Source organism: Panthera leo, chromosome D2 (genome assembly GCF_018350215.1).
Source record: "Panthera leo isolate Ple1 chromosome D2, P.leo_Ple1_pat1.1, whole genome shotgun sequence".
Classification (NCBI taxonomy): domain Eukaryota; kingdom Metazoa; phylum Chordata; class Mammalia; order Carnivora; family Felidae; genus Panthera; species Panthera leo.
The window spans coordinates 13,444,100-13,515,980 of record NC_056689.1 but is presented as its reverse complement, the minus strand read 5'-3'; the positions used below and the strand labels follow the sequence as shown (position 1 = coordinate 13,515,980).

At 49.0% G+C, this 71,881-nt stretch overlaps 2 long non-coding RNA genes and 1 other non-coding gene across 3 annotated transcripts; 1 reads left to right on the top strand and 2 right to left on the bottom strand.

Moving 5' to 3' along the window:
• Window positions 1–31,197: 31,197 nt before the first annotated feature.
• LOC122202397 lies at window positions 31,198–32,368 on the bottom strand. The gene is made up of 2 exons (XR_006194636.1): window positions 31,674–32,368; window positions 31,198–31,532 (listed from the first exon to the last, which is right to left on the bottom strand). It is a non-coding gene; the product is annotated as an uncharacterized LOC122202397 (long non-coding RNA).
• An 11,885-nt stretch (window positions 32,369–44,253) lies between these two features.
• On the bottom strand, window positions 44,254–47,162 carry LOC122202296. The gene is made up of 3 exons (XR_006194581.1): window positions 47,069–47,162; window positions 44,759–44,906; window positions 44,254–44,571 (listed from the first exon to the last, which is right to left on the bottom strand). It is a non-coding gene; the product is annotated as an uncharacterized LOC122202296 (long non-coding RNA).
• A 16,938-nt stretch (window positions 47,163–64,100) lies between these two features.
• LOC122202893 lies at window positions 64,101–64,202 on the top strand. The gene has a single exon (XR_006194947.1). It is a non-coding gene; the product is annotated as a U6 spliceosomal RNA (small nuclear RNA).
• Window positions 64,203–71,881: the final 7,679 nt, after the last annotated feature.

The following is a 71,881-nucleotide window of genomic DNA, read 5'->3' as shown; positions in this document are numbered from 1 at the left end:
TTCAGGTGACGATATTTATTTTAGGTAGTGACAAAGGGAGGGCAAGAGATAAAAACCAGTTTCTGTGTGAGCAGAGATTATTCATGTGAGAGCAGGCCCGACGAGACCCAAAGTGTAGCCTTGAACAGAGAGAGACGGCCTTGTGGAGCCACAGGCGTCCACAGGTGAATGCAACGAACGTACGTCTACATGGAGAAGTAGGTTTTAGCACATCAGCTTTGAATGGTGAAAAGCACTGTTCTGCTCTTTATCCCTCCCAAACCCCCTTTAGTTTCTCAGTGATGGGGACTTTTGAACTTTTCCTTCTTAACAAGCCACCCTTGTTAAGAAACTAGTATCCTGAAAACCGAGGTGGCCTTGGATGTTGTCCTCTGTCGCAGCAGACCAAACTTTCCTTGCTGAATCCGACCTCCTAATATATCAACGATGAGTCACACGCAAGCAAACGAGCCGCTATTAGGAAGGAAGATAATGGGGTGACATTTATCAGTGGCTGAATCTTAGCAAATGACAAGCATTGCCTAATCGCGGGTCATATTCATATACATTACCTTCCAGATCACCGCTCGGTAGTTCCTGGGATGGTTTCTAACTGTCAATATTTACAAAACCAGGCACTTAACAACACAGGCCAAGCAAGCGGGATGTCTCCAAGGATGAGTCATGCCAAATGAAGCCTTTTATCTAAGGGTCACGGCTCCGTCCTCATTGGCTGGACCACGCTGGGAGTCATAAGGTTATTGAAAAGCACACGCACGGTTACGGGCTCCGGTCGCTTCTCTGGAGGAACCAACATTTACGAAATCGAAGCTGGGGAGGAGAGGGCGTGGGGTCTGAGAGCACACGGAGCTGTCTTTTTTTATCTGCTAGATAGTAAATATAGTTCTGGGGCTAGGAGGAAGTGGCAGAGAGATAGCACCGAGGGCCCGACTCAGCCTCCACCTTGCAGTAGACCCATAATCACACACCCTTAAGTCACACTCTGCCCTTGGCTGGAGGGTCATCTGCATCACACAAAACACATACCAAGGAAAGGGGTACCCGCTGGACTTAGAGCCAGGCCAACCACTGGTTTGGTTACTTGAGTAAAGCAAAGTAGACCCATCTGCCCAACCAGTCCAGGTAGCAACTCTTGGCTCCATTTAAGCATTGAAAGAAAATTCCTTGGAGTTTGGAAAGCTTATGTGTTCGGGGGTCATTCATTTTAATTTTTTTTTAATGTTTATTTATTTTTGAGAGACAGAGAGAGAGAGAGAGAGAGAGACAGAGTGCGAGCAGGGGAGGGGCAGAGAGAGAAGGAGACACCGAATCTGAAGCAGGCTCCAGGCTCTGAGCTGTCAGCACAGAGCCTAACATGGGGCTGGAACTCCCAAACTGTGAGATCATGACCTGAGCTGAAGTCAGATGCCCAACCGACTGAGTCACCCAGGCACCCCGGGGGGAGGGAGGGGGTCATTCATTTTAAAATGCAGATAATCTCCAGAGATGGGCACACCTCAGGTCTTATGGGGTGGAGAAGAGGGGAGGAATGAATGTCCAAGCAAGGAAGGCACTCAGGAGGAAGTGAGACAGGGAGTGGCCCTGCACGTGGTGGCTTTGCCGGACAAGCCCTCAAACCATCCAGGGAGCATGTTCATTTGCGTGTATGTAGAAAAGATAGGATGCTTGTGTCAACATCAACGTTAAATGAAGAAATGCCACCACACTTCAGAAACGCCAATCAGTATGAGTGACCATGATGTGGAAATCTCACTCCTGGACATGCACACAGAAGCTGATCGCAACCACACTGGCGGTGATATCTTTGCCAAAGTCCTTTAGGGACTCAGTACTCTGCAACATGGGGCCGGTTGGCCAATAGGAGCTCCTGGAATCCCCGTTCCCTTTAAAATCAACGAGCTAAACTAGGCTTGCACAAGGACCCCAGAGGGGAACAGGATTGTTACTGAGTTTGTGTAGTAGAAAATGTCTTTGATTGGGGCGCCTGGGTGGCTCAGTCGGTTAAGTGTCCGACTTCAGCCCGGGTCATGATCTTACGGTCTGTGAGTTCAAGCCCCGCGTCAGGCTCTGTGCCGACAGCTCAGAGCCTGGAACCTGCTTCAGAGTCTGTGTCTCTGTCTCTCTGCCCCTTCCCCACTTGCACTCTGTCTGTCTGTCTGTCTGTCTCTCTTTCTCTCTCTCAAAAATAAAAAAGAAAAACATTCAAAAAAAAAATGTCTGATTGAAAAATGGTGGGACACCTGAGTGGCTCAATTGGTTGACTGTCCTACTCTTGGTTTTGATTTTGACTCAAGTCATGATCCTAGGGTCATGCTGAAGATTTTCTCTCTCTACCCTCCCCATCTCTCAAATAATATAAAAAGTTAAAATAAATTTTAAAAACATCGAGACTTCCATACTGTGCAAATTTTCAAATGGACCTGGCTTCTCAATAGGCCCAGCAGATCAGAAGGCTCAGAAATGTTCCCAGAGATCCCAAGATTACTCCACAGTGAAACGACCTCATGATTCCTGCAAAGAGATCACAGCCCATAGCCACTGTCCAGGGCCTTAATTCAAAGGACAACCTCTCGGTAACAGCTGTAGAGAAACATCACATAAGCATCATCTTTAATCACAAAGGGCAATGAGTGAGGGAATGCATGGTCCCGAGACAGAGCTGACTGTGGCCCTTCCCGGCTACCAGGCACCATAAAGCTGGGACTGGGGAACGTGCTGCCAGCTGTACAATCGTGTGTGTCCCCAAAAGCTGTGGATCATCTTCGCGGTCTTCCCCCGGACACACCCGGCTGTCATGCGTACCTTCTGGTCATGTGCATACACATACGTGTGCTAAATGAGAACTTGTCGGGGAAGAGAGGCGGGCAGAAATAAATAAATAACTAAATGGCGTTTCTGACTCTACATTAAAGGGCTTTCACGCGTTGCCAGACCTTCTGCAGGATGGCATCTCATGCGGAGCCCTTTATTTCATTTCCTCCTGTTTCCCCTTCTGTTGGGGATAGATAGAGGTAAGGAGAGGTGGAGGAGAGCGGGATTTGGGGGAAGAAAATGTGAACAGAGGATGGCCCCCCTTGCTGTTCCTCTTTCCCAGACTTCTCAGCTTTGTCTCTGGACGTCCCACAGCACCTTGGACTTGGTTACGTGCTCTACGGACCTGTGGAGAGGCTGTGTTAGTCGGCTAGGGTGGCCATAAAAAAGCACCATAAACTGGGACAGCTTAAACAACAGAAATTTATTTCCCCGCAGCTCTGGAGGCTGGAAGTGCAAGACCAAGGTGTCGACAGGGTTGGCTCCTTCTTGGATGAAGGATCGGTCCCAGCCTTCTCTCCTTGGCTTGTCGATGGCTGTCTTCCCCCCCGTGTCTTCACATCATCTTCCCCTTGTATGTGCCTGGGTTGCGAACTCCTCTTCCTATAAGGATTGGTTTGGGGGCACCTGGGTGGCTCAGTCGGTTGAGCGTCCGACTTCGGCTCAGGTCACGATCTCTCGGTTCACGAGTTTGAGCCCCGCGTTGGGCTCCGTGCTGACAGCTCAGAGCCTGGAGCCTGCTTCGGATTCTGGGTCTTCCCCTCTCTCTGCCCCTCCCCTGCTCATGCCCTGTCTCTCTCTTTCTCAAAAATAAACATTAAAAGAAATTTTTTTTAAAAGGATTGCTTCAGGGCCTCATTTTCACTTAAAATGACCTCATTTTAACGTAACTACCCCTTTAAAGACCCTATCTCCAAACACAGTCACGTTCCGGGGTCCTGGGGATTAGCGCTTCAACATCATGGACGTGAACGTAGAACGTGAACCATAACAGAGGTAAAGCAGGAAGAGAAGTCAGCGAACGTGTGCGGAGTCCCTCCTACAAGCTTGGCCCTGTGCCAGGCAGCAAAGATAAAAGATAAGGAGACCTGGTCACATAGTAACCGAATGACTGAACGACAGCCCCGGATGAATGGGTAAGTGGATGGATCCATGACGGATGAAGTGAATGAACGAACGTCAACTCTGCCGGGTACGGAGACGTAGCTGGGTCCAGGGCTGGCAGCCCGCTCCTCCCCCCCCCCCCCAACGACAACGGGGTCTCCGAGATAACGAGGGCAGTAAAGTGATGAAGGGGCCCCCACTCCCCCGTCCGGAGGGGCCGGCAGCCCTCGTCCAGTTGGCCAGGCCGCGAGCAGAGCCGTCACGCAGAGAGGGGCTCGGCGCTCCCGGATGAAAACCAGACTTTTCCTTCACGCTCACCCTGCCGGGCCCCGGGAGGCCCGGGGAGACACCCCCGCTGGGGGTCACAGCAGCCTGAGGCCACAAACCAGATGGAAGGACCCCACGAGCAACATCAAAGGTTAGCCGTGCCGGGAGGACTACCGGTCACCGGCCGCGGCCAGCTGCCGTGCGGCAGGACAACGCTCCGTCCCTGGGGGCCCTGTCCCACCCGCGCGATGACAGTGAGAGTCTCCACATCCTCGGCCCCGTCCCCTTGAAACTCTGTGCCCGAAACTGCGACCGGAAGCAGGGAGGCCAAGTTAGAGGAACAGAAAGGCGAGTTGCCTGTCAGCTTGGCAGCCAGAGATTCCTCCACTAACCACGAGCACTTCGACTACGTCACTCAGTTGTGACTGTCGGTGCCGCGAGAGCGTTTACTTAATCAGCCTTCAAAGAGATTTCCAAACGGGTATTTCTGTGACCAAACGGGGGTCAGAGCCCCTCCGACATCAATGGGAGCCGGCAGGGGGCAGGCCAGCTGCCGGTCATCTGATCTCCCCAGGCTGGGCACAAACTTTGAACCAGTTCCTGTCGGGTGTCTCTCTCAGACTCCCCATGACCCTGGTCATCGGTCAGTTCCCGAATTGCAACAACACACATACAAATGCACGCACCAACAGACCTCCCTTGCTTGGATGACTCCCTTTCATTGTTTTCCAGCACATTCTCCCTCAAGCCCAAACATAATCCCGTCAGAACGGCCGATCCTTGAATCTTTCCTTTATTACTGAAGATGTGGCTCAAAAGCATCACGCTGGTATTTCCTCTGCCCCAGTAGGGATTTTTATGGGGTTTTTATTTGGTTTCATTTTTGCCATGCTTCTGAGAAGGGTCCCTTTGTTGTTCCTTCACTCGTTGCTTAGATCCTCCGAGGCTGTCTCCTCAGAAAATCGTACAGCTCCCGCCCCAGACCTGTATTCCGCCCCCCGCAAAAAAACTTAGCTGAGAAAACCCCCATCTCTTATGGATTTTTAAGCAATAAAACAGTGGGTTCTGAGGGGACCCCCTGGCCCGGGAGAGGCAGAGGGGAGGCAGTGAGGGCCTGAGTCCTCAGCCTGGGGGTGAGGAAGAGCTCAGCACACCGGGGCAGTGGGCCCATTGTTTGTCTGCCCGGGACAGGAGCCCCTCCTTCTGGAAAATACTGCCTCCCCTGCTTAGCGCAGCGCTAATCATAGGGTCCAAATGCGAAACAGCCATGTGCTCAGAGATCCTTCCCTGGCCACAGTGATTGAGTCAGTGATGGTCATCTGACCCCAGGGAAGGCCATCGAGGCCTCTCTCTGGAACTTTGGAACTCTCAGCCCCTCTCTGGCAGTGATGCTGTGAGGTGTGATGAGCAAACTGCAATCGTGCACATTCCGTGTGGAGAAAGCTTATCAAAGAGATCAAAATCACTGTTTTGCTGGAAGATGATGTGAGAGAAAGGACAGAGCACCCAGCAGGGTCAGGTCCCAGCTGCAAGTGCCTCGGGCCCCTCCCCCCTTGTACAGTTGTCACACAGAGCTCCTTTCTGGAAGCCCCGACTGGTTTGAGCTGCACTTCTGTGCGTGTGACTAATACTAGAGTCCTCATTAAATACACCAGTGACTGGATGCTGGCCATCCTGCCTGAGTAAGACCAGCTGACCTCTGTTCTGGCCACAGAAACAGGAGGGGACCAAGGGGGGAAGAGGTGGGGCAGAACTGACCCGGAAGCGGAGGCTGTTCTCCAAGGTGATGGAAGGCATTCGAATACAGAAGCCCCTGCAGCATTTTTTGAGAGGGTTTTTCAGTCTTTACCAAGTCAGTGCTTTTAGGACTATGGACTCTTAGGCAGAGGCGAGGATCTGGATGATTGAAGTGCTTCTTAGAACAGGTTTCAGGCGAGGGCAGCAATGGCGGCTTAGGCTGCGCGCGAAACGACAGATCCATGGAAAACTCGGTGCTCCGGAAGAAAAAGCCAGTCATGACTCTCCTCGTGGGAAGGAAGCAGCTGTGCATCTGGCCGTCTCCTGTCGTCCACTGGCTACGTGGACAAATGGCCTCCGGGAGAGCTGGTGGCTCCGGGTAGTTCAACTGCCTCCTCCCTCAGTCTAACACCTGCCGGGACTGGGCCCCTCAGATCCCAGCTGCTCTCGCAATCCAGTTCCCAAATACGAGGCAGCTCCTGACATGCACACAGACCCAGCAGCGGCCTCAGCTCGGCCCGTCACTGATCTTTGTCGGCCGGAGCCACGGGAAGGCCTCGAGTCAGAAGGGCCTGCCCAACTTCGGGGGAGGCTGCGGAATCCAGCTGAATCCCCTTACTCGTTCAAAAGGGGTCAAGGGAGGGCCACCGCCAGTGGCAGAGAATTTCAAAGCCACACAGGCCCTCTGGCACCACCGTAAGAAACGGATCTAATCCCGAGTCACAGAGGAAGCTGACACTCACTGAATCACCCGTCCACTTCCTCCTCCTCGCAGCGGCTCGGCCAAGACCAGCAGCCACTTCCGAGGGACAACTTAGTGGCCGACACTTGGAAAAGTTGATGCCCAGAAGAAGAGCAAACGGGGCCACACTCACGCGGCGGCGGGAACCGCTGCCACCAACTTGGCTGTGACGCCCCCGCCCCCTGCATTTTCCAAAGGAAAGCTTCCCATCTTGTGACAGCCCCTGCCCTGCCCTGCACTGCCCTCGGCTGTGCTATTTTTCACTTCCCTGTTCAGAACACGGCCACAGTGTCCAAATGCCATGAATCATCACCACCGAGCAACGGCCCTTCAGCAGAGCAGGAAACCACTGAGCACCAGACCTAGAAGGAAGGGCTCCCTGCCGCAGCCCCCTTCTGCCCCAGCCGCCCATCTTGGCCTGAGGCCACAGCGGAGGCTGCGGGACAGACCTGCCGCTCCACGCACTCAGCTTCTCCACCGTCGTCCCTGGTGGCTGCCCTCCACTCTCCGATCCACCCTTTGCACTACGTCACGGGCAGCCCCGGGCATCTCTGACTCTTCCAGAGGATTTCTTGGTTGTATTAGCTAAAGCCAGTCTCGGGAGAGAGGTGGGGAGATCCGTTCAGACCAAGGGAGATGCCGTCAGTGGACGTGGCATCGAGCGGAGGCACGAGCGGGACACAGGGGGCCAGCTCTCGGCCTGCAAAGAGCCTCAAAATTATGGCACGGATGTCCTCCCTGTCATCCAGGCCCCTTCATGACCAGAACCCTGTGGCCTTCTAGGCAGGTGCCCAAAAGTAGCCGCAAGTGAGCCTGTGATTAAGTAAGTCAGTGAAGGATTATGGGCCTCAAAGAGCATCCAGCTCTTCGGCGGGGGCTGCGGGCTCCTCTGAACGATATACGTCTGCTCTCACGCCAGGCTCAGAACCCGATATGAAGTCATTACCTTCACCCCTGCTTAATCACAGACAGTGCCATTCAAAACCAAAACGACGTTGGAAATGCAAAGCTACGCGACAAGATCACTTTTAACCTATCACGTCGGCCAAGACCCTAAGTATCCACCACGGCAACAGTCAGTGTTGGCCAGAGAGTGGGAACGGATGGCTCTCCTCCGTGCTGGTGGACACAGAGTGCTACACATCTTCTGGAGGCAGTTTCACCCCGTGCGTTCCAGTTATTAAGGAGCGGCCTTTGACTCCCGGATTTCAACACGAGGAATTGCTCCTCAGCTGAACAAGCAGCAAAACGCACAAGATCTAAGTACGAAGAGAGCACACACGCACACAAACCGGAAAAACCTAGAGGTGAATGAGCCCGTGCACTATAGTACGTCCAATGAAATACCGTGTGGCCGTTACAAATAATGTTGGAACTCTACCTCCAACGCCACAGAACAATATCAGCACAGATCACTTTGGCAAGTGACACGTAGAAGACAAAACACGTACAGCCCATTTATGTAACCGTGTGTTGATGGCATGCATGCATAAAAGACACCTGGGAGGTTTATCAAGTTGTTAGCAATGCTCGTCTCTGCAGAGGTGGATTTCAGCGTAACATTTCACCTTTTTTTCACATTTTCTGTATTTCTTAAAATTATCTACAAGCAATGTGAAGTATTTTTAGGATCAGTGAAAATATGTATTTATTTTCCTTTTTCAAACCCAAAGCGACCCAAATGCAAAACCTGTCTTCCTGGCGGGCAGTATCTGTCCCAGAGAAGCTGCATGTGCTCGTTCTGGTAGAAGGTGTTATTGCAGATCATTCTACCAGGAGGCCTTGGGTTCCAGGAGCCTGGGTGGCTCCGTCGGTTAAGCATCCGACTCTGGATTTCAGCTCGTCGTGATCTCCTGCTTTGTGAGTTCCAGCCCCGCACCGGGAGCTCGGTGCTAACAGTGTGGAGCCTGCTTGGGATTCTCTCTCTCTGCCCCTACCCTGCTCGTGCTCCTTCACTCTCTCTCTTTCAAAATAAATAAATAAACTTTAAAAACAAAAAAAGAGGCCTTGGGTTCTACCTTGTTTCCCCTGAGTTCTGATGGGCTGAACTGGGTCCACCTGTGCTTTTTTGAGCAGCCCCTGTGTGTACTCGATTTATCAGGATGGCTGGCCAGGGTTGGGTGGAGGCCGGGGCATGTGAGGGTCTTCTCCCGCAGGTGCCAAATATCCAGCGTGGTCATCAAATCCCAGATTTCAGTGCCACCCAGACAGGTCTATGTTGCCAAGGGATTTCAGATGTTTTGAAAGTATATGAATCACAACACCTTATCTACTCAGCTCCAGAAATAAATTCCAGGAGACCCTTGAAGAGCATAGAAATCTAAAACCAGAAAGAGCTTTAAGCAGATCATCTATTCTAGAAACAATCTAAGTGTCCATTGATGGATAAAGGGATAAAGAAGATGATAGATAGATAGATAGATAGATAGACGCACAACAGAATATTACTTGGCCATAAAAAATAAGATCTTACCATTTGTGACAACACAGAGGGATCTTGAGGGCATTACGTTAAGTGAAATAAGTCAGACAGAGAAAGACACATACTGTATGATATCACTTGGACACAAAATCTAAAAAGTAAAACAAGGGAACCAACAAAACAAAATGAAAATCATAAATACAGAGAACAGAATTGTGATTGCCAGAGGAGGAAGGGGCTGCCAGAGGGGAGGGTGGAAAGATGAAGGGGGTCAAGAGGTACAAACGCCCAGTTATGAAATAGGCAAGTCCTGGGGTACAAGAGACAACATGGTGACCTGTAAGTTACCAAGGGCGTAAATCTAAAAATTAACGCTGGGTGGTAACAGATGTTAACTAGACTTACTGTGTTGACCATTTTACAAGATACACAAATATCAAATTGTTATGCTGTAGGCCTGAAACCAATACAATGTTACATGTCAATTATACCTCAATTAAAACAATTTTTTTTCTTAAGTATCTCTTCTGGACCTCGCATTTGACACGTGAGGGAACCAAGGCACGGTGAAAGTGAAGTGACTTGCCCAAGGTCACACAGCTTAAGGGTGACGGAGCCCAGAAGAGAACGTGTGTCCCCTGACCTGCAATCTGAGGTTCTTCATGCTTTATCACAACTGGGACCAGCACGTGGGTGGAGGTGGATAGTAGCAGGTGTCCTTCGTACCTTCAGAAACTCCTCCTGTGGGGGGTCCAGAATGGACTACCTTGATCCCAGGCTCTGGAGAAGGGTCTAGTTAGAGTTACATGTAGGCATTCTTAACAAAGAGGTCATACATTTTTCTATAAGGGGGTGTGTATAAAGTTTTCATCACAGTTTCAAAGGGATCTCACTGTGCAACAAAAATTAAGAACCAATGAACTAGACGGTGGGTTGGCAAACTTTCTGTACAGAAATTTTACAGAAAGCAAATACTTTGGCTTTGCAGGCCATATGGTCTCTCTGTCCCAATTATTCAGCTCCCTCATACAGCTCCCATGCCCCCTGTACTGCAAAAGCAGTCACAGAAAATACAGGAACAAATGGGCATGGCTGTGTTCCAATAAAACTTTATTGACAAAAATAAGCTGTGGGCCGTATTTGGCCTAGGCGGTGCTTTGCCAACCCCAAGCCAGAGGATCTGATCAACTACCTTCCCCTTACTTCACGTTTTGCTTCTGGTCATATAATCACTTGCCAAGCTCCCTCTTTTATCAGGTGAACTGAAAGACGGCCATATTCCTGCGGACCCGGCTCTTTGCCAGGGACCACCAAGGAAGTGGGGAAACACATAAAGGGAATTTGTTTCACTTTTTCATTAAACAACAAGTTCTTTGAATTCTTAATTGGAAACTTTCACACATGAATTGAGGTTGCCGCAACTCATTTCCTGCAGTCCTGCTCACCGTTTATTTTGAGCAAAATAATTGTCAGACGTGGAGGGTGACCTTTGACCTCCGGTGGCTGCCTGCGATATACTTTACGGGCTCATTTGCATGTGGGGCGTTAGAAACACACTGGCATATTCTTCTCTTTTTACATCAAATTCTGATTCCTTGATTAACTAGGAACTAAAACAAGATCTCAAGACAGAACACGGCCACGAAGGACTGGGGACTGTTTTCCCCCCTTTCAGTTGTTGGCAAGGAGACTCCTCGATTCAAATCGGGAAGCAGGGCTGAGCACAGCACCCATTGAGTCAGGCCCTGTGAGGGAGGGGGTGGCCACTGCACAGAGCACAGGATGGGGATCCAGGATATTTGTCCCCTGCTCTCGTACAAAAGGTGAGATTTATAAACAACAGGGAGTCTTTCCTCTGTTGGACCTCCATGCAGGACCTGTCACTCTCCTGCCCGACAGCCCCTGACCCATGCTGAGAAGGCAGAGACGAGGAGGGAGAGGACAGAGTTGTTCTCTTGGGGAGTCTGTCCCTGCCCTGATTAGGACAGAGAGGGAGGGGCAGAACTGAAACTGAGAGAAGATGGCAGGACAGCCTCCCTCAGCCTTGCCCAGCCCCCTCTCTGGCCTTGACCTTTGCAAATTTTGGTAGCAAAAGGACTGAGTCAGTTAGTCTTAAATGTGAGAGGCAGGTGTTTTTCCATTAATATGACATTCGCTGTAAAGACAACATGCCCATATACATCAGAAACACCCCTTGTGGACGCTTGCTTAGAGGTGGGGATGTTTTCTGGGTTATAGACCCCTTTTCATGCCTCAACATTAGGACACACATGAACACACCTCTCCAAGGGATACAAGAGATGAAAACTCTCCTTCCAAAAGGAGGACAGAGGCAATGAAAGATCTGGTGATGAGCCAATGTGAGTCCAGGACTGGGGCTCCCACCGGGTGTCCTGGTCCCCTTCCACGCTTCCATCAAGCTGGCTCCTACTGACAACAGTTCCAACAACATCTCAAGAGGCTTCCAGAAGATTCGGAGGTGCCCCGTTGTCTTCCTTTTTTTCTTTAAGTCCGGATATGTTTTCCAGCCTTCCCATGGAAAATCCCTGAGCGGGCCACTTCCTGTTTTTGTTTTGTTTTCCTCCCTCCCTGACTGGTGTGACCTTTGACCTTCTGTCCTCTGTCAGGATCTGATCTTCTGCTCAAACTGGGAAACTAATCCCTGGTGCCAAACAGTACATTCGGCACCCAGCTGGGAAAAGGGGGCGTTCTACCTCAGCCCTGCTCACTCCCTGTGATGTGCTTAAACAAACCCGTTCTCTTAAGGGTCCTCTGAGTTGCTTTCTCACCCAAGAAAAGGGATGCTGAGGAGGATAGGAGATTTGGTTTTGGAGATGCTTGCCCAAAGAAGCACAAATTTTAGTCACGAGTGTTTCTGAGTTCTGATCCACTTTTATCGGGGGCTAGGGAGTACCCTTTTGCTTTGTTAACTAGACCAGGTAGGAGGGTGCCCTGGTCCTGGACGGTTCTTTTTCCTTCTTTCCACTGCTTTGTCCCCTTGCTCTGGGCCCAGCGTTCCTGGCCTACCTAGAGAGAGTAGGAGCTGGCCCAAGGCCACTCTTCTAAGCGTCTTCTCAGCTCTGCAGTCCTATTTCCAACACGGTGTCTTTGCTTTGTTTATTCTCTACTTCCCACTCCCGGGCAAGGACGGGCACATGGCGGGCAGGCCTCTCCAGCACCGGCCACCAGCACCGCACCAGAGGCCATGGCTCTAGATCAAGCTGGCTGGAAACTCCGGGCCCCCACCATCTCCAGAGGGGGAACACGTGACACGGTCAGACAAAGGAGGTGTTAACTATGCGCTGGTCTAACGGGGAATTTCCCCAAGCACATCTGGCATAGACGAGTGAAAAGGAAGAGAGAAGATACCGAACAATAAACCACCACTGCCTCTGAGAATTTACTGTCTGGAGCAGGGGTCCGCTGCTGCATCATGAGGGCCCCTGGGTTGAGCCCTGCTTTCCCTTGGTCGCCAGCTCCCTGGGTGACCTTCGTGAAGACACGGAACCTCTCTGGGCCTCAGCTGTGCTCTCTCTGCTGATGCCGGAAGAACCCAGACGAGTGGGCGGGGGGGGGGGGGGGGGGGGGGGGGGGGGGGGGGAGGGGGGGGAGGGGGAAGGTGCTTCCAGTTGGAAAGAACAACGGCGAGCGAAGGTGAAATCCGGAGGCACCTGGCTCCATCACTGTCTGTCAAGCCCAGCTAGATCTCCCTTAAATCTTACCTCAAGGAAAGGTCACCCAAATTCACATCACAGGAAAATCTGAAGTTTACTCTATTCTCTAAATTGTTTTCAATTTCCCATGGGGGAAAGAGACGCATTCGTTTTGTTAATAAGCAAAGGTCTTATTTCTCCGCCTTCGGTAGTATAAATGTCAAGGAAAAAAAAAAAAAAAGCTTCAAGTTCAATCAAAAGACAGTTCCAGCATTTTGAAAAAGTCAAGTGGAGATAAAACAGATGATCCTCCGGGGGGGAAAAATGCACCAAAGTGGCCTTAACTCCAAAACCATAATACCTTAAATTATCTAATGTTTAATTCTCTCAAAAAGGCCTCATGGAAATGTAAAAAAAAAAAAAAAAAAAAAAAAAAAAAAAAAGTTAAAAGCATAGACAGTGCAGAAGAGCCCAGATGAGTCCGGGTTTCTGACACACTGAGATGAATCAAACAAGAAGGCTAAGGAAGCCACGGATGGACAATGAGACATACGTAGAAGTCAAGCTGTAACGTACAGCTCAGATTTCTGAAGGCGAATTCCTATCAGCCAAGGGGTGAAAGCACCCAAATGGCCATCGATGGATGAATGGATGAACCAACCATGGTACATCCATACAATGGAATAGTGTTCAGCCTTAAAAAGGAGGAAAATTCTGACCCAGGCTACCTAGATGAACCTTGAGGACATTACGCTAAGAGATAGGCCGGTTTCAGAAGGATAAATGCCATGTGAGTCCACTCAGACAAGGCCCCTAGAGGAAGCAAATGCATAAGCACAGAAAGTATGAATGTGGTTGCCAGGGGCTGAGGGGGAAGGGGAGGAATGCAGACTTACCATTTAATGGGTGCCGACTTTCAGCTGCGGATGATGAAAAAATTCTGGATGGGGGTGATAATGGCACCACCACGTGAGGAAGTTCAACCCACAGAACCGCACGCTCAGAAACGGTTAAGAGGGTAAACGTTATGTGCACTTTGCCACCATTCAACTTTCTTTATTGAAAACTTTTAAAACTTCAGAGCTCTGGATAAAGAGGACCGAGTGACTAAACCTTCCCCCTCTTTACATGCACACATGCCAGCTCTTCTCCGAGAAACCCACTGATTGTGCCTTTCATTTAGGGCCCACAAAGACTGATGCATCCACACACCCAAGCTTCTGCTTCAGAACTTAGCTGGAGCCACCACATCCACATCCGTGAGGCAGAAAAAGGGCAGCGCTTTGCCCCATTTGACTAATGGAAAAACCAAGGGTCATGGAGGTTAAGTAGCTTGCTCGAGGTTACACAGTTCACAGGGTCTGCCCCAGTGAAAAGTTCTTGGTGGAGCTGTCTCCAGATTTATAACCCCCCAAAGCATTGAGTAAACACAGGACAAAATCAACGTTGGTCTGGAGAGACGGGGACGTGCCAGGACCAATTTCCAAAATGAGTTCTAAAACCAGCGCCCCGTGGACAAACACATTCCCGAAGGATTCACATTCATCTGCTGAAAGCGTGTTCGCAGAGCCCCTCCTGTGGCCGGACTCTGTTAGGCTCAGCGTCCCGAGTCCTGGTCCCTCCCAGAGCACTGGGCGGTGGGTGGAGAGTGCAGAGATGGGGCAGCAGTGAGGGTGCCCGGAGCACAGGGGGGCAGTTCCGGGTCCCTTGGAGGGGCAGCCCATCCAGTGAGGCCCGGGGGCCACGTGTGCAAAGGCCCAAGATGCACAGAACCTGGTCTTTTCAGAGAGCCACCCCTTCGCTCTCCCACATGCCCCATTTTTCCCTCGAGCCCGGATCGTTCCCCTCCTGCTACAGGCATGTCGTTCCACCCCCCCACCCCTGGTTACAGACCTGCAGTAAAGTCCACATCCACCTCAGCTATACCTCCCACCGTCAGCTGCTAAAGTTGCTGTAACAGAGGACCACAGACTGGACCACCTGAACCACGGAAACGTATTGTCTCACAGCTCTGGAGGCCAGAAGTCCAAGATCAAGGTGTCAGTGTTGGGTTCCCTCTAAGGGCTGGGAGGGAGAATCCGTTCCAGGCCTTTCTCGTTGCCTTGTCGATGTCCGTCACCCCTCTGTGTCCCTTCACTTCATCTTCTCTCTGTCGGTGTCTGCCTCTGTGTCTCTGGGTCCAAACCCTCTTTTTTAGAACAACACCAATCAGGTTGGGTTGGGGCCTATCCTAATGACCTCATCTCCAAAGACCTTATTTCCAAAAGAGGTCACAGCCATGGGTTCTGGACCTTAAGACTTCAACATTTTTGGGGGCACCTGGGTGGCTCAGTCAGTTAAGCGTCCGACTTCAGCTCAGGTCATGATCTCATGGTTCGTGGGTTCGAGCCCCACATTGGGCTCTGTGCTGACAGCTCAGAGCCTGGACCCTGCTTCGGATTCTGTGTCTCCCTCTCTCTCTGTTCCTCTCCTGCTTGCACTCCGTCTCTGTCTCTCAAAAATGAATAAACCTTAAAAAAAGTTCGAAACCCTTCAACATCTTTTGGGGGGCGGGGGATACACAATTCAACCCTCCGCATCTCTCTGCTTTCCTTTGTAGCAAAAAGTCCTCAAGAGTCAATTAGACCCAGGGAACCAATCCTGGGGCCAAGGGCTCTCCCTCTGTCGTCCGAAATGTCACTTCTTCCTGATGATCCTCAGACATGTACCTCTAGCCTCTGCATCACCAAGGAGCTACCGACTCCCGTGCCTCCATTCCTCACTTCAGTAAACGACACCCCTATTCAGAGCAAAGCACCCGGTCATCCTTGACTATCCCCTTTTCCCCTCACGCTTGACATCAGCAAGGACGGCTTTATCTTCAGCATCTGTTACAAATGCTGGGCCACCTCCTCGCCATCACCCCTCCCCTGGAGCAGTGAAGGAACCTCCTAATGGCTCCACTAAACTCATGTACTCCTTCCCCACACGGCAGCACGGGATCATGGGAATGGCTACCGTGATGTGAGCAAGAGGGTTGCCGTGGCGTCCAGCCTCCCTTCAGAACGTGGCCCTGTATCAGCTTCTTCCGGATCCCCCCCACCCCACCCCCCACCCCCGCGCAGCCCTGCGGAGACTCAGATTAGTTCCACATGGAGCCACAGCCTCTCGATCTTCCTGCCTCACTCTGAGGGCTCCTTTAGAACTGTGCCTGTCTCTGCAACACCATTACCCTTCATAAGTCCAGGACCCACGCGTGCCCTCGGTCAAGCTTCACGCCCTCCCAGGACAGCAGCCCTCCGTGTCGTTCCCCCAAACATTGGCCCTGCTTCCCTCCAGCCACATCCCCCACCCCCTTACCGCCGCCTCCCACCCCTCTTGCCATCCTGATCGGCCTTTCTCCCTGCACCTTCCCCCCTTGTCGCTCCCACCCACCCCTTCCCCCTCTTTAGGACTCAGCCTGAATTAAAGTGTTGCCTTCTCCCCTGCCTGGGCCAGCTAACTGGCCCACTGACTGTCCTAATTAACTCGGAGGGGTGTCTTAATCCATTTCGGCTGCTATAACAAAATAACCGGCTGGGAGGCTTACAAACAACAGACATCTATTTTCTCACAGTTCTGGAGGATGGGAGTCCAAGATCAGGGGTGCCCGTGTGATCAGGCTCTGGTGAGAACCCTCTCTGGGCTTGCAGACTGCCACCTGCTCACTACATCCTCACGGGATGGGGCACGCGCAGGATTAGAACACTAATGCCACTCATGAGGGTGCCACCCTCGTGACCTAAGCACCTCCCAAAGGCCCCACCGCCCAGTGACATCATACCGGCCATTAGGATGTCAACATACGGATCTGGGGGGACACAAACATTCAGCCTATAGCGGGGGTGGGCGTTGAGATAGGGCACAGGGTGGAGTATAATGGTGACACTGCCAGGGTCACATTTGAATTCCAGGTCCATCATTAATTGACAGTGTGACCCTGGGAAGGGTCCCCCTTTACCCCTGGGAGCTTCCATTTCCCCCTATCTAAAATGCAGCTAATCACCGGTGCAAGAAAAAAATGCTCCACATCACTTATCATCAGGGAAATGCACACCAAAACCCCCTCACACATGTCAGGATGGCTGTTTAAAAAACAATAAAAATTAGAGACAAGTCTTGGCAAGAATGTAGAGAGAAGAGAAGCCTTCTGTACTGTTGCTAGAAACATCAACTGGTGCAGCCATTACAGAGAGCAGTACGGAGGCTCCTCAGACAATGAAAACTAGAGCTACTATATGAGCCGGGAATCCCACTTCTGGGTATACATACAAAAGAACCGAAATCAAGGTCTGGAAGAGACAGCCGCCCTCCTGTGTTCACTGCAGCATTATTCCCCATAGCCAAGAGAGGCGAACAACCAAAATGTTCTTCAAGAGGTGAACGGAAGAAGATGAATTGTACATGCAATGCAGCGCGGGGCTACTCAGCCTTAAAAAAGGAGGAAATCCTGCAGGATGGGACAACACGGCCAACGTTAATAAATCACCCTCGATGACATTTAAGAACCAATATCGTTTGCCAAAACACTTCCTGCTTGCTACCTAGTCAAGCGGCAACGCAGATTTTGGTCCCCACCTCCCAAGGGCAAGGGGGAAGGGCGAAGGAAGCTCTTTTTCTTCTTCAGGGCCGAAACAACTGACCAGCCCCGGCGAGGGGGAACAGGATTCACTCACTTCCAGCAAAGCACGGAGACAGAAGAGCACAGAGGTGCGGGAGGAAGCCTACCAAGGCCGTCCGGAGCACAGAACCCCGCATCCCAACGTGGTCCGGCCCCCCCTTCCTTCTGCGAAGGATTTACTGTAAATCACCAGATCCTCAGACACTGTTTCCCCGCTTCTCAAGGGCAAATATCACACAAGCTGATCTGAACCTTCAAGGGCTTCTGCGACTTTCAGACCGAACAATCCGGGAGTTCTATTTGGAATGGTCCCGGAGGCCTTCGAAGCCGGGCCCCGTGGATCCCAGGAAGCACTGAACTGTGCGCACAGACCCCGTCAGCCCCACACCTCACTTCTCTGGCCTCAGCGCCCAGCCACCAGGCACCTGTCCCCATGTCACCGGTCATCACAGGTGGATCGGGCGCAGAAGATGCCCGAGGACTGGCAAGGATTGACGCTGGTCCGTCATCAATTTAAAGGATGACGCTTTTGCTACGTACACGCACACACGTCCGCGAATGCATGCACCCTGTTCTCCCTGCATGTTTTTCTTATGCTCCTCACAGAATCAGGTAGAAGATGAGCCCTCTCGTAACAGATGACGACTCCGAGGCCCGGAGAAACCCAGTGGCGGGCCTACGGCCCGCCACAGTGAAAGCGAGCCAACACTGCCTCTGAGCCTCTCCCTCTGTCCCTGCTCAGTGCCCTTTGGAACTGCTCCCTCTCCTTTCTTGCCAACACACGCCCTTCTCTCCCTGCAGAACTCAGCTTTCTTCTACCAGCAGGACCCCTTTGTGACCAGCCACCCCTAGCCCTTGTCATGCTACTCCTGAAAACAAGTGTCAGCCAGGGATGACCCCAAGCTCATAGAAGTGAAAGGAGCAGCGTGCCCTGCGGGCAAGACACAACCTCAGCAGGTGTCCTGTAATGCTGCTTCTCAGGCCGGCCCGTGCCTCTCCTATGGAAGAAAGAACCTTGGAAGGCATTGTCCTCAACCTCTTTCATCTGGTCCCCCCTTCTTTTTAAATTTTTTTTAAGTTTATTTATTTTTGAGAAAGAGACAGAGAGAGTGAGCAGGGGAGGGGCAGAGAGAGAAGGAGAAAGAGAATCCCAAGCAGGCTCCGTGCCGTCAGCATGGAGCCCAGTGTGGAGCTCAAACCCACAAACTGAGATCACGACCTGAGCCGAAACCAAGAGTCAGACGCTTAACCGGCTGAGCCACCCAGGCGCCCCGGTCCGTCCCTCTAACGGTGTTCTATAAAAAGCGTGGACCCACACTTGTCTCTCAGAGAACAGGTCGGGCACAGGGCTGCAGGACTCCCGGACGGGCTCCAGCAGGCGCCTGAATCCCAATGACAGCACTGTCCTGACGGGCGTCAACTTCTCCCATTTCTCTTCTCTTCTCAGGAAGCCACCCAGACAGCCAACAGCTATCAGAAACAGAGTTCCCCGGCAGGCCCTTCCTGGAGGGGGAGGCCTCTAATGGGAACATAATACCTGCCCAGGAGACCTGAAACAGACTCCTCTTCAATACACGCTTTGTCAATCGAAGCCTGGTCAAAATGCATTTATTAGACAAGTAGAAGATGCAGGCTCATGAGAGCAAACGGAATCCACAGTTGGTTTGCAAGCCTCCCTCTGAAATCACAGAAAAATACATCTTACAATTTATCCTACAGATGTCATCAGATAAAGGATGTGTGTGTGTGTGTGTGTGTGTGTGTGTGTGTGTATGTCTGGATTCTGTGCCTGTGTATGTGTGTGTGTGTGGGGGGGGGGGGGTGTATGGGAATCCTGTGTGCATGTATTTATGTGACTATGTATGTATGTGAATGTACACAACATTCACATACACACACACACACACACACACACACACACCTGTTCGTTTACATATTTTACATATTACCTTTGACCATTTGGAGCTATAACTTGCAGACCTGAATAGCTCCAATACAGACCATCTGGCCCACAAAACTGAAAATATTTACCATCTAGTCCGTGATAGAAAGTCGGCCGACCCCTCGGTTAAATTAGGATTCCTCTATATGAGGCTCTTAAAATTACTATGCAAATCTATAATCGTGGCTGTAGAAAGTTGTCATGATGTATTACTAAGCAAGAAAACTGGTTGGAAAATGTTGACTTAACCCAATTCTTATAAAAAGAAAATATACTCAACTAAGTGTGCATATGCGTGTAGAAAAATACATCTATTTTCCCCAGAAACTTGTGGAAGGAGGGAGGTAACAGGTCATTTCTTAATTTCTTCTCTATACTTTTCCTTTTATGTCTGATCTTTTTAAATAATGAGTACACGTCACCTTTTCATTTAAAAAATAATAGCAATGTTCTTTTCATGCCCCACTTCTGCGCCCTCGTAGCCCCTCGTACCCAGACGGAGGGGGCCCGGACTGAGGGGGGGGTGGAGACGGCGTGGCTTCATGAGTGGGGAGCCAGAAAAGGGCCTGGAGAGGCAGCCCCAGGGAGAAGACCTTGCTGACTCCCTCACAGGGGCCTCCGGCCTAAGCAGCTAGCTTCTGCTTCCGGGTTCCCTCCCCCCTATAAGCCCGGCACTTGGCTGAGGCCCAGGCTGTGATGGCGAAGGCTCATCTCACCAAGAACCACCTCCCTCGCGCCCAACCTGGCAGAAAAAGAGTCTGGAGAGCCTTCTCTCTCCCGAGCCAGTCCCTAGCCTCGACGCGCGGGGCGCCACAGGAGTTGGCCTGGCACTGAGTGCCGGGTCTCTGAGGAGACAGATGCATGGTGTCCAGACATGAATGGCTTATTTTTAGAAAAGTCCACCCTTGTGACCTGGCCCCACTCCAGGGTGAGAGATGGCATTCCCTCTGACTCAGCTCCCCAGACTGACCCCATTTCAGAGGGCCGGGGTAGCTTCCCCTCGCTGATGTGAGCCAAGGACAGCCCAGGCCTTCAGCAAAAGCAGCTCAAGGCATCTCCAGGTCCTTCTGGGCCTACGTGAGGGCTGCTTCTGGAGAGAGCACGGCCATTCCCTTCGCAGCCTGTGCTTTGCCACACAGTGCAGGCCTTCTGCGCTACCTCTCCCAGATCCCCGTTTTCCCAGCTAATTCGCAAGTGACAATCGACCTCCCCCTGTGGTTGCTCAGCCCGGCCGGCTCCATCAGATTGCAGGTTCAAGGGAACTGGACGGCTGCCTCCTCCCTCCTCCTCCCACACAGGCCAAGAGTCCCAGTCCTGCACTCCTGGTCCTCCACACGGGTCTGTTTCTCAGGCATTTCTTCTTCCATCGGGCCCCGCAGTACGCCCAATGAAGGGAGGAATAGCTCTCCCCCCAGGAAGACACCAGAACTCATGTTCCACTGTAATTCACTGCATAGGTTTGACAGAAAGAAGTGCCATCAATGTCAAGGACAGCAGTGCCACACACGGCTGTCTTGCTAGAGAGGATCGCAGACCTAGTGGGTTTGTAGGGGGTGGGGTGGAGAATGAGAAAGGGGGAGATTGTTGTCCCTCCTGAGGCCGGTGCTTCCAACATCCCAGAGGTAGCAGGACACAGCTGTCCCTCCCCGGTTGTCCCTGGGTGATTGGAGCTGCAGGTGTCAGTTGTCTCAGACCAAAGAGGGCCTGCATGTATTCGAATCTTTGGAAAGAAGAGGCTTCCGTACCTCTGGGCTGGCACCTGGGTTTCTCATTTGCTGCTGTCTCCCACATTCTGCCTTCTCCACCCTGAGCCGCATGAGCATCCCTGACCCCGCCGAACAAGTCAAGTCCTCTCTGGGTGAGGTCAAGAGCCTGACCTGCCCCTTACTTTGTTAGTAGACATCATGCATCAGCTTTTATTCATCCCTATAAAGCTGTAGCCTTTAAGGTTAGTCTTGCCCACACCTATAATTCTCCACCAGAGCAATTTGTCATGGAGAAAGAACCTTCCAGCAGGCAGTGGCTCTGAGTCACGGCTTCCCAATGTCCCCCCACCCACCCCAGAGGGGCCATCATTAACAGGCACATTTGAGTCTCGGGCCACTCTGGGACATGGAAAAGTTGGCCAAGGCCTACCTATGCTCATAAGGTCAAGGGACTTCTCAGGAAAAACAGTAGAACCCTCTGGATCTCACCCTTGGGCAACTCTCTTGGCCTTTGTTTCTCATGCAGGGGTCAGATCTTCCATATCTGTCACCTGTCTTTCAGGTAGTTCTACTATTTGAATCCTGGGGATTCTCCATCCTCTTGGCATGGCAAAGGGCTCTTCACGCTCTTTGCCTGGAAATTAGGAGTCCCTGGACCCCTGGAGGCATCTCACTGCAAGGGATGTGACCGCACAATAGAGTCCAGAGTCTCTCCAGGCCTCTCCCAGGCTGTTCAGATGGCTCAAGACAACCCTTCAAGGGACTTCCCTTCTCTGAGATTCAATTTCCTCACCTGCCAATGGACGAGTTGGAGAAAATACCTGCTACATTTCCATCGAGTTCTAACACAGCAAAAGTCTGTGGTTATCTGGGCTTTCACATTTCTAGACAAGACCTGATCCTGTTCAGCTTTCGTATATGACCATCATGCTAAAGCCCTCAGAAGCAACTCTAGCCTTCCAAGTGGTCTTCCATTCTCAGTCATCATTGTCACTTGAACCTCACCACACCTTGATGACGTGGACAGCACTGTGATACAATCACCCCTTGGAGAGGAGAAACAATTTGCCAAAGACCACAGAGCTAACAGGTAGCACAGCCAGACCCAGCCTCCTGCCACTAAGTCCAGGACCCCACCCAGCAGCTCCACACCTCCCCTGTGTGTGTCTACAAGCTGTGAACAACACCGGCCAAGGGTGTAACCTCAACCTGCTGTAGTCCATGGGCATTCAAGTGGACCTGCTAAACTGGAGAACAAGGAGGAAAAAATCAGGAATGCCTGTTTCTTCCTCCACTCTAACTAACAGTGGGTCAGCCATATTTCATTAATATCCAACCATCGGACAACCCCCAAATTAAGCTCAGTTCTCTCTGTTCTTTTCCTTCTTCTCCATCACTGGGATCTGACAGATGAGGGCCCTGTTCCGAGGATACTCATGTGCTGTCCATTTGGGTCAGATACGCAGCTCATAATTCACAAAGGAGCCTGAGATCACCTCACACAGCCCCAACCCCACACAAAAAAGAATGAAGAAAAGGTGTAAACCATTGTTTGGGTTTAAATTAGCCCATCAGTCCCATGTCATAGTGGGCCAGAATCAGAGAGAAGGGAACGTTCTCTCCATGGCCCCCGTAAGCCTGGTGTTTTCTGAAAGTGACAGGAGATGTGGAGGTCGAGGAGGGAAGGAAGTATCTGTGTCTTGTCAGCGTTAGAAATTGCCCAGAGCATCAGCATGCCTCATCCATCCTTCATCCATGGGTCCCTCGGTATCTGCAGTGGCTCAAACTCACAAAGACACAGCCTTATCAAAACATTTACATTTCTGCCAGGCAAAGATTCATGTGACTTTGAATTCCAAAGTACACAGATTTTCATGGGAAAACTAAAAGAAGACCCAATCATACTTTGACAAAGTAACCAGTCTGGCCAGATGTCACTGAAAGAATTAAAGAATCCTTGCTTGATCTACATGGGTTTTCCTTCTGGAATCCTACATGTATCAGTGTCCTAACTTTACTGACAACTTCTGTTTGGAGCTTAAAGAGAAAATTGAGAGCAATGTCAACCTGCGTAGAGCTCAGAAGGAGGTCACCAAGGGCTTAGAACAGACCCTCATGAAAGGGCGTTGCAAAGCCACCTTGACTCACCGACCTCTGAAGATATTGGGGAAGATGCTATAACCTGAGTTCTGCTTCAGAAACATTCAATGACTGTCCAGTGCTGAAAACATACATGCCCCCCAATGCCCTGCCCCCAGTACGATTACTGTCCTTCATGTGCCCAAGGAACAATCCTCAATGTTTTTCCCCATTCAATACTTTGGCCAGAAGCCTACATTCATGAAAAGCATATGTATCTATTCACACTTCTACCCATTTTGTTAAATTTGAAAGTCAGAACAAAACATGTGCGTTCAATATACATACATACATTAATAAACACAATACTCTTGCACTGTTAGTCCTGATGTTAAAATATTATTAGAATATTCTTTTTAACCAGAGGGAAGATCTGAGACATTCGATTGGGGTTTTGATTATTGTTCAAATAATGATGATGACCTCACCTGACCAATGGGTGAGGGATGCAGAAAGGTGGCAGGAACTGGGGCAGAGGGTGGGAGCGGGATGCAGGCAGGCTGAGTCAATAGTCAGTGAAGGGTCATGTGATAACGTGTAAATTCGGGGTTGTGCGAATTTGTTTAATCCTGAATTACAATATGCTACCTGCACGTCTCAAGACCTACCGGGAACTGGCATTCCATCTGCTCATAGGAACTATGAATATCTGAGGGGTCCCTGCGAGGAGGACACCGATATTTCTAAATAGATCCAAGAGGGCCCAAGACACAGGCTCAAGCTATGGTCAGTGGAGCTACTGCCCAGAGGTTTGAAGATTGTCCACAGGGGCATTTTGTTGGATACACTCAATAACGGAATAAATATTTATTCTCTAATGATGGATATGATTTGTAGAGGCAACCAAAGGAAGACAGTAGGGTATGGAGGTTATGAACAGGGTTCTTTCTGAGTAGTGGTTGCCTTCCATGGCATGCATAGACACCTTTGTTCTATCTGTGGAAGGCAACGTCACCTCCTATCGTGCTGCACTGGTGAAAAACAGTCCATGGCCCCACTTGTTGGAGGGACTAACACTACCCACGCACCACAGAAGAAGAGAACAGATTTTTCACAAGCACAACCACTCCTGACCTGGCCAGGACCTGTCCTCCAAATGAAACCTACAGGCAGGGGAAGTGAAAGGGCATGGGGGGGAGGGAGGGGGGGCGGGAAGCGGTGACATCTCTAAAGCTGTGTTCGCATTGACAACTGATCGGATCACTGAAAAACTGAGCGCGTCTTCAGTACTCCAGATGTCTCAGATATGCACGCTTGGATTTATGTATTTGTCCAAGCACCAAACCCTACATTGCCTTTGCCCCCCTCTGTTGAGTCTGCCCAGAAATCTCTCCTCTGGGGGTCCTGGACCACAGCCCCAACTCCAGATAGTCCTATGGTCCTGCCTTGGGGATTGCTGTAGTGCAAACTGCTGTGCTTCCAGATGTGTGCAGCCTACACTGTGCTTCTGTGATCCAAATCATGCAAAGAACCAGGTGGTTACTTTACGTTATATCTCATCAGCTCAGCTGGCACTAAACAGACCTACCTGACTTTTCCCTGTACGTGTGCTTTCAGTTCTGTTTTTGGTGACACCTTGCTATCGCTTGTATATTTCATGCTTCACCTTATCCCTCATCAATTTGCTCTCCTGTATTATGTATACAAAATATCTCCCACTATGCACCCGAGGAAGTATCACATGGGGGAATGTCTGGTGGGAGGAAGTGGGTGGCTGTCTGGGAGGGAGACTTGTGAAAGCTTTCAATGTTGAACTCCATGAGCGACTACCTAATGAAAAAGCACTTTTGCACAGAAAAATTTAGGGCGTTGAAAATACTCTGTATGATATTATAATGATGCGTACTTGTCGTTACACATTTGTCCAAACCCATGGAATACACAGAACCAAGAGTAAGCCATAGTGTAAACCACAGACTTTGGGGATGTGGTATGTCCACGCGGGTTCATCAGTTGTAACGAATACACCCCTCTGGTGGGTAGTTGTTGATAATGGGGGAGGCTACACATGTCAGGGGGACAAGAGGTATATAGGGAATCTCTGTACCTTCTTCACGATTTTGCTATGAACCTTAAACTGCTCTAAAAAAATTAAAAGCTGGGGGGGGGAATACTTTGAAACAATAAATAATGAAAAGGATGACACGACTAACAGGGAGTCCCTGTCGGTGAGAACGAGAGTGAGGGGAGAGTAGCCATCTCCATCAGAAGTAGAATCGCAAGAAAAGAGACAGATGTTTAAAGAACATTTTTACAGGGGCGCCTGGGTGGCTCAGTCAGTTAAGCATCCAACTCTTGATTTTTGGCTCAGGTCACGATCTCGCGGTTCATGAGTTTGAGCCCCGCATCAGGCTCTGGGCTGACAGTGTGGAGCCTGCTTGAGATTCTCTCTCTCTTTCTCTCTCTGCCTCTCTCTCTCTCAAAAATAAACACATAACCATTTTTTTTAAAGAACATTTTTAAAAACAATTTGTGGTACGATATGAATATAACCACCTCCTTCCAACCTCTACCAAGAAATATTCAGTAGAAGTCTACAAAACCCATCCAAACTTCAGGAGTCAGTGATGTGGGGAAACTGGAACCCTCATCACTTTGGGTGGGAATGTAAAATGGTGGTATGGCTGTTATGGAAAACAGTAAGACAATCCCTCAAAAAAATCTAACATAGAATTACCACATGATCCATCAATTCCACTGGTGGATACCCAAAAGAATTGGAAGCAGAGTCTAAAAGAGATATTTATGTGCCCATGTTGATAGTGCGTTCTTTACAACAGCAAAACGCACAAGCGATTCAAGTGTCCATTGATGGACGAATGGATAAACAAAATATGGTATATACATACATACGATGGAATACTATTCAGTCTTAAAAAGGAAGGAAATTCTGACACATGGTCCAACATGGCTGAACCTCGAGGACATTATGCCAAGTGAAATGAGCTAGTCGAAACAAGACAAATGCTGTATGATTCCACTTACACGAGGTACCTAGAAGAGTCAAATCCATAGAAGTAGAAAGTAGAACGATGGTTGCCAGGGGCTAGAGCAGGGGCCGGGGGAGAATGGAGACTAATTGCTTAGTGGGGACAGAGTTTCAGTTTTGCAAGATGAAGAGGGTTCTGGAGACGGGTGGTGCTGATGGCGGTATGACACCGTGAAGGAACTGAACCCTACTGGGATGTACGCTTAGAAATGCCTGCGGGAAGTTTTACATTATGTGTTATTTAAGCACTATTCTAAGTTTCTAAAAGTTTCTTCAGAAATACTTTGTACGTCAGGGTTGTGTGTTTGCGTGTCGGGTTGCATGAGGGATGGGGGAGACAGGTGTGGGTGACGACATGCCAAGCCAAGATTCAGAGCAAAGGCAAGATGAACCAGTAACATCTGTGTGGTTAGATGAACCAGTAACATCTCTGGGACAACCCCCTTGGCCGGTGACGAGCGACGCTCGGGTGGTTTATTTGGCTCCCGAAGTATCCTGATCCTCCTCCAACAGTGGTGCCAATCCTGGCACCCAGCACGGTATCACGTGCTTCCTGGTAGACACCAGGCACTGCGTGCCTTGGACATACAGTGTGACTTCGGACATCGGCCTTGCTGTCTTGGAGTGAAGTCTGCCTCGCTTCCCTTACCAAATCGGCTCAGCCATTTGGCCAGCAAACATTCGCTGCTACACACCGCGCGGGCCAAGCTCTGTGTGAGACGGTGACGACCGAGGGGGGCGAGCGTGCCAGGGTCACGGCCTGTAGGAGGCTGCCCCCACCCCCCACCCCCAGCAGGGAAGACAGACAAGCAGACAAGCACCTGCAGTCAAGGGTGAGGCACGTGGTGATGAGCCGGCACCAGGAGCCGAGAGACCACTCGTCTTGAGCGGCCAACCTCACCCGGCGGTCACGCGGAGCAACTCCAGAGGCGGTGACAGTTACCGCTGAGATCGCCAACCCAGCAGACGCTTAGCAGTTATCCCTATAAAACTACTTAGGGCAAACGTGGGAGGAGAAAGCATGGATGGGGCCATTTAAACAGAGAGCAGCACTGCGAAGGTCTAGAAGCAAGAGACAGCACGGTGTGTCTGAGGACCAAGGAGAAATGGGTATGAACAGCAAAGGACACGAGAAGCTCCCGTGAAGCCCCCACAGAGGTAGGCTGTGACCTGGCATTGAGGGCTGCATCAGCCTGTCGAGGGGCAGTTGATCACCACGCCAAGGACAACGAGACACAACGGAAAGCACCCACGCGAAAGAGTGACGTGATCCCATTCACACTTTTAAAGGCATTTTTTTTTAAGTTTTTATTTATTTATTTGGATAGGGGCAGAGACAGCGTAGAGTAGGGGAGGAGGAGGGAGAGAGGGAAGGAGAGAACCCCAAGCCGACTCTGCAGCGTCAGCACAGAACCCAATGCGGGGCTCAAACTCCCGAGCCATGAGATGATGACCTGAGCCGAAATCAGGAGTTGGACGCTTAATGACTGAGCCACCCAGGCGCCCCCATTTGCATTTTTGAAAGAACACTGGAACTGCGCTGAGTGGAGGGAAAACGACGTTGAATGTGTGGAGACCAGCGTATTAGTTTCTCGTGGCTGCCGTAACACGTTACGGCAGATTTGGCAGCTTAAAATAAAAGCAACGTATTTACCCTTGCGCAGTTCTCGGGACAAAAGTTCGAAATCAGTTTCACTGGGCTGAACTCCCGCGTGTCAGGAAGACCACCCTCTCTCTGCTCCCAGACTCTTCCGGCCTCTGGTGGCGGCCAGAATTCGCTGGCTTAGAGCCTCGGCATGCCAACCCCCGCTTCCATTTTCACACGGCCTTCCCTGTGTGTCTGAACTGCCCCCGCCTTTTCCCTACCAGGACACCTGTGATGGCGTCGGGGACCCCTCTGGACCATCCAGGAAAATCTCCTCCTTTTCCAGGTCTCCAGCTCTTCCATATATATGGTTGGTAAGAATGAAAGATGGTCACTGTGGAAAACGGTGCGGAAGTTCCTCAAAAGATCAAAGACAATTATCACAGGCTCCTGTGATTCCACTTCTGGGGATGTGCCCCCAAAGAATTGAAAGGAGGGACTCGAACTGACACTCATCCACCCGTGTCACAGCAGCATGAGTCCCAGCAGCCAAGAGGTGGAGGCAACTGAAGCATTCACCAACAGACGAATGAATGGATTAATAAAGTTCAGTACACCCATACAACGGAAGACGACTCAGTGCTCAGCGTCTGCTTGGGATTCTCTCTCTCTCTCTCTCTCTCTCTCCCTGCCCCTCCCTTCCTGTGCTCTCTCTCTCTCTCTTTCTCACAATAAATAAACTTAAAAAAAAAAGAAAAGAAAAGAAACTCTGACACACTACAACATGGATGAACCCCCAAGACATCATGCTCAGCGGAATGAGCCAGTCACAGAAGGACAAATACTGTTGGATTCGCTTATCTGAGGTCCCCAGAGGGGTCAAATTCATAGAAACAGAAAGTAGAACGGTAGGACCAGAGTGGGGATCCGAGGGAAAGGCAGAGTTTAATGAGCGCAGGGTTTCGGTTTTGCAAGATAAAAGGAGAGCTGGAGAGGGAAGGCAGTGAGAGTCGCATAACAGCGTGAATGTACTTAACGCCACTTTGCACTGAAACATGATTCAGATGGTCGCTTTCATGTTGTACGTTTCACCACAATTTAAATTAAAAAAAAAAAAAAAACCTTAATCACATCTGCAAAAACTTTCCCACACAAGGTGCCATCTGAGGTTCCAGGAATTGGGGCCTGGAATTTGGGGGCCGCCGTTCAGACCACTCCGCTCGGTTAGGAAACTCGCGCAGTTGTGCGGAGCAGACAGAACAGGGGCTCGATGCTGGAGCCGCTGAGAGGCGCGGCCGGTGGCGCTGGGAGCGAGGGCGAGGGGAGAGTCAGCCTGCCCCCCCCCCCCCCCCCGCCCAACCCCTGGTTTCTGGCTCTGCCGCTCTCTTGTTCATCCTCCCCGGGTCTCTTTGCTGCTCGGTGAAAGTGAAGGAAATAAACTGAACAAGTCCACGTGGCATTGACCAGTCAACGCATTAATCCCCAGAAAAATCTCAGAGATGGGGACTACTATTGTCGGGCCCATTTTGTGGATGAGAAAACCAAGGCACAGAGAGGTTAAGGCACTCGTGCAAGGAGACGCAACCATGCCTGGATTTGAACCCGAACTCCAGATTTCGCGCTCTCGGACACTACTCTGTCGCCTCTCTTTCCTTAACCAAGCTGTCCCCTGAAACCAACTCCAAAGCTAACGGCGAAGACCCCAATAGTTAAATGAGCTGAAGTAAGTTTCTTACCAAAAATGGGCAGGTGACAGGTAATGGGCCAGACGATGCTTAATGGGCCAGACGATGTTAAGCACGAAGATACAGAGCCCAGGGATCAAGACCCTCTTCTTCCTTGTGGTCGTTTGCCTCACGATACAGCTGACTGATGAGGAGAGGTGCATGAGGACCAGGAAATGGCAGATAATTTATAAGATCCCTTCCTGAACCACCAGAGTTTCATGGCAGCTACCCAATTACCTTCCAGGGTGAGGGGAAACCAGCAGGAAGGGTGGCCATGTGGGTTGGTGCTGGGAAGCATCCTGGGAAGTACACTGGTATGGAAGCAGAAGGAAGCAACTAGAATTGGGTTGAACCACGGAAGTGGAAGTAAGCTGGGAGGAGTGAGCCCAGGGAAGGCATGGGAAGCAAGCCACAGACGGTCGGGAATAGCCGGGGGAGACAGGAATGAGTGGTGTTGCAGCAAAAAGGTGAGGACCGTGGTGATGTCCCCACAAGGTCCTGGGTGTTTGTGCCAGCTGAAGCTGGGAACAGTGAGAGGGTCAGGGAGCCCCGGCAGGCCAGGCCACGGTTGCCGAATGACAACGCCCACCGCCAGGATGGCAAGGCCATCTGGGATGAACCTTTCATCTTCCTAATCTCAGCCTCACTCCCGGACCTCACGCCATATTTCCATCAAGAGAGCTTGGGTCCCAGAAGGCCTTGGAGAGAAGACCCATCAGAGGAGGGAGTGATGGGGAGTCAGGTCACACTTCCCCCTAGGCGTGCAGGGAAAAGTCTTCATGAAACAAAACTTTAGGGCAGTAACAGCAAAAATTGGCAAAGAAAGTTACAAATGGCTGCAATGGAACAGTGGTTTCCCAAGATCAGCTGAGACCTTCGGTGCCAGTCCTGACATTGTTCCAGGTCAGCCTCAACTGTACCTCATCAGCGGCTTTCCCACTAGAGTTTCCAGCATCGCTGAAGAGCACAAAATATAAAGATATCACCAGAGCGAGGGCTTTTGACCCTGCAGAATACCCACTAAATGGTTTCTGTATGGTGTTTTTTTCCCCTACCAGGGGCGTAGGGGATGCCCAAGTTTTGGTCCCCAAACCAGAAAGGCCGTGGGTGCCTCAAATAGAGCTGGGAGTTTTAGTGCAGTCCCCACGGGGACCCCGGGGGGTCCCACTTCACCCTTGGTGCCACTGCAACCCCCATCCCCTCTGTCTCGCAGCCCACCTGCCTTCCCCTCACTCCTCCACTCACAGAAAGGGTTTGCCTATAGGGACTTCCCATCTGTCTCACCGAAAGTCAAGGCTCTCAACTTTACTGTGCCCCGAAATCTCCTGAGGGGGTTTATCTAGGCCCCGCCCACGGGGGGTGTGGGTAGAGCCCAGGAATCTGCATGAACAAGCATCCCAGGTCCTCCCGATGCTTCTGGATCTGTGTGTGGGCTGGAATCTCCTGCAGGCCAGACAACCTGGTCTCTCGCCTGGACCTCGTGCACTGGGCACGCACACTCCCATGCACACTCCTACGCACACCCACGCCGACGACGCACACACTCTCGGGGCTGGAGGCTGCAGGACGCACGGGAGGTGTTCGGTCTCCTTTGCTCGATCATCCCTGGCGCAGCGGGAGCCTGTGAAGGCACCGCATAATGATGATGTTCAAGTGCCTCGGAACACCTCGCCTGCCGACAGCTTCCCATCCAGAAACCACACAGTACAGTAAAAAACAGAAAAAAGAAAGCCGTTAGACCCCAGTGAATGTTATTTTTAATGAAAGTGGTACATTTTGACTCACAATGTTGAAACCAGATTATAAATGAGTCATCAGTGAATCAACCACAAAGAGCCTTTGTGAAGGTGATTTACAGGAGGGCTCTGACGTCTGCTGTCCCTTCACATGCTTCGCAGAGATGCTGTCAGGCTTGGAGTTGGTCTGGGGCATCTGCTGCCGCGTCAGCGCAAAAGGATGCTGTGCTGTCACCAATGGGATTCCCCAGGCAGCCGGCGCTGCGGTCCCACCCACAGAATGAAGGCAGCCATCACTGAATGAAGCTTGTGGCTGCATCACAGCCGCGGCTTCTAGGTGGTGACGAGCAGATACTGGAGAGAGTTCCAGGCCATCTGTTCCTCCCATGTTCCCAGACTCCTCCTAAATGCCCACACCCTGGCACCTGGTCTTCAAGGGAAAGCCCAGCACGAGGGCAGAAGAGCAGGACTTACGGGTGGACAGACCTGGGCTTGAGTCCTGGGTCTAAAGGAGAGTCAGGCAGCTGCCTCGCTGTCCTCCTCTCCGAAATGGGGACGTTATCACCCGCCCTGTGGCCCCCACAGGAATGTTGCAGGGTTCTCGTGGGAACACGCACGTGAACGTGGTTTGAACTCTATCGTTGGCTGTCCCAAGGTGAGCGGTCAGCCGACGATGAAAACCTTGCTGTCTGAGTGTGCTTTCACAAACCAGCAACCCCTGCCTGGGGCAGAAACGGGCACCCAGACCAGGGGAACTGGCGGGGCGGGGCGTGGCGAGAGGCTCCTCCCCTCCTGCCCAGTTAGGAGACACGATCGCTCATCTTTCCTCTTAGAACAACAGGACACACGGAGGCCAGGGGGTAAATCCACACCCAAGTAGATCCCATGGCCCCAGCCAGAAGGGAGACGGCCCAGGCTCTCCAGAATACTACCTGGTGGCCGCATCCCAAAGACAAAGGACCCTTCAGGCCATTGTGCGGGATGCGGCCCGGCTCCTATGCCCTGGTGGCCTGCTCACAGCTGCCTCCAATGGGGCAGAAATCTGCAGCAGAGAAGAAAAATCCCATGACAACACCAGGGACAGGAAGGTCAGTCTGGTAGGACAGCAGACCACTGACCAATCCGGCAACCCAGAACAGCCTGGTCGACTGTGAACGCTGCCGTCTACACAACAGAGCCTACCGTGAGCAAACCTGTGACTCACATACAGTAACTACTCAGTAAATGTTAGCTAGGAAGTGTGGAACCAAAAAAAAAAAAAAAAAAAAAATCCCCAAACAAGGTAAGGAACTCATTAAACCAGCAAAAGAGAAAGAAGGCAGAAGAAAAGAAAAAATGCTTAACAAAGCCAACTGAATGCCTCTCTGTACAACAAAGAGGCATGACCGGTATCGGTATGAAAGAAAAAGAGGGGGGATAAAGCAGGCTTTCAAAGTCAGATAACTCTGGACTTGAACGTCAGCCTCCCCCTTGCTGGTTCTGGGTCCTAGGAGAGGCAATGTGTTGTCCCGGGGCCTCCATTTCTTCAGTGGCCTTCCTCCCAAGATTTCTGTGAGGCTCGAGCAGACTCAGCTATGTGTTGTACCGGCACAGTGTGTGGAGGAACGTAATTAACACTCCATAAATGTTGGCTCCTTTCTGGGGCGCCTGGGTGGCTCAGTCAGTTGAACGTCTGACTTCGGCTCAGGTCATGATCTTGCAGTCTGTGAGTTCGAGCCCCATGTCGGGCTCTGTGCTGACGGCTTGGAGCCTGGAGCCTGCTTCGGATTCTGTGTCTCCCTCTCTCTCTCTGCCCCTCCCCTGCTCATGCTCTGTCTCTCTCTCTCTTGTCAAAAATAAACATTAAAAAACATTTTTTTTTTAATGTTGGCTCCTTTCTGTGGGAGATTGCAAAATGTGGCCCCAAATCTTGGTAAGCATGCCGATTGGCAATGACTGAGCTGCTACTCCTATCAAGAGTTACAGTCTGTTTCCTTTATCCTTGAATCTGGGCTAAGCTGTGACTTGCCTTAACAAATCGAATTTAGCAGACGTAACAGTGTGTGACTTCCAAGACTAGCCCTTGCAGCTTCCACTTTTGCCCTCTTGAAATGTACCCTTGGACCGCCATGTTGGGAAGCTGGCGTAGCCTACTAGAAGGGGAGAGACCATATGAAGGAGAAGTGAGCGCCCCCCCACCAACTTGACCGCCAGCACCAGCTGCCACAATGTGAGAGGGGCCATCCTGAGATGAATGTCTAGCCCAGTTGAGCCTCTGGCTGGATGAAGCCACGTGAGTGAGCCCAGGGAAAATCGGCAGACTGCCTAGCCAACCCATAAAATCATGAAAAATAATAAATCTTCTGTTAAGTCACTAAGCGCTAGGCCGATTTAACATGTGGCAAATTCTCACTGAAATGCCTTTCCTATCCCCACCTCCAAGATATCCTCTGCCTTGAGTACTCTTGAATTTCCCTTTTACACCTGGCAGATTATTCAATGAAAAACTGAGAATTTATGGGGACCAAGAGCTGTGATCGGCCTGTCATAAAATCATCTTCATGCCCACATGTTACAATAGTTCACCAATCAAACAATTAAGAGGCATCTACCAACCTACACTGATAATTAGCAAGACTGCCTTTTCTCCCTTTAAAGCAGACCACAAATTCAACTATTTACCCCTGCTTCCAGCACATTCTCTTGCCTGAAGAGTGGCAGTAGTCTTTCTCATTGGTCTCTCCCTCTGAATTCTCTCACCCCACGCAGTGCTGTTCTCCACAGAGGGAATTTTGAAATGTATTCACTCATTCAACAAAAATTTAGTTTTGACCAGAAATATCTACCTCTGTGGAATTACCATTCTGGCTGACAATTTAAAAAAATTGATAAGTAAATTAATAAGTAAAATATGTGGTAATAAATGCTAATTAAAACAATGAAGCAGGAGAGGCGCTTGGGTGGCTCAGTCAGTTAAGCGTCAGACTCTTGGTTTCAGCTCAGGTCATGATCTCACAGTTTCATGAGTTCAAGCCCTACATCGGGGCTCTGCGCTGACAGTGTGGAGCCTGCTTGGGATCCTCTCCCTCTCTCTCTGCTCCTCACCCCGCCCCCGAAATAAATAAGTAACCTTTTTTTTTTTTTTTAATGAAGCAGGAAAGGTCTGAGTGGGGGAATAGGTAATGTTGGGAGGGTTTGCAATTTTAGATAGGGCATTCAGCACAGGTTTCGATGAGACAGAGACATCTGAATAAGTACCAGTGGGAACATCCAAGTGTAAAGACCTTGAAGCAGAACCATTCCTGGCATGCCTCGGAAACAATAAAGAGGACAATAAAGAGTGTGCCTGTAGCGTAATAAGCACAGTGGAGAGTTGTATGAGATGAGTTCGGGGAGGTAACAGGGAAGAGAGGTAGAGAAAGTCAGATTACATAGCACCTTATAAGTCAATGTAAGGATGTAGGCTTTTGCTCTAGTGACGTGGAGAGTCACTAAAGCATTTCTTATCATGATGTGACGTGATCTGATACACATTTTAATAACACCATTCTGGATAATACATTGAATACGATATCATAATTTTTGAATCCTCCCAAATCCCATCATGAGAAATAGACAGTACCAGGAGTACAGACAGCAAAACCAAAATTCACGGATCACATGTAGCACAAAACCAACTGACAAAAGTATCGGGGGACAAAGTCCCTAGAATATAAATGGGTGAGGGCAAACCAACAGATACAAGACCTGAGTAATATTAATATCTGTACAAGAAGAAGCAGAGAATCAGGGATCAGACAAACCTGAAAATCCCAGAGTACTGAACGGGTACTCAGTGGAAAGCTGACAGAGACAATTTGAGAATAGCAGCTGTAACTGGAAGGGTTTTACCCACTCAGGTCATGGGTGAGTTCAAGGGTTTGCCGTAAAGATCTGGAAGGGGTGGAACTGTCTGAGCCAAAAAAACAGATGAAAGGGCCACCTAAAAAGAATAAGGGGAAAAGAGCCTAGAGACCTCAGGAAGTCAGCTACCACGGTCTTGAATACTGCATGGAGACAACAGAAGGGGGAATTCTAGAGTAGTGAAGTTAGAGAAGCCAAGTGGAACTACATCTTCTACAAATTCAGAAGAATGAATTTCCTATAAAAGTTTTCAACACACAAAAAAGTAACATAGAAAGTCATTCAGGAAAAAATATAAAAATGACAGAATTACATCCCTAGAGACTATAAAACGTGCCAGAAAGACATGCTCACAAAACAAATGAAATCTACAACTTATTTCTCCCAAATACCTAAAAGAACAACATAAATCAGAGCTAGAAAAACTCAGTATTAAAATGATAGAACTCGAGAAAGTATTAGAAATGTCTTATCCATATCAGAAATTAGATTACATTAAAAAGAAGACAAGAGTTGTGATGTTGTGATATAATAAGAAATATATATTTGGTCTTCATCCCCAGTCTCTGGCACAGAGCTCCTAAAATCTTTGTAATTTCCTGAGTCACAGGGTGAGAGGAGAATCTTTTATTATTCATAATAAGCTTCTTTCAACCATACCTGTGTTTATGCTAAGGAGATGACTCTTGTTGGGCCCCTGGACAGCTTCAGGATGTCAGGACTGGTTGCCAGAGAAACCAGCTAAATGCCAACCATGTGATTAGAAGGTTGGAACTTTCAGCCCCATTCCCTGACCTCTGGGAAGGGAAGAGGGATTAGGGCTTTAATCACCAATGGCCAATGATTTAATCAGGTCTAGCCTATGTAATGGAATCTCCAGAAAAACCTAAATGAAGGGGTCCAAAGAGTTTCCACGTTGGTGAACACATTCATGTTCCAGGGGGGTGATACACCCCAAAGTCCTCAAGGACAGAAATTCCTGTGGTCAGGACCCTTCCAGGCCTTGCTGTATCTACCTTTTCATCTGCTATTAAGTGTTTCCCTTGGTCGCATGAGCTATTATACCAGGTTATTGAATTTGGTATGAAAAATGCAGACATTTGATGTAGAAGTGTTGTCAAAAACAGATCACAGTAGTACTAAGCATGCATAAATCCAGCAGATTATGCCTTAAGAGAAATAGAAAATGCAAAGGAAAAAAGTTACATCAAAAGAAATGAAGAAAGAATGAACAGGGATTTGAGAGAAAGTAACGGAAATAGAAGACAGGCAAAGAAGATCCAACATTTGTATAAAAGGAGTCCCTAAAACAGAAAACCAAAGCAAGGGATAGAACCCAAACTAAAAACTACAATCCAAGAAAACTTTTCTGAAATTAATTTAAAAATTTTGACACGACATATATAAAGTCAAAACCAACTCAGAAGAAGCAATACCAAAATATATTCTGATAACTGTCTAGACTTTAAAGAGAAATATAAAATCCCTTGGACATCTAGGCAAAAAGATCAAGCTACTAGTAAGGAAAAGACAATCAGATTGTCATCAGACTTTCCAACAGATACATATTTGTGCCAGGACAATATATGGAAGGAAGGTGAGGGTGAAAGCAGAGGCAAGCGATAGGAAGCAGAACCAGTAGTCTTTACTGATGGATCCGACAGGGATGTGAAAGAAAGAAAGGGGTCAAAGGTGACAGGAGCAACTCTAAGTACAGAGTCGCCATTTGACAATATTGAGTAGACGATGTGAGGAGGATGTTTAGGACAGGGAAGAAGCTAATAGTTTGTACACATTACACGTTAAATACCTATCAAACAAACTATGTGAAGAGTTGAGGAGGCAGCCATATAAAGAATCTGGAATTCAGAGCTGAGGTCTGGATGAGAAATATCTATCTAGAAATTATTAGCACATAGAAGCTATTTGAAGTCATGAGACTGGATAAAATCAATGAGGGAGTGAGTGTAGAGAATATTCCCCTGTTCAAAACCTCTTGTTGGCTTACAATAAAACTCAAATCTTTTATCAAGATCAGCAAAGCCCTACGTGTGGCTCCCTCGGATTTCTTATCACTCCCCACCTCACTCTCTGAGCTCTAGACACATAGGCCGTCCTGCTATCCCTTGAATAATCTCATTCCATCTCTTGCCTTTGCACTGGCTTCTACCTACGACCAGGATCTGTGGTTCCCCGTCCCCCACCCCCAGAAGTGAAACCCGCATGCTCACATCATTCAACTTTCTGCTTAAATGTCAGCTCCTCAGAGAAGTCTTCTAACACCCTCTCCCAAAGGTCTGCCCCCACCTACATCTGCCTCACTATCTAACACCTCAATCTGCTTTATTTTTCCACCATTTTACAGGTCGCCCATTCCAGTTTCTACTGCTGCGTGAACACATGACCCCAAACTTAGTGGCTTAACACAACCATCTCATTATGCACATGGATTGCGTGGGTCAGGAATGTGGACAGGGCACAGAGAGGATGGCTTGTCTCTGCTCCACCACATCTGGAGCATCGACAGGGGAGACTCAGAGTCTGGGGGTGGCTTGACAGCTAGGGTTTAGAATGCTTGTTCACTCATGCATCTGGCATCTGGCTCACCTAACGAAAAGACGTGGATTGCAGACCAGAGGTCTACAGGTGGCCTCTCCGTGTGGCATGGCTGCCTTGTGGCACGGCGGCCACAGGACAGTCAGACTTCTGACTTGGTTACAGAGATCCAAGAGCATTGTCTCAGCAAACAAGACAGAGCTGCATTGTTTTTTGTGATCTAGCTTCAGAAGTTGCATGGTATCGTTTCCCCCATGTGTTACTGGTCAAAGGTGTCTGAAGTCTGTCAAGAAGAGGGACCTAGACTCCATCTCTTAATGGAAAAGGAGTTTTTTAAAAATGCTGAGCCTGTGTCCTGCCCCATTGCCTGAGATGTATTCTCGGTGTCGAGCTATTCTTCCCAAGCCAGATGCCTGTTGAAAGAATGGTCTTCTTGATGTTCTTTTGTTGACCTGTGAAGGTCTTGCTCTATCCGCCCCCCCCCCCCCAAGTATCTGAATTCTCAGCTGCTCCACTATTTATCAAGAGGTCTCACTTGATACAGGATCCTGAATCCACAAAATGGAGCACACAGTGTCTCCCTCTTTACGGCAAGGCTTCTAAAACTGTCAACAGCCCCTCCTCCATGATGGATGGTCCAACTCCAATTTACAACCTGGTCCCTGTTAATCCTCTGTAACTTCTTGTCAGGACTCCTTAAAGGGATAAAATATTTTTCTGAACACTGAAACAGCCACAGAAACACAACAGAAGAGTTTTTGAACAAGTTCACAGTGGCTTCTTCACAATGCATTTGATTGAAAATAATTGGACGAGGAAAATTAATTCCAGACCGAACTGAGTAGTGATTTTCCTAAACGGAAAGAAATGCTCCTCCCTCCACCATCAAAGGCCCTAAAAATGCCACGAAGATTGTTGGATAACACTGACTTGAGACAGGAAACTAAGTGACTGGAAATCCAGCTGCCCCTGGTGTATCCATACTTACACCCACAGATTCACCACTCAAGAGTTACTTGGGCCTGAGCCCCTCGCACCAGACTTTCAGGGCTCCACACTGCCCTGGCCAGCAAGAATGTCTCTCTGAGCAAACCTAAGGCTGGGCACAGACTCGTGTGAAATAATGGCACAGAAACAGGCAGGGACCGCATCCCACAGGGAGACCAAATTAAGCACAACAAAGGAAGAGAAGGACCAGACTCAAACCCAGACCCCACACATGGGCCAGGACATGGCTTGAGCTGTCTGGGAGCAGTTCCCACACAGAAACCTCAGTGTGATGAATCAGTTTCCTTGGACACTGAGGGGATAAAGAGTCTGGCAGAGGGTATTTATTCAAGGAATGGCTGTAAGAAGTGAGCATAGGCAGAGGTGGTGGTTGGGGCGGGGAGGGGGGAGCATGTGGGGTATGTGGTGGGGAAAAACCACCATGCATTCCCAGTCTAGACACTGAGCCCATAATGCCCGGGGAGAAGCGAGGGACTGAACGAAAGGGCGTGTTTGGGAGAAGCCAGTCAAGGCCGGGCCCTGAAATGGCGGGTTGTGATAGCAGAGTCCCATACTACAGACAGGTCTTTAAAAATCTCAGAGAGGAGGAAACAGAGGCAGATTTTACGACAAATGTTTATAGACGCGTGAGTCTTTTCTATCCTGTAAATCAAACTCCATGGTAAGCAGCGCCATAAAACATGTCTTCACCTCTAAAGAGCAAAGGTTTCTGAGTATTAGAAAAAGGCTCCCTGACATGAGGCGACACAATTACAGTGAGCACGAAAGCAATGTTTTAACAATTTTGGGTTATTCAGGACCGTCGTCAGTTACAAGGATCTTTGGGCAGATGATATACCTCCCATGCCCACTCACAAAGAGAGAATGCCATCATGTGGCCTGCAGTGGCCTACCTTATACACTTTTCTTCTTACTACCCACCCACCCCTCAAAGGCACACGTCAATCCTTCTTTTGTGACCAGCCCTACAAAGGCCTTGACACAGGCCAGGCTGCTTTTGGCTGCAGGGACTAGTGCTCCAGGCCACCTTCAAGTATTTTCATACTGAGGATGTGACATTTTTGTGCTTAAGAGGCATTTTTATGTATATTATCTCCGTAGATTCTCACACACACAAAAACCGTGTGTGGGGCGCCTGGGTGGCTCAGTCGGTCGGGCGTCCGACTTCGGCTCAGGTCATGATCTCGCAGTTTGTGGGTTCGAGCCCCGCGTCAGGCTCTGTGCTGACGGCTCGGAGCCTGGGGCCTGCTTCGGATTCTGTGTCTCCTTCTCTCTCTGTTCCTCCCTTGCCCACGCTCTGTCTCTCTCTCTCTCAAAAATAAAGAAAGATTAAAAAACAAACCGCGTGAAGTCAGCACAGCACCATTTGGTCTGATGCATTACATGCCCTTTAGCCAGAAGCCCTCTCCTTGGAGAAGGGGAGGCATTTGGAAGGAATGAAAACACTCTCCCTCCCTGGCTTTGCTGAGGACCAGCACCTCTTCATCCTCCTAAACAAGGTTCTGCGGCCCTAAGGATCTAGGTGCCACTTTGGTGGGCAGGTGGGACCACACAGCAGGGCTTTTGTGGAGGGCATCAGAAGAGGGAGGGAGCTAGGATGGGGGAAGGGGACCCGGGGCCAGGCCTGGGAGGCCAGAGCTGGTTGGGAGTCCTGCAAGTTCTGAAGGCAGCACCAGGGGTCAAGGAGCAGAGCCACGGAGTGTCCTAGTGGTCGGATGGGACCAGAGGAGCCACGCCTGACTGTGAGATCTCACTGCCTTCCTCCGGGCAGGATCAATATCCCGGAGAGCTTCCGGTGCCCCCAGCTCCAGGCTGCGTGCTCAGCCACCCCACGACATCTCATAAGCCCCAGCCAGGCTTCGGAGCCCCCACGAGGATGGGAGAAAGAGCTCCCACTCCTGTTTTCTGGGGCCAGATGGGCACACTTGAGACCACCCCAAGCCAGGGACACATGGCAGGGGACACCACTTTCCCACTGGATGTCTCTTCATCATCCCTGCCACCGCCATCAACATCATCACCGTCACCAATAAGCTGTTAAGGCCCAAAGAATTTGCCAAGATCCCATAGCTGGTGAATGGCCATGCCAGTTCCCTGACTCGAAGGCCCTGATTATTTTATTATATCATCGTCCTGCTCCAAGGATACATAAGCCAACCGGTCTGTTCGTTTGTGAGGTGAGGGAAGCCCTATACCCTGTACTCTATCCCCCACTCCCCTGGCCCCACCGTCCCAGCCCTGGGGCCCTGACTTGGAAGAGATCAGCGCGTTCACTGCATTTCTCTGCAGAACGAGCGAGCGCCACCCCTCCGAACTCCCTGTGTCCCTGTCATGGGCCTGCTTTGTAAGGTGAGAGACCTCGTTCTCATAATGAAGCCCTTTCACTACTGACAGAACGTACAGGCTTTGCGTGGAAAGAGTCTCGGCCAGACACGGCTCACACAGAGTCCCCGGGAGCATTTCTGTGCAGGTGTCGTCACGCCAGGACGGGCCAGGAGGAGAGGGACTATTCTGGGACCAGACAGGAGAGCCCTCTTCTGTCTTTATTCCCGCTATGCCTGTGAAACCGGCAGCTGTTCTGTGTGCCCCGATCCAGGAAACCAGCAAATGACTCCGAAAATTCAGAGGAAGGCAACAAAGATGATGAATGAGCTAGAAGAGCAAGTGACGGCCTTGGGGGAACACACTGGCAGGGCTGGACGGGGTGGCGTGCACATAGCGGGGGAGCTGGCCACAGAGAGAGAGTCCGGGACCATTCAGCTGGGCCCCGGGGAGTATTAGCACCAGAGCAAGAGTGGGAACGAAGGGGGAGAGACAAGGAAGATGTCAGCTGAACACCAGGAACAAATTCGTCATGCCGGGCACCCCCCACCACCAGGACAGGGCGGGAAAGAGCATTGCTCCGGCCACCAGAGTCTCAGGCACGGCTGGGAGAGCCCCCAGGGGGCCCGAAGAGCAACAGCTGGCTGTCCACAGCCCCGTGCAGAGGTCGCATCTTTGGGCCGGGGTGGCTGGCAGCAGCTGACAAGCCACCAGGCACCTCAACCTCTCCTGAGCCAGCATCCCTCCAGGCCCCAGCGAGCCCACGCCCCTCGTGCGGTCACCGTGATTTACGGGATAACAGCCCTCCCCGACATCGACCCGGGACCTTGGGAACAAGTCTTCCTTTCTTGGTCCACTGAAGTCACTGGAACCCATTAGTGAAGGCTCAGCCCTGTCCGTAAATCACTGCCTTAGTCATGCAACATAGCTCTTAAACAACTGAGGGTGTTTGTTTTTAATTCCCTTAGACTATGAAGCATATATGCAAACACGCGCCTGAAAGCAGCCTTTGTTCCTATTGTTCTCGCACACACAATCTCCGCTCCCCTGCGGGGCCTGGAGGTACAGTGGACCGGAGGGGCACGGAGGCCGCTGGGAAACCCGGGAGACCGACGTGCAGCCATCACCTGGGTCCCTACCCAGGTTATTTCTGCGGCAGCCTCTGACCCCAGACCCCTGCCCTCCCCCTCGGACACATTCTCCTCCACGGCCACTGCTTCCACCTGCTGCCTTTTGTCACAACCAGCCTCGGAAGCGTCTGCCCTGCCCGGGCCCCGAGCCCCGGCTGTCTCATTTCCCATCACACTCCCTCTCCCTTGAGGGGTTGGCTTCTGAACGTCGGTGGGCACCACAAGGAAGGGATTTCTCTTTCAACCTACACCAGACTTCCATACTTGACCGTGTTCCTCAATCCAGAAAAGCCTTCCGGAGACTCCTATCAGAAACCCTGGAGTTGACCCCGACGGAGAGGTTCACCGTTCACCTGGGGAGACGTTCTTAGGCGGGGATGATAGTGCCCAAAGCTATAGGACTCCCCCCTCACTCAGACGCCTCAACCTGGCTCTTGAGAAACTTGTTCCATCTTAGGGAAGCCGCTTCACCTCTCCAGAGGTCATCCTGCTCGCAGTATATCACACCTACCACAATTCTGTGCACAGGCGGAAGACGCAGATAATTTTGCACGAAGAGATTGTGCACATATCTCCAACGCTCCTAAATTCAGCGAAGATTTATTCAATAGACGATTGTTTCCTGCCTAGCTGGAGCACGGTATTGCACAGGTGATAAAACCCGACGGCTCAGGGTACTGAAGAAATATGCCAAACGGGCATCATATTGTGTTAAGTATCAAGGCCAAGTTTCAAACCCATCAATCCTGTCGTACTCCAAAGCCCCTGATTTTTCAGTTCTGTCCTGCAATCTACAATTAGCCCAACAAAATGCTCGTTTCTGTGGGCAGAGCTCTCTGTGACCCAGTAATCATCTGAGGATAGCCGTGTTTGTCACAGCTCTTGGTGGCACATAGGCTAAGCGAAAACTACTCAGTAAATGAACAAACTGCCCCACTACCGAGAAGCCGAAATGGAATGGAATCACGGCTGGGCCCAGGGCTCAGGCAATGCTTTGAAGGGCCTACTTATTTCTAGGCCCTGCTCTGCTTTTATTATGTGGTGTCATTTTTAGACAGGCTTCCCCGCAGGCTGGAAAACAGCTGCACTGACTTCACATTCTCACTGAGTCGCCCAGAGGAAAGAAGCTCCAGGAAAAGTCTTGGGTTGGGTCACATGGAGCCAGTTTGGTCAATGTACTCATCCCTTAACCACTCACTGAGTTTGGAGGTTAGAATATGCTGAGTGGCCAAGTCTGGACACTAAAACCACCCTTGAACCTGGAAGAGGTCACACACCCCGTTGATAGAAAAATGGGGCACAGACACAGAGCAAGACAAACAGCTGAGGACGAACCAACGGCCCTGAAGAAAACTGCCAGGTGGAACCTTGGACAGGCGGCCAGCCCTGCCAGCTCCCCGGCCTCTTCCTCACTCCTCCCCCATCCCTGGTACCACACCCCCCCTCACTGCCCCATCTCCCCCAGCTCCTACCTGCCCTTCTCTGACAAGCTGCCTCCCGCCTCCCCGGTTGGAGAGAAGGGACCCCTCCTTTGCATTCCCGCTGTGTCCTGAGCTAGCCATGACCCCAGCCCTTCTCCCGGTGAGCCATCACCAGTTTGCCTGTCTGTCTTCCCCATGAGAATGAGTTTCTTGAAGGTGAGACCATGTCCCAGAGTCCAGCAAAGTTCCTGGCACATACTAGGTGCTCAATACACGAGTGTAAGAGAAAAGAGGCCTTTGGAAAGATGGAAGAAATCAATATGGCGAAGTCCATTGCTTATTCTATGATGAATTATAGAAAAATGAGTACGAACTTGAATTTTAAAATAGGGTTCTTCAGGGCCACCTGAAGGGTGGCTCAGTCAGTTAAGTGTCTGACTTCGGCTCAGGCCATAATCTCCCGGTTCGTGAGTTCGAGCCCAGCATGGGGCTCTGCACTGCGGAGCCTGCTGGGGAGTCTCTCTCTCTCTCCCTCTCTCTCTGCCCCTGCACCATGCTCGCTCTCTCTCTCTCTCTCTCGCTCTCGGTCTCTCAAAATAAATAAATAAACAGAAATAAATAATAAATAAATAAAGTTTTAAAAAATAGGGTTCTTCAGTAGAGATCTTCTTATAATCATCAACACAAAAGAAAGCCTATTCTTTCTCTGTGAGAAAATCAATGTCTGTTGTTTAAGTACCACTCCCCCACCCCACCATCTGTGGTGCTTTGCTGTGGCCTCCCAAGCAGACTAACATGCATGTGCTGAGACAAGGATAAGGTTATGATACCTGGGATCAATGGCAACAGAAGAGTTCTCCTCTGGCTCCAAATGCCCAGCCAGCTGTCTTAGCACGGGCTGCCTTAACAAAAATACCACATACGGTGTGGCTTCAATAACAGACATTTCTATCTCCCAGTTCTGGAGGTTAGAAGTCCAAGATCAAGGTGTCAGCATAGTCAGGTTCCAGTGAGGTCTCTTCCTCGCTGGTAGACAGGACCTTCTCTCTGCGTCTTTACATGGCAGAGAAGGGGGAGATCATCACCCTCGTGTCGTTTCTTGTTAGGACACTAATCCCATCATGGGGGCTTCTAGTTACCTCTCAAAAGCCCCGCCTTCGAATACCATCACGTCAGGGGTTAAGATTTCAATATATGAATTTGGGGAGACACACACATGCAGTTCAAAGCACACACTGACCTCTAAGGTTTGAAGTTCCTTTAAAGGAAACCAGCTGTTCATTCCATGCTTAAACATAAGGCCCAAACGCGAATGCAGGTACTGATGGTCTCTGAATATCAAGGAGCAAAACCAAACGCCCTGGGGGAGCTTACCTGTGAAGAGAAGCCTGCGGAAGGAAGAAAGGCATGAGGCCTGGTTGGAGGGCAGCACCACGGGGAGCTCCGAAGGACAGGACAGTGTGCCTCCAGCCCACTATCCCAAAGAGGACCCGGTGACAAGGAATCAGGAGAGACACAGCTCCTTCTTGCCCCAGGCACAAGAAGTGTCTGCTCCGGGCCAGGCCCTGAGTGTGGAGAGCAGAACCCATCTGAGGTTCTCGGCTTCTTGGGGGGGACTTGCTGTCATCACGGGAGCAGAAACAGTGAGAAGGGCGCCTCCATGCTAACCAAGAAGCACGAAAACAGCTTCAGAAGCTCTGGAGACCCCAGAGCTTCCCTGAGCATGACGGGGGTGGCAGTCACCGACACCACACGCCCCTGGTATTGTTAGGAAAACACTGGTAAACGCAGAAGGAAATTCTCACCCTTGTGGGGCTCAGTGGGCCTTTCTCAGAAAGAAGCAGAGGGATGTACCATGGCCATGTGAAAGCCAAGTCAGTGGCCAGTCTACTAGGCTTGAGGTCCAGAGGATGACATCCATGAGGCTTCTGGAAGTATGGAATGTGGGCACAAGGCTCATGAGAACGCTGCTCCAACCCTACCATTTCATGGATGGGGAAACTGGGGTCCCCAAGGGGAAGCAAGATCCCCAAGGGCACACTGAAAACCAGCTTCAGCAGGGATGACAAACTTATTGGGCACCACCGGGCATCTCTATGGGACACAGGCCCACTCCAGCCTGAATCCGCTGCCCTTGTACCAAGGTCCGCATCTGCCCCTCCCTTGGCCACCTCACTCTCTCTCTGCCCTGCAGCCTCCATGACCTTTATCAGCTTCCTCCTGTCATCTTTAACCCCTGCAACCTCAGGGCCTTTGCATACACTGGGCTTCCCTGTCCTCTTAGCTAGGTGAATACCCTCATGAAATCAGCATGTGTAGTGTGAGATGGCATGCATAGTAGAGGGTGCTCCTGCAGAAACTTAAGCATCTTCCCATAGGGTCTGGTGCTGCTAACCTCCTTACAAGGCCCCACAATGAGTCTCAACCTTGTTGCACATCGGAATTGCCACATACCCAGAGATGCTCCTAGAAGTGTTCTTGGGTGTGGCCTAGGCCACGGGTTTTTCAAAGCTTCCCAAGTGAGTCTTATGATCTGTCCAGGTTGAGGATCGCTGCCCTAAACACAGTCTGAGGATTGACAGTGAGCTGATTTATAGATACTTCTTACTAAGTTTTCCTGTGTACTGAATGAAGCACTATATGGCCTGTTTCACTGAAGTCCCATCAAGACTCTAAAAGATGAGGGTAATTATCTCCATTTTGCAGGCGAGGAGAATCGTCCTCAAAAAGGGGAAAGAGCTCTTCCAGAGTCACACAGCCCACGGGGGCAGAGCCAGAACAGCCCCTGCCAGAAAGCCCACGTTCCAAATTATTCTAAACCATTTTAGCCCTCCCAGGGTTTTGGTTAGATGCATAGGGAATGCCACACTTCACAGCCATCTCAGATATAAAGTACAGATGTGCCACCACGAAGGAGCCAATGAGAAAAAGAACCTGAAGTATAGGAACACATGTTTTGTTTTTTTTATGTCAGGCCCTGCAAATATCACAAATAACTCATATAAGTGTGTCCTTGCATCACTGTAAACAAACTATAAAATGCCTTATAAACATACCAGAGTTATGACTATACAGAAATCGAATTCAGCAATGAACTTCCCGAGGGATGCATTGCTTAAGTGACTGCCTCTGCCAGTTTTATAAGAAAATCTGGTTCAAGTTCATATGTAGAAGCTACCTGAAATCTGTAAAAGATAGGTGGGCAGCTGGTCCTCATCAACCCCTGAGGATTTCACTCAGGCATTTGTTGTGAATTGTCTTTTTAATTTACTCTTCATGGCCTGATTAAACATAAAGAGACTTTAAATTATTTATCTAATCACATCTTACATTTATATAGTGCTTTACATTTTTGACGTATTCCACATAGCTTAGTTCAGTTGTATATCAGGTATTAAATATGGGTTAAATTTTTACAGAGAATATATTGACTTCTTGAAACACTTTGTATTTCATTATCACTTCCAAACAGTTTTAAAGAAGACAAATTGAATAAACGTATATAAATGGAAAGTCCCACAAGGAAAACAGCACATATCCATGAAGTTACCTTTTACGAGATCAGCAAAGAAGTGAGCATGATTGGGAACCCAAAACATGTTTCCATTTGGACTTTCATTACCAGCAAGATGGTGGACTGATAAGCTGGCCAACCCAATTGCTGAAAGCAACACAAAATATTGAATAAAATATTTTTTAACTAATAATAATTTTTTAAAGATTTTATTTTTATTATTATTTTTTTTTAAATTATTTTTAATGTTTTATTTTTGAGACAGAGAGAGACAGCGTGAGCAGGGGACGGGCAGAGAAAGAGCGAGACACAGAATCCGAAGCAGGCTCCAGGCTCTGAGCTGTCAGCACAGAGCCCGATGCGGGGCTCGAACTCACAAACCGCGAGATCATGACCTGAGCTGAAGTCGGACGCTCAACCGACTGAGCCACCCAGGCGCCCCGTTTATTTTTATTATTTTTAAGTAATCTCTCTACCCAACATGGGGCTCAAACTTAAAACACTGAGATCAAGGCTCACATGCTCTACTGGCTGAGCTAGCCAGGTGCCCCAACTAATAATAATTTTTGAAAAGAATCAAGAAAGTAAAGAACACTTAGAGGCAACACTTAAAGGCTAAAGTCAAGAACTAAAGAGTTCTAAGTAAAATTACCCACCTAGAGAACACCAAAGCCAGCTCCCACCTTGAGCTGGCTCAGTAACTTGAGCTCTTGTCATCTAGGTCTGTCTAGAGAAGTACATAAAACAGGAAACAAGGTACAAAGTCTAATAAGAAGCATCCACAGGGGGCGCCTGGGTGGCTCAGTTGGTTAAGCATGTGACTTTGGCTCAGGTCATGATCTCACGGTTCATAGGCTCACGCCCCGCATCCAGCTCTGTGCTCACAGCTCAGAGCCTGAAGCCTGCTTCAGGTTCTGGGTCTCCCTCTCTCTCTGCCCCTCCCCTGCTCACTTTCTGTCTCTCTGTCTCTCAAAAGTAAATAAATGTTTAAAAATTTTTTAAACATATAACTAGTCTACAGGATTTAAAAGTTGAATTTAAAAATTAAATAAACAGATTTGTTGTAAAAAAAATAAATAAAACAAATAAAACAGCCAGAGAAAAGTGACACATTGACAAAAGAGGAACAACCACTGAAATTCCATAGATTTTTCATCATAAAGCATGGTAGCCAGAAGGAAGTGGCACAATAGTTTCTGATGTAGAAGAAAAGAGAACTGTCAATCTAGAATTCTATACCCAGCAAAAGTATCCTTCAGAAAGGGAGATGAATCAAGTGGCATTCCCAATTGAAGGAAAACAAAGATTCATCAATAGCAGACCTACTGGAAAAGTATTGCTAAAGAAAGTTCTTCAGACATAAAAGAAATGGTACCTAAGGGAAACTCAAAGCATCCAAAATGAAGGAAAGAATGAAGTGTCTGGCTGGCTCAGCCTAGAGAGCATGTAATCTTGATCTTGGGGTTGTGAGTTTGAGCCCCACATTGGATGTAGATACTATTTAAAAATAAAAAATTAAAAAAACACATTTTTTTAATGAAGGGAGGGCAGGGCACCTGGGTGTCTCAGTCAGTTGAGTGTCTGACTCTTTGATTTTGGCTAAGTTCATGATCTCAGAGTTCATGAGACCAAGCCGCACATCAGTCTCTGTGCTGACAGCACAGAGCCTGCTTGGGATTCTCTGTCTCTCCCTCTCTCTGCCCCTTCCCTACTTGGGCACACATGCATGCACTCTCTCTCTTTCTCTCAAAATAAATACATAAACATCAAAAAAATCTTTAAAAAAATGAAGGAAGGGCAACAGAAATGATAAATATCTGGGTAAATATACTAAACTGGTTTTCTCTTCTGGAGCTCTTTAAAACATGATGATGGCTGAAAAAAAATTATAATATTTTCTGATGAGCTTTTCAATATACATAGATAGAGCATATCAGACAAAAATAACATAAAGAGGGAGGTAAGGGGACCTACACAGTGAAGGGAAGATACAGTAAAGATAGAAAACTAAACTGATGAAACAGAAAACCAGCAAAAAGAAACAAGAAAGGAATGTTTAAAGTTATGTTTTTAATAAGTCTGAAGAGAATAATCAAGAGACATCTCTAAGGAGAATGATCAAAACGGAGAAGTCCAAATGTAAGCTATTACAAATGAGGGCGCCTGGGTGGCTCAGTCGGTTAAGCGTCCGACTTCAGCTCAGGTCATGATCTCATATGGGGGGGTTCCAGCTCAGGCGGGGCTCTGTGCTGACAGCTCAGAGCCTGGAGCCTGCTTCAGATTCTGTGTCTCCCTCTCTGTCTGCCCTCCCCAACTCGTGCTCTGTCTCTGTCTCTTAAAAATGAATAAATGTTAGGGGCACCTGGGTGGCTCAGTCGGTTAAGCGGCCGACTTCGGCTCAGGTCATGATCTCACGGTCCGTGAGTTCGAGCCCCACGTCGGGCTCTGTGCTGACAGCTCAGAGCCTGGAACCTGTTTCAGATTCTGTGTCTCCCTCTCTCTGACCCTCCCCTGTTCATGCTCTGTCTCTCTCTGTCTCAAAAATAAATAAAGGTTAAAAAAAAATGAATAAATGTTAAAAAAAATTTTTTTTAATATTACAAATGAGAAGGGAGAGAGAACTACCAATACTGAAGAGATTAAAAGGCTATGGGAATACTTCCACAACATTATGCCACTAAGTTTAAAATTTAGATAAAATTGATACATACCTAGAAAAAAAATAATTATGAAAACCATGACCAAAGAGATAAAAATGTGAATAAAATTGGAGCAGCAATGAAGATATTCTAACGAAAAGAACCCAATTTGCCTGCTACTGTTTACTTTTCAGAATGCTCAATATATCCGTATTCTGCTCATGCATTCAGTGGGACCTATGGTACGGCATGCCAACAGTTTACAAAAGAGTTCTACCACTAAACTTAAGGAAAAGAAACTAAGAAAATTCTTCCAAGAAATAGAACAAAAGAGACAACTCCACAACTCCACAATGATCAGGCTAGTATAATTTTGACGCCAACATCTAAACAAGGACAATATGGGAAATTAAAACTATTAAGCCCATTTAATTAATGAATAAAGATGCAAAAAATCCTAAACAAATATTAGCAAACCAAATCCAGCAGCACATAAAAAAAAACAAAAAAAAAAACAAAAAAAAAAAAAACCATAACATACCACGACAAATTGAATTGGATTCCAGGAATTCAAAAATAGTTTAATATTTTTAAAGCCACTGATATTGTTTACTGCATTAAAGGTTAGTGGAGATTTCAGCTCAGATGATGATCCCGGTGTTGTGGGACCATGCCCCCTGTCGGGCTCGACGCTAAGCATGGAGCCTGCTTAAGATTCTCTGTCTCTGTCTCCCTCTGCCCCACTTCCCCCACTCACACACTCTCTCTCTCTTTAAAAAAAAAAATAAATGAACCTTAACCAGATAAAAGAAATGTATTCAACCTTCCCAACGTAAAAGCAACAGAGAGAAAAACCACCCTACAGAATGGGGAGAAAATATTTGTAAATCATGTATCTGATAAGGGGTTAATATCCAGACTATATAAATAACTCCTACAACTCAACAATTTAAAAAATTTAAAAACCAATTAAAAATGGGCCAAAGATTCTAACAGACATTTCTTTAAATAAGCTATATAAATGGCCAAAAAGCACATGAAAAGATGCACATCATCACTCATCATTAGGGAAACGCAAATCAAAACCACAGTGAGGTACCATCTCACCCCCATCAGGATGGCTACTATCAAAAAACAGAAAAAAACAAGTGTTGGTAAGGATACGGAGAAATGGAACCCCTTGTGCACTTTGATGGGAGGTAACATGGTGCGGCCACTGGGGAAAATAATATAATACCTCCTCAAAAATGTATAGGTTACCATATATGGTAACTATAGAATTACCATATGACCCAGCAATTCCACTTCTGGGTACCTACTCAAAAAAATTGAAAGCAAGGTCTCCAGGTGATATTTACATACCCGTGTTCACAGCAGCATTGTTCGCAATAGCCAAAAGGTGGAAACAACCCAAGTGGCCGTCAGCAGATGAATGGGTAAGCAAAACGCGGTAGATACATACACTGGAATATACAGCTCTAAAAAAGGAAGGAAATCCAGAAACATGCTACAACATGAATGAATCTTGAAAATACGTTGCTAAGTGAAATAAGCCAATCACCAAAAGGCAGATGCTGTATTCTTCTACTTATACGAGGTACCTTGAGGAGTCGAATTCATACAGAGAAAGTCAAGTGGTGGTTGCTAGGAGCCCAGGGGAGGGGAGAATGGGGATTTGTTTTTTAATAGGTATAAAGTTTTAGTGTTGCAAGATGACAAGAGTTCTGGAGATTGGCTACACAACAATATCAACTGGACACTTAAAAGTGGTAAAGGGGCGCCTGGGTGGCTCAGTCGGTGAAGCGTCCAACTTCAGCTCAGGTCACGATCTCACGGTCCGTGAGTTCGAGCCCCGCGTCGGGCTCTGCACTGACAGCTCAGAGCCTGGAGCCTATTTCGGATTCTGTGTCTCCCTCCCTTTCTGCCCTCCCCCACTCATGCTCTGTCTCTCTCTCTCTCTCCCTCTCAAAAATAAACATTAAAAAAAAAGAAAAGAAAAGGAAGAAAGGCAGGAATCTAATGAGTTAAATTTTTAACTCAGGAGAAAAGATTAAGAAAAAAAAAATAACCTAAGAAATCAAAAGAAAAAATAATAAAGAGGAGAAATCAACGACATTTTAAAAGCTGATAGTTGGGTCTTATAAAGACTAGTAAAAATTGCCAAACTTGGGACAAGTTTGATAAAGAAAAAAGAAGACTACAAATAAAATTTATTAAGAATGGAGAGTAATTACATTACCAGTATTTGGAGGCAGAAGGATGGACAGGCAGAGCTCAGAGGATTTTTAGGGCAGTGAAAATGCTCTGTGTGGTACTATAACGGTGGATACATGTCATTACACATTTGTCAAAACCCATAGAACGTATAGCACCAAGAGTGAACCCTGATGTAAACTACAGACTTGGGGTGAACATTGTATCAGCGTAGGTTCATCGATTGTAACAAAGGTACCACTGTGGTAGGGAACGCTGATAATGGCAGAAGCTGGGCATGTGTGGGGACAGCACGTGTACAGGAATGCTCTGCTCAATTTTGCTGCCCTAAAGAATAAAGTGTATTAATTGTTAAGGGACTTAAGCATAACGTAGAGAAAAAAGGTTAGTAAGAAGATAATGTAAAAAAATAAATGCCGGCAACTTTGTAAATGAATGCATTCCACATTTACCAAAAGTAAAGAAAAAAGAGGAAGGAAAGAAAAGAGAAGAGAGAGAAGAGAAGAAGGGAAGGGGAGGGAAGGGAAGAGAAGGGAAGCACTAATAGTCTAACAACCGCAAATGAAACTGAATTCAGCAGGCAAAATTCTTCTCACAATGAAAACACTAGGTCCAGGCGGTTTTACCAGCAAGTTCTACCAAAGCTTTAACTTGTGCTACCAAACAACCAATACTATTCCAGAACATAAAGAAGAAACATTCCCACTTGCTTTTATGAAGCTATTATACCCTTGATTGTAAAACTCAGCAAGAATATTACAAGAAAAGAGAGTTACGGGCTGCATCAGTCAAAGTCCCTGCAGGAAATAAGATAATTTGGGGAGGATTTGTTTACAACTTGTGGATGAAGGGGAATAACAAAGGATCTTACACCTGGGATAGGAACTAGGGAAGGGAGAAGCTACCAGAACCCAAAAGGATAGAGCAGGCACTTTGGGAAGACCGGTGACCTTCCATTAAAGGATACAACCAGCCTGGGGTGACCTCACTCTCCTCCCTCCCTCCAGCCTCCTGCCAGGGTTCCTACTGGCCCAGCCCAACTGTGAACCAGGTAATTCATTGAAGAAATTCATAACTGTCATACCAGGTGGGGCAAGGGGAGACCACATCTGGGAGGGCAAATGGGAAATCTCCAAATCACAGCCCCGGATTGATCGTGAATATACATTTAAAATCTTTTTTTAAAAATTAGCAAATTAGGGGCACCTGGATGGCTCAGTTGGTTAAGTGTCTAACCCTAGACTTTGGCTCAGGTCATGATCTCGAGGTTCATGAGTTCAAGCCCCAAAATAGGACTCCATGCTGCAGTGTGGAGTCTGCTTGGGATTCTCTCTCTCTCTCTCTCTCTCTCTCTCTCTCTCTCTCTACCCCTCTCTCTCTTTCTCTCCCTCTCAAAGTAAATTAACTTTTGAGAAAGAGACAGAGCGTGAACAGGGGAGGGACAGAGAGAGAGGGAGACAGAATCTGAAGCAGGCTCCAGGCTCTGAGCTGTCAGCACAGAGCCTGAGTGAGGGCTCGAAATCACGAACCATGAGATCATGATCTAAGCCAAAGGTGGATGCTCAACCGACTGAGCCACTTAGGCACCCCCCCCCCAAAAAATTGGCAAATTAAACCTAACAATGTATGGGGGTGCCTGGGTGGCTCAGTCAGTTAAGCATCCAGCTCTTGGTGTTGGCTCAGGTCATGATATCAGGGTTTCGTGGGTTTGAATCCCGCATTGGGAGCACAGAGCCTGCTTGGGATTCTTTCTCTCTCCCTCTCCCTCTGCCCCTCCCCAACTTGCGCTATCTTTGTTTCTCAAAAAATAAGTAAATAAACTTAAAAAAAAAATCTAACAAGGTATGAAAATGCTAACACAGAATCCAAGATGGATTTCAATTAAAAATACAAGTTTGATTTAACTTTGGAAAACAAGTTAAGTTTTCTGACTCGGTTTTGGCTCAGATCATGATCTCGAGGTTTGTGGGACTGAGTCCCACGTCAGGCTCTTCGCTGACAGCACGGAGCCTGCTTGGGACTCTCTCTCTCCCTCTCTCTCTGCCCCTCCCCAGCTCACTGTGTGTATACACACACTCTCTCTCTCTTTCTCTCAAGATAGATAAACATTTTTTTTTAAATCAGTCGCCTTTTAGTACACCAGCAACAAAAACAAACTGTAGGTTTTCAAACTACTGAAAGCACAGAAAAACAAAATGCTCAGAAGTACAAAATCACAAAAGATGTACATTCCTTTATAGAAGAAAATGATAAGCTTTTCTTGAAAGATCTTAAAGAACCAGCAAACGAAGAGAGATCCCATGTTCTTGGACTGGACGACAAAACTGCAAAGCTGTCGATTTTCCCCGAGTTGGGGCGCAGAGACCGAGCAGGGGTTCCAAGTGACCGCAAAGGCTCCAGATGATTCCCAAGGTCACAACAACTGTGGGGAGAGGGGCTCAGCAGGGAACCTCCGAAAAACCCAAGAGACGCGACCGTGAGCCAAGAGTCGGCTTTCACCTTTTTTTAAGGTGCCAACTTTTAGGTGATTTTTAAGGTACTTTTTGTTTTAGGTGCCACATGTTTTTCTAGTCTTTTGTTTTCCCTTTTCTCTGAGTCTCTTTCTACGTTTAGCCTTTTGCATGCGTATCCTGTCTTAAGCTTGCAAATTGTGCAGGGCTAGTCCAAGACTGCTCTAAAATCAGGGGTGGTGAGGGGCAAGAGGGCAGAAGTAAAGGAAGAAAATCGTCCATATACCAGGTGTATTCGTTTGCTAAGGCAGCAATAACAAAGCACCACACACTGGGGGACTGAGACAACAGAAATTTACTTTCTCACTGTTCTGGAGGCTGGAAGTCTGAGATCAAGGGGTCACGACTCACCTTACTTCTGATTCTCAGGGGCCATAATGCTGTTGGCTTGGATGGGGATCTGCTCTGAGTTAAGTACATCCCTCTTATTCTGATAACCCTGGAGGGAAACTGAGGAAGATCTGGGGACAGCTTCACTGCCAGGTTTTCTCCAATGTGATCAGCTTGAAACCTGGTATCTTAGCTAACCAGGGCAAAGTACAAAAGCACCGAAGATCAGGAGGCTGAAACCACAGAAATTTGTTTTCTCACAGCTCTGGAGGCTGGAGGTCTGAGATCAAGACGTTAGCAGGGTCGGCTCCTTCTGAAGCCCCTCTCTCCTTGGCTTGTAGATAACCATCTTCCCCTCCACCACCACCACCCGTGTCCTCACATGGTCTTCTCTCTGTGTGTCTTCTCTCTTCCCTCTCTGATCACCTCTTATTTTTTTTAATGATTATTTATTTTTGAGAGAGAGAGAGACAGAGAGAAACAGAGCGTGACTGGGGGAGGAGCAGAGAGAGAGGGAGACACAGAATCCGAAGCAGGCTCCGGGCTCTGAGCTGTCAGCCCAGAGCCCGACGCGGGGCTCGAACTCACAAACTGTGAGATCATGACCTGAGCCGAAGTCAGATGCTTAACCGACTGAGCCACCCAGGAGTCCTGTGATTGCCTCTTCTTATAAGGACACCAGCCATGATGGATTAGGGCCCACTCTAATGACCTTGTTTTAACTTCATTACTGCTTTAAAGATTCTGTCTTCAAAATAGCCACATTCTGAGGAACTGGGGGCTAGAGTCTCAGCATAGGCATTTGGGGGGCACAGTTGAGCCCCTAACAGAAGGTACTGGGGACTTGACATGCATGATTTCAAGTAATTCTGCCCCCCCCCCCCCCCCCCCCGCAACAACACTGCAAGGCAAATATTTCTATCCCCATTTATTTACAATGAAATCGAGTCCCAAGAAGATTCAGTAACCTGGCCAAGGACACACAACTAACAAATGGCAGAGACATGAGTCAAACCAGGCCCCTTGCCCCGGAGCCTGTGCTCTTTCCACTGCACCACCTGCTGGGACCTGAGACGACAAGCATGAGGGGTGGGGAGCAAAGGGAAGAAGGTGGCATATCGAACAATGGCGCTAAGAATAATGCCCAAACTTGTCTTCTCACTAGTCTGCCCAAAGTCCTATGGTGGCTCCTTCTCCCCCCAGGTCAGACTTTGTATTCATTTTTTTTTTTTTTTTTTTTTTTTTTATTTTTGGGACAGAGAGAGACAGAGCATGAACGGGGGAGGGGCAGAGAGAGAGGGAGACACAGAATCGGAAACAGGCTCCAGGCTCCGAGCCATCAGCCCAGAGCCCGACGCGGGGCTCGAACTCACGGACCGCGAGATCGTGACCTGGCTGAAGTCGGACGCTTAACCGACTGCGCCACCCAGGCGCCCCTTGTATTCATTTTTAACTCGACTGCGACCATTGGCAGGAATTGGAGAATTGGAGAATCGGAGGGAGTGGAGAGATTCCCTCTTCCTATGAAGGAAAAGGTGTGTCTACAAGGAGCAAAGAAGGATGCTCACTCAGAGCCATGGACGGTCCTGCCCCTGACGCAGGGCTGGTGTGGGAAACAGCCCGGAGGCTTGAGCAGGACCATCAGAGGGAAGAAAAGAAGCCAGTGGAATTGCTCCATGAGTAGGAATGGGGCTGTGAGTAGGGAAGTATGGCCCCGCCCACTCCTTCCCATGGAGTCCATCCCAGCCCGGTCCAGAATGGCTGAGCTTAGATCAAGGGTTCCCAAGAGTTATGAGCTGAATCGTGTCCCCCCAAATTCATGTGTTCAGTCCCAATCCCCAGGACCTCAGAATGTGACTAGACCTGGAGATAGTCTTTATTTTTTTAATGTTTATTTTTGAGAGAGAGAGAGAGAGAGAGAAAGAGAGAGCAGGGGAGGGGCAGAGAGAGAGGGAGAGAATCCCAAGCAGACTCCAAGCTGTTGGCACAGAGCCCGACACAGGGCTCGAACCCACGAAGCATGCGATCATGACCTGAGCCTAAATCAAGAGTCAGAACCACCCAGGCACCCCAGGAGACAGAATCTTTAAAGAGGTGAGTGAGGTAAAACAAGGCCTTGTGGGTGGACCCTAATCCAATATGAGTGGGGTCCTTATGAGAAGAGATTAGGACACAGACGCACAGGGGCACGACCATGGGAAGACACATAGAGAACACGGCCATCTGCAAGGCGAGGAGAGAGGCCCAGGAGGAGCTGAGTCTGCCGCCACCCTGACCTCCAGAACCACGAGAAAATTAATTTCTGTGGCTTGAGCTGCCCCATCTGTGGTGTTCCGTGGCTGTCCTGGCAAACAAAGGCACCAGGTAACATATTTCAGGCTCATCACGCTAGAGGAAACCTGGCCGCGAGTCTGTTCCCAAATCTCCCCCAGTTTCCCCCAAAATTATACGGAGAAAAGAGATGTGCCCACTCAGAACAGACCCCCTGAGCCACCTCAGCCAACAACATGTTGGCCTCTGAGAATCAGGAATCAGGTGAGTTGGGAAAGATCATGAGAAGACTCGAATTTTCTATCAAGTTGTTGATGAGGGCGGTTGTGGTGGTAAAAGGAGAAAAGGGCATGGGATGTTTCAGTAAAGAAAAAAACCACAGGGTGCCTAGCTGGCTCAGTCTATAGAGCACGTGACTCTTGATCCCAGTGCTGTGGGTTCGAGCCCCATGTTGGGTGTAGAGATTACTTTTACAAAATAAAATAAAATCTTTAAAAAAAAAAAAAATCACGGCATGCTGACAGATCTCTGAGCAATCTCGGCCTTCGTGACTGAACAATAAAAATTGAACATTCTGAACAATAAAAATTGAACATTTTGAACAATAGCTTCACTGATATTTGTCAGTTTCTTCTTCTATAAACGGCAGTTTTCACAGGTAACTCTGTGAACAAATGGGTTTCGTGCTAACCAGCATACCCGAGTCTCTAGGAATTTAGCCCAGGTCTGATTTTTCATCCCCTAGTCTAGCAGCCACAAGACAGGCCACTTGTCTTCCCTGCTAAGGTGGAAGAAGAAGATAAAAGGATTTATTACCTGAACATTCCAGAACCTTCCAAACAAATCTGTTCCATCTTTCCCCCTAAAAGGTGGACCCACATTCTGAGAGCTGAGGAGTATATTTTCCTCCCAGACCAGCTTGTCCATCTTGGCTTAGGTCACACAGTGAACCCTTATCAAATACAATCTGCTAACCGACAGAATAGGAAATTTCTAGATCAGCACACCAGCTGCAAGTTGGAAACCCAAAGACTGAAGTGAGTCTGCATCATTTGTCACTAGAGCTCCACTGTCACGCTGCAGGCATCTGCTTCTCCGAGCCTCTCACTGGCAGACCTCTGACTGGATAAGGGCTGGGACACGGTCAGCACTTGGGGGAAGGGTGCAGAGGAGAATCACAGGCAGCACGGTGCACCGTGATGTGAACTCACAGAGGGAGCCCCATGCTCTCCACAGATGGAGGCATCTGAGGCCAGGGTGCCACATGTGGGCCAGATTCTGGCCCCCTGGGCCTTTCCACGGGAAACCTACGCAGGCCACAGTGTGCATGAGCGACCTTGAAGGGCACAGCCCTGGGGCAGCATCAACAGCTATTAATTCCATTGCAAGGGTAACGGAATGTTGAAAAGTGACACTCCGGGTACCACGCTGCTTCCGCGGTGAAATTCCAAAGCAAGAAGAGGTGTTCACAGGAGACGGTCAAGATCCGCAGTCTTGAATCCTCCTGCTGCCAAAAAGCATAAAAAAAAATCAGCTTGTTGAGGGACAGGACTTTTAAGAAAAGAGTTTCTGACAGAAGTATCTTTGAAGAAAGCTGTGCTCCTTGAAGGTCAGGAGGGGGCCTACCCACTCACCCCAAATATGTGGGGGGGTTTCCAGGAAGCTACATAGAGAGCTTACCACGTGACTGCCTCCAGCTGAGGGCAGAAAAGGCTGGAGCCCTTTCCCAGCCCGGAAATCCAGAGGAAGAAGGTCAGAATGCAGGGGGCCAAATAAAGGCCCCACAGATGTCAGGCCTTGTCCCTGGAACCCATAGATGTGATCTTATTTGGACAAAGAGTCTTTGCAGATATGATTAGATGAAGGCCCCTGAGATGGAGAAGTGACCCTAGATCATCCAGATGAGCCATGAAGTCAAGTACATGTATCTTTAAAAGAAGGAGGCCCAGGCAGCTTTAAGCACACGCGGAGAGAAGGCAATGTGAGCAGCGAGGCAGAGACGACCCATGGGGCCCGTGGGCCTTGGAACGCCAGCAGCCCCCACCAAGCGGGAAGAGGCGAAGAGCACGTCGTCCCTGCGAGCCTCCAGGGGGAGCTCGGCCTTCCTGACACTCGATTTCAGCCCCCGTAAAACTGACTGCAGACGTGTGTCCTCAGGACTGGGAGAGAGTCCATTTCTTTTCTTTTAAGCCATCAAGTTTGTGGTGACTCATTTCAGCAACCACAGGGAACCAACACGCAGGTGGCTCCTGCTTGGGTGGAGGGACCAGCAGCGAGCCCTTGGGTTGGGGTCACCTCCATTCCAGAGATTGTCAGGGCAGGTGCTGTGCGAAGCAGGTGAGAGCCAGATTGGGGGGGGGGGGCCACTCGGGGAGGGAGCCACGCGGGGCCTGACCAACGGGACTGTCTGGAGGGCCAGAGACCCCAGCAGCAAGGAGCTGGCGGTAAACCCCAGGGATGGAGGAGAAAGTCACAAGTGACCACCCAGAAGAGGGAGACCTCCACCTGGCTGAGGAGGCCGGGCCCTTAGAACAGCCTCAACGGGAGAAAAGTCAGCTCAGAGCCCCCACCCGCCCCCCCACCACTCCGCCACTCAAGAGCTGCCTTCTCTTGTCCACTCCTTCCCCCACCCAGCTCCCACCTTGGGTGGGCACGGAGGGGGGGACAGAAGGAGAGGGGGGCACGAGTCCAGCAGCGAAGCCCCCTTTCCCACGCAGCCTTCCAGCCCTAAACAAGCAAAGCTGGAGCAGAGAGAATGAGATGTCAAAGTTTACAGTTTTGACTAATATCTTGGCCTGGACATTCAAATTCCAAATCGAGACTGTTTTCCATTTCGAGCGACCTTAGGACAGACTATTTCCTAAGAGGAGCAGAGAAGTCAGCGCCTGCCAGCGTTTTCATCCAGGGCCAGGGAACATTCATCCCGCTGAATACACTTTAAAGGGGAAGGAGAAAGCAAAAAGCAAAGCTGCATTCCAGTGACCCCGCAGGCCCTGTTTGTTCAGCAGACGAGTTAGTGGCAAAGGCTGGTGAAAACATCTCAGTGGAACTGAGAATAGCTGAGTTCCCGTGAAAGGAAAAAATGCAAATTTGTTTTCGGTATCACTTTTAAGCTTCCTGAGCGGAGCCCTTGGCCTGGACTGACTCTCATTGACGTCAGCCCGAGGTCGCCATATCGGAGCAGCTGTTTGCTTGTTCCCTCACCCTCGGCCCCTGGTGCAGAAAACACACTGCTTTTGTTTCACGGGAGATTAAAAACATTTGCTGCTGCGTCCATAATTCACGACCCCTGCTATCACCGGGACCAGGAATGCTGAACGAGAAACACCCAGCACCCCTGCCCCGCCCCTCAAAAGCAGGGAGGGTGGGAAACCCGTGGAGAGATGCCAGGGACAGGATTATGCATCAGCCGGGACCCAGCCCAGACCCCGGTCACTGCCTCCCTTCCCATGGTCCTGGAACAAGAGAGAATGGATCGATAGCACACGTCCGGGGCTCTTATGAACCATTCAAAACATGGCCACGTGCGTGAAGCCGTGTGTCCTCCGACATCCTGTGAGGGAGTCGGGCCACAGGTGGCACAGCCCAGGCTGAACGCCCCTTGCCTCCGGTCGGTCTCATGGCAAAGCAGCAGCGAACCAAGATGAGGAAACAAGATGACCGGCTCCCTGCCTCCTCCCAGGGTTGTCTCAGGGCTGCTGCTGACGGCAGCAATGCTGGCCATGGTGCGGCCCTCCCTGGACCTGCGGCCAAACCCTGATGCTACCTGGGACCTTCCGGTTCCTCCAGGCATCCCGGGCGAGCCTCCGGCAGGCAAAGCCCAACTGAGACGGCTCCTTCAGAACAGCTGGTTCTCTTCCAGAAATCCTGATCACTTGTCAAGCTGGTCGATAATTCCATCCCCTACCACAGGGCTGCTCAGATACATCCCTTAGGTAACTGTTGTTTGGAACCTCCCTCAAAATGCAAGGCAACAGAAGCCAGTGGATTCTTTACACGGTTCGTTCGTTCAGTCCCAGGATAGAACCATCTTCCCTGACTCGGCCAGTCGTTTGGATGTGAGGGGGGTGGAAACGGGGGCCGGGGAGGGCTGGTGTGCACCGTCCCACCCCTCGGTGGTCTCCAGATCCCCTCAGTAGGGGCCTGGGCGACGGTGGCTGTGCCTCGGAGGTAACCCCCACTCCACCACTCCTCTGAATTCAGAGCCTTCAGGGAGCAGGCTGGGCACCAGGGGACCTGCATGTGAATGCTCCTCGCTGTCGCTTGTCCCAGACATAGCGACAGCTGTCTGCTCCAAACTCCGGCTAATGCTGCGAATCTCCCGCTGCCACCTTCCATCCTGCCTCTCCCGGGGGGGGGGGGGGGGGGCCTTCCCTGAGCTTCCCACCCCAAGGCTGGCTGGGGCCCCTCCGCTGAGATCCCTGACCACGGCATGCTGCGGTGGGCCGGCAGCCACGAGAGGGTGGGGACGGCGCTCCACCTACACCCCGGCTCCCATCGCGGAAAATGCAACACGAAATGTGCCGACTGCCTACGGTCGGGATGTTGTTGTTGCTCCTGCCTCTGTTATTATTTATCAGTGAGTAATGATAGTTCAACACGCTTCCCTTTCTGGAGTCCGAGTAAGCCTGTAAGGGTGTGTGGACTCACATCACTGACTGCTCAGAACTGGGGGGATGTTTCTGGAGGAAGGCAGACGGTGGGGGGAAAAGGAGTCATCTTGCCTCTGATACTTTTAGCCCATCTCTTATTCACAGTTGTGAACTTTTACTTAACTATGGATGAAACAAGAACTTTTTTCAAAGGCTGACAAATGCATACCAGGTGACCAAAGCGAAGTCTGAGCGCAGAGCCAGAATGGGCCTGGGTTGTCAACTGCACACGGCCCACACAGAAGCAGAGGGATGGGGACACCAACAGAAAGGGACCGGGGGAGAGCTCGTCTCCCCGAATGGCTAAATGCTGTTGAAATAACATGAGCAGAACAGTAAGATGAGGTTCAGGGTTGGCACGGTAAAGACAAGGCGCCATCATTCTCCCAACAAACAGTTACTGAGTCACCGCCATGTGCCAGCTTCCAGAGTTGTAAATGGATGTGCTCGCTGTCCCCCAGGACCTCCCAGCCTCCAGGAGAGAGACACTGTCACACAAGGCTGAGCAAATGCTATAAAGCCAGGTCCTCGGGAGAAACCATGAGAGCCGAAAACGGATACTGCGTATAGCATGGTGATAACAGCTGAACTCCAACATCAGACAGACCCGGGCCAAATCCTGGGTCCAAACCTTACTAGCTCTGGGACTTTGGCCAAGTTACTTAACCTCTCTCAACCTGGGTGCGCCCCTTGAAAATGCGACTATCAGGGCTTGCCTCATAGGGTTGTTAGAAAAAGATTAAATAGAACATACAGCAGAGCGGCCAGCCTCGTCCGCGGCTCAAAGAAAATACTAGTCCGGTTGGCTCTTGTTCTCATTAACCGTCTGACAAAGAGCAGGTTCCACCGAGGAGGTAAGATTCGAGATGCATCCTGAAGGGATTTCACTTATAAAAAAAAGAGGTTGGGGATTTGGTGAAAAGGAAGCATCGTTTACAAAGATACAGACACATAAAGTTGCACAGCATGTTTGGAAACCAGCAAGGAGTTCAAAGTTGCTGGCCTGAGGGGCGCACGGGAGGGAGAGGCCAAATAAGCGGGTTTGATCCCTGCTAGGAAATTTGGACTTTATCCCGTGGGTGACTGGTCAAGTGATGATGGGTTTTGGAATCAAAGAAGTGAATTCTATCCCACCACACTTCGGGGCAGGCACGGGTTCCTCTTCGGTTATATGAGGACGGTAACATCCACCCCCGAGGGCTGCTGAATGGTTTACATCAAGGTTCAGAAAACTTTTTCTGTAAAGAGGCAGACAGTAAATATTTTAGGATCGGCAGACCACACAGTTTCTGCTGCAACTACTCAACCCTGCCATTGTTGCATGAACGCAGCCATTCACAATCCATACAGCAGTGAGTATGATAGAATTCCAATAAAACTTTATTTATAAACCAGGCACTGAGCAACATTTGGCTGCAGGCAGTAGAAAACAAAACTAAAATCCCTAGCACAGCGCCTTGGAGTTCCTGCTTTCTACCCCCTTCCTCCTTTCCACATGCCAACAGGGGACATTCTTCCTAGATCCTTATATCACGTCCAGTGGTTTCAAGGCATTGCTCAACGATTTGAAGATTACAGTGAGTTTCCCCTGATCTCAGCTCTAGAGACTGCGATGCATAAAGATATTTGTTCAACAGAGTGAGAACGGCTTTGCCAGGAGCACTGAGTGAGTAGTCAATCAGGCAGTCAGTCTGAAAGCACTCATTATGCATGCGGTGCTTTGCCCTGCAGTAGAGACGTGAGGGGCACCGAGGCCAGATCCTCACGAATAGAACGCCGTCTGGTGAGAAATTCCCACGTCCCTGTTGCCTGAGTTCCAGTCACAGTTTTACACAGTTTTAGTTGCGTGCAATTTCTTGAAAGTCACATTTTCCATTTCTTAATCTGTACAACGAAGAAATTCAACTAAGTGGCAGTGTGATTCTGTGTGCGCAACAGAGGCATTCTGGGAGTTGGGGAGGGCTTCCTGGAACCATCTTGAGGGAAGCCATGCCCACGGGCTGGCCTTCTGGGGTCAGGCTGGCATTCCTTGGGGGGGTGGGACGACATGAAACCTGGCAGGAGGGGACAACCAGCGACCAGTGCATGAACATCAGTGCCTGGAGGGAGGGGGCCGGGAGGGAGATGCAATAAAATGGCAGAAATGGGTGGGGCCGGTTCAGTGAAGACTCTGGGTATTTTTGCTGTATTAGAAGTAGACTTTCTGGCACATAGTGTAGATCAGGAGTCAAACACTCCATGCCTGCAGGGGCTGGAGAGGTAGAAGTGAATCAAGTGGGTAGGATGTGACCAGAGGGAGCCATGGGGATGGGGATGGGAATGGGGCACACTGGTGAGGGCATGCCCTGTCTTAGAGGGGTGCTAGAGCTGGGCTGCAGACGACTGCTTCCACGTGGTCTTAAGGGCCCAGCATGCAGATCTGGTTTTTTAAAGAATGTCAGAAATTTAGTACTCGCTTTGGCAACGCATACACTAAAACTGGAACGATCTAGAGAAGATTGGCCTGGCCCTGTGCAGTGATGATCTGCAAACTCACGAAGTGTTCCAGGTTTTTAAAGACCCCGAGTAGCCAGAGCAATTTTGAAAAAGAAAAGCAAAGCTGGAGGCATCACAATTCCAGACTTCAAGCTATATTACAAAGCTGTTGCAATCGAAACGGTATGGTACCGACACAAGATACATAGATCAATGGTACAGAATAGAGAACCCAGAAATAAACCCGCAGTTATGTGGCCAGTTAATCTCTGACAAAACAGGAAAGAATATCCAATGGGAAGGAGCCTCTCCAACAAATGGTGTCGGGGAACGCTGGACAGCTGCGTGCAACAGAATGAAGCTGGACCACTTGCTGACATCATACACACAAAAATAAAAGCAGTAATGTCTCTGACGTCAGCCAGAGCAACATTTTTCTAGGCGTGTCTCCTGAGGCAAGGGAAATAAAAGCACAAATAAACTATTGGGACTACATCAAAATGAAAAGCTTCTGCACAGCAAAGGAAGCCATCAGCACAACTAAAAAGCAACCTGCTGAATGAGAGATCTTCAAATGACATAACCGATAAAGGGTTAGTATCCAAAATATATAAAGAACGAATACAATTCAACACTCAGAAAACAAATAATCCAGTTAAATATGGGCAAGCAATGAATGGATATTTGTTCAAACAAGACATCAAGGTGGCCAACAGACGTGTGAAAAGATGCTCCACATCACTCATCATCAGGGAAATGCGTATCAAAACTACAATGAGGTATCAGCTCACACCTATCAGAATGGCTAAAATTAAACACACGCACGCACACACACACACACACACACACAAAACAAGTATTGGTGAAGATGTGGAGAGCCACTACGGGAAACAGTATGGAGCTTCCTCAAAAAGTTAAAAATGGAATTACCCTATGAACTAATAAACACTAATTCAAAGGGATACAGGCACCCCTAAGCTTATAGCAGCATTATTTACAATAGCCAAGTTACGGAAGGAGCCCAAAGTGTTCTTTCAATAGATGAGCAGATAAAGAAGATGTGGCATATATATATACAACGGAGTATTTTTCAGCCATAAAGGAGAATGAAATCTTGCCATTTGCCACAACATGGATGGACCTAGAGAACATCACGCTAAGTGAAGTAAGTCAGAGAAACACAAATACCATATGATTTCGCTCATATGTGGAATTTAAGAAACAAAACCAGTGAGTAAAGGAAAAAAGAGAAACAAATCAAGAAACAGACTCTTAACTATAGAAAACGAACTGATGGTTACCAGAGGGGGCGGGGGATGGGGGAAATAGGTGACGGGGATTAAGGAGGGCACTTGTGAGCACAGGGCGATGTGAGGAATTGTGGAATCACCATATTGCACACCTGAAACTAATGTAACACTATGTTAACTACCCTGGAATTAAAATTTAAAAAGGAGGTCAGACATTTAGATTTGTACGTAGAAGCTCCTGGTTTCAAAAACTGACTGATTTTTTAAAAAATCAACATCATGCCAGCTAAACAAAACATAGCTGGTTAGATTCTGCCCAAGTTGCCAGTTTGTGACCTTGAGTGTAGATGGTGAGACTGATTTCAGAAAGAGCTGTGGACAGCCTGCAGAGTTCGTGAGCAAAGCTAAATCCAGTCCCAGCCTCTGCAAACAGAGCCCCCTTCAGCATTAGACCAAACTGCAAGCTTCATCTGGAACTAGAGTTAAATTCGAATTTTAAATAAACAAGGGAATACTTTTTTTTAGCGTAAGTATATCTTAAACATTGCATGGGACATACTCATACTAAAAAGAAAATATCCGTGGTTTATCTGAAACTCAATTCAAATTTAACCGGGCATCTTGCATTTTTGTTTGGTAAACCTGGCCACTCTCCCTGGAGCCCTACACCAGGCCCCAATGGGGTCACAGTCTCCCAGCTCCTCCCAGGGGCGGGCTCTACTCTCAAGGACATAGGGACACAGTCCACAGTGCAGATTTTACAGGAAAAGGGAACCAAGGCAAATGTTTGAGCACCTGAACGCCGCGGTCACATATGAGGTGATCTATACATACTCACATACATACTACTTTGATGTCAAAGGATGGATATTCTAGAACTATCTCGGCCCCTCTCCAGTTATGTTCTTGGCCCTTTGTGGTTTCCTTGTCTCTTATATGGAGAAGGGAATTCCTATCTCACAGGATTATCACATGGATTAAATGGAAGAAACATAAAAGTGTTATCACACAGCGTCTGACACAAGGCAGACGCACAACAAACGTTTATTGTGTGTTAAATGAAATTCTTCAACCCCAGAATGACTGCATTCCCACCGTTCCTGTCACCACACCAAGACCCATCTATGGAGGGTCCCAAGAAGCTGGGACAGGGGCAACATGTGATTCCACCATCATGCACAATGTCTCTGGGAACTGGGTGTCGGCCGGGGTGCCGGGCTCCTGGCGACCTGTCAGGATCACAGTTCAGGGGAACAATGAGAGCCCTGGCTTTCTACACTTTAGGGGCTGGAGGCCAAGTGTACAGAATGCTTCTTTTTTTTATTGAGATATATTTGACATACAATATTGTGTACGGTTAAGGTGTACAACACGCTGATTTGATATTCCTACATATTGTAATGTGATCGCCATTGTATTTAGCACCTCTATCATGTCACATAATTATGTTTTGGTTTTTTGTGGTAAGAACAATTAAGATATAATCTCTTAGAAAGTCTGATAAATACAATATTGCTGCCTATAGTCACTGTACTATTAGATACCCAGGACTTATTTATCTGCTAGTAGTAACCTCGCTCCTATTCCCCCGCCTCACCCCAACCCCTGGGAACCAAATTTCACTCTATTTGCAGGAGTTTGGCGTTCTTAGATTCCACATATAAGTGATATTATACAGTAGGTGTCTTTCTCTGACTTATCTCACTCCACATAATGTCCTCGAGATCCATCCATGTTGTCTCAAATGGTAAGATTTCCTCCTCTCTCATGGATGAATAATATTTGTGTGTGTGTGTGTGTGTGTGTGTGTGCATGTGTGTGCTCTTTATCCACTCGTCTGTTGACAGGCACATAGCTTGTTTCCATACCTTGACTATTGTTAATAATATTACAATCAACATGGGGAGTGTATACACCTGTTCAATATGCTGTTTTCATTTCTTTGGGGTATATACCCAGAGATGGAACTGTTGAATCATTCTGGTTTTTTAATTTATTTTTGAGGAATCTCCACAGTGATTGCACTGATTTACATTCCCACCAACAGTGCCCAAGGGTTCCCTTTTCTCCACATCCTCACCAGTACTTGTCCCCTCTTGTCTTCTTAACACTAGCCGTCCTAATAGGGGTGAGGTGGTATCTCTTTGTGGTTTTGATTTGCTTCCCTGATGAAGAATGATGTTGAGCATCTTTTCACGTACCCGTCGACCATTTGGATGTCTTCTTTGGTAAAACATCTCTTTAGTTCTTCTGCCTATTTTTTAAATCATATCGTTTAGGGGATTTTTTTGTCACTGAGTTGTATGAATTCTTTATAAATTTTGGATATATCAGAGACATGGGTTGCAAACATCGTCTGCCATTCTACAAGTTGTCTTTCCATGTTGTCGATTGTTTCTTTTGCCGTGCAGAAGCTTTTAAGTTTGAGGCAGTCCTACTTGTTGATTTTTGCTTTTTTTTTTTTTTTTTCGTATTTGTGCATATCCAAAAAAGTATTGGCAAGATCAATGTCAAGGAGTTTCTCCCCTATGTTTTCTTCCAGGAATCTTACAGTTTTGGGTCTTCTGATCCATTTCAAGTTAATTTCTGTGCGGAGTGGAAGACGGAAGTCCAATTTCATCTTTCTGCATGTGTTTATCCAGTATTCCCAACACCACCTGTTGAAGACGATCCTTTCCCCATTGGGTGTTCTTGGCTCCCTCATCAAATGTTAGTTGACCACATACGTGAGGGTTTACTTCTGAGCTCAGAATCCTTCTTTTTAATTCGTGCTTTGCCACTGTTCCTCAGCACCATGGCATCCGCTGCAGGTAGTGTGGAGACGGTTTCCATGCACTCAGAGTGTTCTTTGAGGGGCTCAGAGAAACCCAGGAGTAGCTCCAACCACCCTCCCAGCTCTTGAAAGCCACCCTTGAACACAGAACAGCTGGGAAGGCCTTTGAACATTCCAAGGCCAGAGACAGAACTTGGAACTCAAAGCTCTTCATTTTATCTGAGTCCTTCCCCAGAGTGCTTAGTGGGTGACAAAGGATGTCTGTGCATATGACACAGAGGTGTTGCTGCCACATGTTTATACTACACACACACACACACACACACTTAACGATCTCTGAGGGATTTCATTTTAATCTGCTTTGGAACTAAAGTTATGGTATTAGTCTGGCGGGGCTGTGGCTTAGTCCATTCGGGCTGTTATAACAAAAGTACCATAGACTAGGAGGCTTATTAACCACAAACATTTATTTCCCACAGTTCTGGAAGCTGGGAAATCCAAGATCAAGGCACCAGTAGACTCAGTGTCTGGTGAAAGTCTGCCTCCCAGTTCACAGATGGTGCCTTCTTACTCGGTCTTCACAGGGTAAAAAAAAAAAAAAAAGTGAGAGAGCTCTGTGGGGTCTCTTCTGTAAGGCACTAAACCTATTCATGAGGGCTCCACTCTCTTAACCAGATCACCTCCCCAAAGCCCCACTTTCTACCACCATCCCATTGAGGGTTAGGTTTTTAACATATGAATTTGGGGGGCCCGGGGTAGGGGTGGGGGTGGAACACAAACATGCAGGCAGTCCACAGCACCGGCTGACCTCTAAGACTTCAAATTCCTGTAAAGGGAAGTAGTCTTTTCATTTCATGGTTAAACATAAGGCTTAAATACTTTAATACTCTTTTCCTGTGGAACTCAACTTCATGGTAGCTCTAAGATAATAATTACACTTGGTATCTGTCTCTGTGTTTTGGGACACCTTGATGTAGTCAAGTTCACCACACTCATACCAGGAGGACCCCCACCCCCCCCCAACTCCCCCCCACCCCCAGCCTCCTTGTCCAAAGAAAGGAAATGCCAGAACTCTGAAAACTAGGGTCAAGTCTAGATTTCTAGAAGCCTGACTGGAGGGAAGGGGTGTCTCTGAGACCCCCAGGATCAGCCGTACTGACCCTGCCAAGCATACCCGCCAGGAGGGGGAAGGGCACAGGCGCCCAAAGGGGCATGATGGAAATCGAGCTCTCTCTGCAAGGCCATCATCGCCCAGGAGATGAGCCATCCCTGCTCTGTGCTGGATGGCCTGATGAACAGAGTGCAGGTAACGGACTTGATTTCCCTCATTGATATTCTTGAGGGGGTGTTACGGACCCATTAAAGACACATCCCGGTGCTTGATGGAAATGAGCAAAGCTACAGAGAACTGGACTTAAGCTGAGGGCTGGTAGGTTTCGGTTTCTTCCTCCTGTTATTTCCTCCCTCTTTCCACAGATGGTTCTTGGGTCTTGAGCACCTCATCCTAGATGCCGGGACTAAAATGACCAAAACAAAGGGGCCACTCTCAGAGCACTCGTTCACTGGGCCACAGAGTCCCCCAAAATAATCCCACCGCCTGTAATCCTGGGCCAGCTGCCCGCATGCAGAGGGCCTCGAGGAGCCAGTCCTGTACCCCAAGCAACTGGAAAGGAGGATCACATGTCATCCACCAGCTGCCGCTCAGGCGGACGGACGAGATGCCTTCCCAGAACTCGGGAAGTCCTCTGATTCGTTAAAGTGAGTAGAACCACAGGTCCTTGAGGTGGACGTGTCCTAGAAGTCGGTGAGGCCAGAAAACTGAGGACACCAGCTGGGAGCCAGGCCTCCCCACTCTCCCTCGGAGCAGACCAGCATCCCAGACCCTCTATCGAAACAAAGTCCATTTTCCCTGCCTAGCAATTTAATTTATGAGGGTTTTTTTTTGTTTTTTTTTGTTTTTAAATGGGAATGAGGTGGAACTGAATGCACACTGAAATGTGCAAACTGCTGCAACAGCTGAGAAACACTAATCTCCCTCCAGCATCTCCAGCGCCATTCTCCTAAAACTACCTGCTTCCAGCGAGGTTCCGTGGGTTCATTATTGCCGCCGGGGGGAAACCGCACTGATTTACATCCACTGTCATCGGCTGCAACCAGCCACTGTCAGCCCTGCAGGAACAGGCTTGGGTTAACCTGTTGGCCCCTCTGCAGACAGATGAGAGGGGGCGCGGCTTTGCCCCCACCGGCACCGCCTCCCGCCATGCCTCACGCTCAGCGACTCAGCCACGGCGATCGGGTTACCTGTCACCTGCACTTCACACATCTGATACTCTTCCCACCTGCCCCTCGCAGCAGCAGCACTGTGAGGCCCCAGGCTCAAGGCCTGCTCTTTAATTTGGCCTGTTTGAAAAGTTCCATCCGTACCCGGTGAGCTCATCAGCTACCATCAAAACTACCTTTCTTCCCCTCTGAGTACCGGGCTTTTTATAACGGCTGGCTCCAAAGGTAATTTCAAAATCCGGCCGGCTCGTGCAGAAGCCAGCGCAGCCTGTGAGACCGGAGGCCAGGCCCACATGTGAAGGCAGGGTGAGTTACAAAGCAGAATCCCCTCCTTTTAGGGAAAGCAGAGCGAAGGACTGCTCCGTAGGACTGGCCCCCGGGGCTCTGAAGACCTGAGTCCTTGGTTCTCATATTGCACCGGGTTTGAGAGAGCCGGTTGGCTGTTGGACCCCCTGCGTGCGGAACGGGGCACCTCCTAGGTCTCAGAAAAGGAAGTCTGTAATCCATACGTTGATATGCAAATGTGTTTACCCAGGTGAGGTGCATTGTGGGAGACGCACCTGGGATAGGTTCCCATTCTTCACTTGATCTTGATTCCAGTATTCCTATTTCACTGGGCTACCCAAAACATGGCTTCAAAAGAAAGTTCTGTTTGCACCGCACGGCTGGTCTACAAAAATCTTGCACAGGGCCACGTTTTAACCAAATAACTAATATCATTATGTTTGCATCAGCCTGTGCGGTCATTAGGTGTTTTAGATCATAATAAGGGCACGTCTAGATAGCACTTGTCCTGGAAAATCCTCAGTGGGGCTGAGTATATTTATAAGTATAATAAGTATTTTATTACTCACTGATGACAGGCCAGATGCTACTGCATTTTCTCTATGAAAGTTGCTGAGCAAGTCTGTATGGATAACCGTGCTGAGGGCCCAGGGATTTGTTCTTTCAGAGCCCTTAGCTCCCTCCCTGTGGTTGGCTGTCACAAGCCCTCGAAGGTGGGGTCTGTGCCTCAGTTAGGTTTATATACCTGGGGGTGGGCAGGGGGCCTGGCTCGGTAGGTGCTCAGTAACGGCTGGGGCAGGGGTGAGTGAGTAAAGGTGTTTGTGGATGGGCAAAAGAACAAAGTCTAGCCTGTAGATAGAGCTGGGTCAGGGAGAAAGGCTGCGGCCACGGGTGAACCCCACAAGCTGAGCAGAGTCAGCGGAAGGTGACTGCGGCCTGGTGAGCCATCTGAACTTGCAGAATGGAGTCAAGTATCTGCAGAGGCATTTGGCACCGCACGCGGCGTATTTTATGACCAGTTTATAAGGATCTTCCTGGGAAAAAAAAAAAAAAAAAGGTTGAGGACTCAGGAAGTGTAAGCAATGAGTCACCTGGTTAGCTAATCGCAGGAGTTACACACACTGGCTTCAGGATAAAGTCCATTCAGGTGTTGTTCAGCGCCCCCACAGC